This window comes from Hyperoodon ampullatus (genome assembly GCF_949752795.1).
Source record: "Hyperoodon ampullatus genome assembly, chromosome: X".
NCBI classification, from domain to species: Eukaryota; Metazoa; Chordata; class Mammalia; order Artiodactyla; family Ziphiidae; genus Hyperoodon; species Hyperoodon ampullatus.
Window position 1 is genome coordinate 130,837,708 of NC_136913.1, and position 72,089 is coordinate 130,909,796.

Genomic DNA, 72,089 nt, shown 5'->3' on the forward strand with positions numbered 1-72,089 from the left:
AGTTGTTCAATGTTATCCCCAATTCTCAGTATCATTGTCTTCACTACTTATTGCCTGAAATTTTGCTCCTACTTTGCATCCTACCTTTTCTCTTATTTTCATCTCTTTCCCCACATATCCATATTTCATATTATTGCCAAATTAAACTTCCTAAAAACCAACTCTGAACATGTCAAATTCCTGTGAAGAAACTTTTGTGGACTCTACTGCAAACAAAATAAGCATGGCATTCAAGACCGACACAAAAGGCTCCACTAGCTCTATATACCTAGTAATACCAACCTATTTGGTGCTCTTCTAATAAGCTCTGGCATTTTTCTGCTCTCTGTGTCATCTTTATCATTGAAGTCTTACCCTTTCTGACAGTCATTTGTTCATTCATGCGTTCATTCAGTCAGTCAGTTAATAAACATTTCCTTTAACTGAGCACTTACTATGTGCCAGGCACCATTCTAAATGCTGGAAGTGTAGCAATAAACAGAACAGCCAAGACAGCTCTCTTCTTGATCCTCTCTTGGCTTCCCCTACCCCAAACCCTCAAAGCTAAGAAGCAGCTCCCAAGATTCATTCCAGGAAGCTTCCAGAGCCTGGAGCCTAATGTTTTCCAGTCTCCAACCAGTCCTTAGCCCCCATCATCCATCAGTATTTCTCCTTCAATCAAGACTTATGATGTGGGCATCCAAAGGATCTAGAGGAGAGATGGACTCCAGAAGAGCTGGAAGGGGAGAACTGTGCTCTTTGCTGCCTTTCTTGCCAAGGTTGGCCTTCGCTGGCTAATGTATAGTCAGGCTTTCTCTTTGGGCCATCCCTAGGTGCTCTGGGTCCTTCCTCTAGCCATCCTGCTCTGTGCGTCCTTGATAGCCATCAGGCATACCTAAAGGAGGCTATGACGAGGGAGCAGAACAAGAGCCATGTATTCCACATGTCATGGCTGGATCCTGGGCTCAGTGGAGCTGTGGGAGTGGAGAGGGGGATTGGGGCTCTAACTAGAGAGCCTCCAGCCTGAGCTGGGTCTGAACTGAGAGAAGAAGGCAGATTGAGGCTTCTCATTGCTGTGTCTTCTTTCAGATGTTTCTTTGCACCCCCATGAGAAGGGAACTGCTGCCTCTAACTTCCTGGTTTGGGGTAAGGAATGAAAGAAAATCTGGAATGTAGGCCTTGTAAAGAGGTTGCCATCTTTCACCCTATTCTTTCCCTACTCTATGTCCTGGGTCATATACAGCAAGAGTAATGATCTGTGGTAACTGTATTTCTTTGAAACTCTTTTTTTCCTGACTCTTTAGCTCTAGAGACTGCATTACAAGTCTCCTCACAGCTACACTAATACTAACAGCTTTGTCTTTCAGTGAGGCTGGACTTTGGGACTCCTCAGTGTGTGGCTAAGGAAAGTCAGTGACATTGATGCTACTTTGTGCATTATTAGGTGTGCTTTAAACCACAGAGGAACTGGCCTGCTGAGGCTTGAAACTGAACAGGTCTCCTTAATATCAATCTCCATCATGTTTCCCAACTACTCAGACGTCCAAGAGTTGTGTGCATATTAAATTCAAATTTGTTTCTTGCTCTCTCAAGACTCACTGATAAACTCAAAGATTCATTTTGAGGCGGTCTCTTGCCAAGCCACAGCTAGATGACAAATCTCTGGGCAGCCTTTACAGCAATCTACTTGACTCACATATAATTTGAGGTATTAAATAAAAAGGTTTTACTCTTATTTAGCTCTGTCTTGTGAGAAATAAATTGTCTAAAATCTAGAAAAATATTGCGTTATTTTCCCCAAGGCATCATTAGGACCACACTAGTTCATTTCTTCACTCAACCAATAAATAGGTATTAAAAGAGCACCTACTATGTATGTAGCCTTAATCTTGCAACAAGGACAGAAAGAATAAGACATTATCTCTGACCTCAAAGTCGCTAAAAGTCTAGTGGCAAAAAGTTTCTTGGCTAGCAGAGTAATGGCCACAGTTCAGTTGGATAAGTGCCATAATAGTGCAAAGTGAGCACACAGGAGTATAAGGAAAACTAAGTTTTGAATCGTGAAAAGTTTCTTAGAGAGAGAAGTGATGAAGGGAAGAGGGATCTCCAAGCAGAGGGAATAGAGCATTCAAAGAAAGTCACAGAGGTGTGAAAGCATATTATGCATTTGGGGCACTTCTAATGTTTCAGTGTGACTGCAGCAAAGGATTTGATGAGATAGAATGGTGGGAGACAAGGGTAAAGAGGCAGGAAGGGGCCTTGCATACCAGAGTCAGTAGTTTGGACTTATCCTTAAGACTACAGTAAGCCATCAAAAGGCTTTAATTAGGGAAGTGATTTGTGTTGTGGAAGTACCACTCTGGAAGCAATGTGGAGAAAGGATAAAAGAGGGGCAATAATGCAATACAGATATAGCAAAATCTGTGTAAGGAATGCTGAAGGTAGTAGTAGAAGGCACACTGAGAAGTACATAGAATTTAAAATCAACAACTGATTGCATATAGGCCATGAATGGATGTGGGGATGCAGGAGATGTTGCTAATATACGGGGATAAGTGGTGGTGGATGTATTTACAACTTAGTAAGTCTTCACATAAACAGGAAAAGAAAGTAGAGAGGAGAATTTCACCAAAGCAAATCAATGAGATGAGAGAAAAGGAGAGAACAGATGGTCAGCAAGTAGAGATCAAGGGGCAAAGCTCTCAATAAGGTCAAAGATCAAAGGTGTAGAGGAAGTAGAAGAATGAGAGAGCTAGGAGAATAGCTAGGAGGCTGTAAATAAGTTCGTTTGTATTATTTCCTATATTCCACATATAAGTGATATACAGTATTTGTCTTTGTTGTTTCACTCCTTTGAAATTTGTTGAGACTTGCTTACTGGACATACTATGGCCAATTTTTGTAAATTCTACACATGTGCTGGGAAAAACTGTACTTTCAAGTTGCTTGGTAGAAAATAGGCATAGATGAAGATGTAGATGTAATTATAGCTATAGGTATAAATATAGAAATAGATATTTAGATATAGGTGCATACAGATATATGACTCCATTAGGTCAAGTTTGTTAAATTGACTTTTTTCAAATATGTAGAGATTTTTCTAGTTAGTGCTTGTTACTGATTTCTAGCTTAATTCTACTGTGGTCAGGGAACATGCTCTGTCTGAATTCACTTAGTATGACATTCTCTAGGTCCATCCATGTTGCTGCAAATGGCATTATTTTGTTCTTTTTTATGGTTGAGTAATATTCCATTGTATATATGAACCACATCTTCTTTATCCATTCCTATGTTGATGGACATTTAGGTTGCTTCCATGTCTTGGCTATTGTAAGTAGTGCTGTTATGAACATTGGGGTGCATGTATCTTTTCAAATTATGGTCTTCTCTGGATATATGCCCAGGAGTGGGATTGCTGGGTCATGTGGTAGTTCTATTTTTAGTTTTTTAAGGAACCTTCATACTGTTCTCCATAGTGGCTGCACCAATTTACATTCCCAGCAACAGTGTAGGAGGGCTCCCTTTGTAGCAGCATGGATGGACCTAGAGATTGTCATATTGAGTGAAGTAAGACAGATACAGAAAGATAAACATCATATGGTATCACTTATATGTAGAATCTAAAATATGACACATGAACTTATTTACAAAACAGAAATAGAGTCATAGATGTAGAAAACTATTTTATGGTTACCAGGGGGAAGGGGGGAGGGATAAATTGGGAGATTGGGATTGACATATACACACTACTATATATGAAAGAGATAACTAAAAAGAGCCTACTGTATAACACAGGGAACTCTACTCAATACTCTGTAATGACCTATGTGGGAAAAGAATCTTAAAAAGAGTGGATATATGTATATGTATAACTGATTCACTTTGCTGTACAGTAGAAACTAACACAACATTGTAAAACAACTGTACTCCAAAAAAAATTTTTTAAGAATGTAAGAACAGTCCATAAAAAAGAAAAACAATCATAGCTGGATATTTTAACCTTCAACTCTTAGAAACTGAAAGTTTAAACAAACAAAAATAAGCAGCAATATCAAAGACATAGTAATAAATTTGTGCCAATAGACAATAGAAAACTCTACACCCAACACAAAGAGAATACAAATTCTTTGGAAGCACATTACGCCTTTATAGAAATAAAATATTAATTAGGAAAAAGGAAGCCTCAATAAACTCCAAAGGATTAATTTGATAAAAACTAGGCTCTCTGATCATAATGCTTCTGCAGAAGTTAATAATAACACAAAGATATCATTAAAAATCCAAAATGTTGGGACTTCCCTGGTGGTGCAGTGGTTAAGAATCTGCCTGCCAATGCAGGGGACACGGGTTCGAGCCCTGGTCTGGGAAGATCTCACATGCCGTGGAGCAACTAAGCCCGTGCGCCAAAACTACTGAGGCTGCATGCCACAGCTACTGAAGCCCGCACGCCTAGAGCCTGTGCTCCGCAACAAGAGAAGCCACCGCAGTGAGAAGCCCATGCACCACAATGAAGAGTAGCCCCTGCTCGCAGCAACTAGAGAAAGCTTGTGCACAGCAACGAAGACCCAACACAGCCCACAAATTAAATAAATAAATAAATAAATTTTATTTTTTAAAAAAATGCAAAATGGAAAAATAGTATATGACTAACCCTTAGATTGAAGGAAATTAATAATTACTTAGAAATGAATAAAAAACACTCTATGTTAATATCCCATAAAGTTTTAAACATGCTTACCCTGAGACCCAGCAATACTACTGCTAGGAAAATCCCATTAACCTAGAGAATTTCATATGCACATGCCCTGGGGGGCACAGCTCAGAAGGTCCAAAGTGGCAGTGCTCTTAACAGTCCCAAAGTGAACACAACCCAAATACCAAAACAACTTGAATGAGTATACAAATGGAATATCATACAGAAAACTCAGCCACATACAACGAACTAGATGAATCTTATGAACATAATATTGAGTCAAAGAAGCCATACACACAATATATACTGTATGAGGCTGTTTCTATAAAGTTAAAAGCAGGCATGTGTAAATAGGTGATACAAGTAATACACAATAACCAGGGGGCTGGTGTTGGGAAAGAACATGAGGGGATTCTTGGGGGCTGGTCATGTTCTCTTTGACTTAGGTAGTGCTTACATGAATACCCACCTTATAATTATTTCTTGAACGAGATAATTACATTTTATGTACTTTTCTGAAGGTATGTTATACTTCACAAAAATTGCTTTAGTATTGTGCAGTACTATGATACTCTCACAGTTGAATCCCTTTATTGGCCTGAGGTTGGGGACTAACATGTTCCTTCATGCATTAGAGCAGATTCTGTGTGAGTATGTGTGTTTTGGTAGAGATGGAAATATTGGAATTGGGTATAGTATGTGACATACCATTTTTAAATTTTTCTGATGAGAAAATGGTCTAAGAGGATTCCCATGGTTTGTGATTGACCCTATCCTTTAAAGAACCATGGTAGGCAGCTCTACATTCATTCATGATGGAAGACACATTCCAGAAGTTTTCATTTGACAAATTAGCTATGGTCAATATCACTGGCTCTCAATACTTAGTGCACACACAAATTCTTTTATGTGAAGATATCGTTAAATTGCAGAATCTTGGAATCCATTCCTAGTAAAGGATGGGGCAGTTAGAGGAAATCTTCATTTCAAACAAATACTCCTGAAGATTCTAATGTAGGTGATCCAGGGACATGGGAAATCAACATTGCAGAATCTGATATTTCCTTCAGAAGCTCTCTTAACATGTTTACATTTAATGGAACACAAGAAGTGTCACTTTGACTTCATTTTCAAAGCTGACTCCTGAGTAGCATCTACAGCTTCACGGAAAAGCTTTCATAGACCTAATAACTTGTGGAATAACGTTATGCACTTGAATATGTGCACAACCTGTTCTAAAAGCCTTTTCTCCCACTTTAGTAGTGTTGATGTTAGGAAGCATAGCCTTGGTCACTGTTCATCCATAAGGCATCTTGGCCCTTCCTGCTCCATCTCAACTCAATAGGCTCCACAGGAGAGAAACGAATCTAGAGGAACCAATTCACTGTAATGGGCAATGTTCCCATAAACAACATCAGGAACATGAGAGCTGTCAGAAGCACTGCAGGGGGTTTCTGTCATCATTTTATGTAAATTCATGCCACCCAAATAAATGCTATATTCATCTCTGGTTTCTATCCTGTGTAAATTCAGAGGATTAAATGAATGCAATATGCTCACATCCTGAAGAGCAAACTAGAGAAAGGCTCAATTCATAAAAACCCCGTAATCCCCAAGAACAAACCAAAGGCTTAAGATAGTCAAGCTCAGAAACTAAGAAATGAATCAAATAAATACATTAAGCAAACTTTCCCTTGGGTTTGTCATTTCTAAAAGAGAGAAAAGGGTGCCACGGGCTCAAATGTGTCTCCTTATTGATTAATTAAGAACACTTAGGCAACTTTCAGTGGAATCTATCATTTGTAGCCTGAATGCCTTTTTTTTCACTCAGACTTCCACATTGTCAATTAGTACCTAAAACAACTTATGTAATTTGTGTTTTTAGGATGTCAGGCGTTAAATTATTTTTCAGTACAACCCACGCAAATCCTGATTGGGCTTATTTGTTTATTTGTTAAACGAGGTAGGGATTCAGGGGAGAAATCATGGTGGACAAAAAGGGTTTGGTTTTAAAATTAAAAGAGTTATAGAGAGAATACAGCTAATAATGAGAGAAGTGAAGCTTACAGACTTTTAAGGGGAATAATCACACACAGAGCTCTAATAAAAGGCTCTATGTGATCAGGGCACAAAGTCAGAGCCCTCACAGGTGGCTTTGTGGGGAAAGGTATATGGCCTTGGGTTTAAAAGGTAAGTTGGATTTAGGCAGATGAAGGTGGCAAACTGAATATCCACCAAGAGGGTGTTAGTTGCTCAGGGAAAGGCCAGTAGCCCCTTTGGACAGGACCTGGGCATGCATGACAGGAAGGAGGGAGAGGAGAGAGCTAGAAGGGTCGGTTGGAATCAGATAGTAAATGGTTTGAATACAGAATGGATTAAAGAGGGAGCAAACACTAGAGGGGAAAACCAATTAGAAGACTATTGCAAGAGTCCAAGTCAGGCAAGAAGGCAGGAACTAGAGGTGGGAGCCATGGTGTGAGGAGGACAGTGTGGGGAAAAGCATCATGGAAATAGTCTTGAAGGTCAAATTGGAAAAGATATGGTGATCCACACAGAAAAGCCACGATAACCTATAAACACTCTTTCTCCCTGTACCAACTCCTGAAATCTTCTCCCCAATGGGAGTCAATTATGATAAAACTGCAAAGGAGTAAATGAGAGATCAGTATGGAAAGCCCCAGTTGACTGAGTCAAGGAATAAATGAACATGCAGTCGCTTCAGGGGCTTATTTGATTATTGGAAAGAAATGTAGTGCTGAGGCAAGATGCCAGGTGTGCAGCAGCAGGCATCACAGCTGGCAATGTACTCTCAAATCTGACAGTACCAGTTCCCCCCTGAACACTGCTGCACACACACACAAGTCTTTGGATGGCATGTATTCACATGCTTAGGACAATTGCTCTAAAAAGACCGTATCTGGACATAAGCACTCTATATTAGCAGAGTGGTCTCAGTACATACCTTTGTGTCTCCATTTCTATTTTGGGGGATTTTTAGAATTATAAAACTCAAAAATGGAAAAGACCTCAATTTTTTCAGCTGGTCCAACCATTAGTATTCTCTCCATAATATTTTCAAGAAGCAGTCATGTAGTCTGTCCTTGAACATCTCCAGTGATAGGGAGCTCATCCCATCTTTTGATTGCCCTGAATAGTGTGTCTCTTTTATCCACTCTTCTGTAACAATTACTGTGTCAATAATTACCCTAGGTGCTTTACCATCTTGATCTCACTTAATCCCCACTTAATCCTCAAATTTTATAGATAAAAAACCTGAGGATCAGATAGTGTGACTTGTCCAAAGTCATACATATGGTGAGTGGCAGAACTGGGATTCAAGCCCCTAAATCTGTCTGACTCTGATGCTCCCTCCATTAGAGCTAAGTCTAAGCCAAAATCTGTCTGCCTCTAAATCCCACCCACTGACAGAATTATAGCATCCCTTCTTGGAAAGAGGATGCCCTCTTTGAGGTACAGTTAGAGAAACAAAACTTCTAGGTCCCTTTCATCAAAATGAAAGCCAAACAATGGGGATATATGTACATGTATAGCTGATTCACTTTGTTATAAAGCAGAAACTAATACACCATTGTAAAACAATTATACTCCAATAAAGATGTTTAAAAAAAGGAAAAAAAAAAAAAGGAAAGTCAAAGAAGGCCACAGAGCAAAGCCTCTTCCTCAACATGTGGTACTTAGGCTTCTTCTCTCTCAGGTATCATCTTTGAGCATTCTAACCAATAAATATGATAGCCACTTCCAAGTTCTCATCCTGCATGAGCTCCGACTTTGGAGAAATTTTCTCCTCTGTTTATTTCTGGGATGCTTCTTTCAACAGACATCTCTTGAGTTCTCACTATAAAGGAGACTCTAGACTGAGTTCTAGGCAGCCATGTGATGAATCAGAAACAGTACCGAGACTACAGGAGCTCCCAGTCCATCATGGAAGAGAGATGAGAGGCAATGATGACAATATAGGAGGGAAATGCTGTTCTAGAGGACTGTTGAAGTCACCCTTGGAGCATGAAGGAAAGAGTCACTATCTCTGCCTGGCCAGTTGGAAAACGCTTCATAACAGCTGGGCTTAGTCTTGAAAGATGAGTAAGAATGCATTGGGCAGAGAGGGGGGATATTATATATTTAAATTCCTACTCAACATCATTACTTAGGCACCTAATAGTCAAAGCAAACTTCTAATGTTCAAAACCAAATCCTTGGCTTCCCACATACCTTAACTTCTTCCCAGAGTCTTACATAGCTCTATAAATGGTAAGCCCATTATCCCAACTGGTCAGGCTCAAACTCTTGGAGTCTTTTTTGACACTCTCTTTCTTTCATATCCAGTTAGTCAGTGAATCCTTTTTTTCTTTATTTTTTTATTTTTTTTATTGGAGCTCCATTTTTGTTCTGTTTTTTTTTCCTGCTTTATAACAAATTTAATCAGTTATACATATACATATGTTCCCATATCCCCTCCCTTTTGCGTCTCCCTCCCACCCTCCCTTCAGTGAATCCTTTTGATTCTACCTTGAAAAGATATCCAGAATCTGACCACTTCTCACCACTTCCACTGCTACTACCCTGGTCTGCGCCCATCATCTGCCACCTGCGTTATTGCAGTAGCTTCAAAACTGGCCTCCCTGCTTCTGCCCTTGTCCCCCACAGCCTATTCCCCACAGAGTGGTTGGAGGGATCCCTCTAAAACATTAGTATGATCATGTCACTTTTATGTCCAAAATCTACCATTGGCTTTCTAGCTCACTCCATGTAAAAGTCAAATTTCTTACAAGGGTTTACAAGGCCCTACATGATCTTGCCTCCCTGTTTCCATTTGGACCTCATCTCCTATTCCTGTACCCCTCACTCATTCTCTTCCAGGCTCATTGGCCTCCTTGCTGCCCTTTGAATACACAAAGCATACTTCTACCTTCATGCCTTTCCATTTGCCATCCTCTCTCCTGGGATCCTCTTTCCCCAGATGTCTGCATGGCTTGCATTCTCTCCTCTTTCCAGTCTTTTTTGTTCACATGCTACCTTATTTAAAATAACATCCTCGTCCTTCAACCACCACCATCCCACTCACCAAGGGTTCTCTCCCCCTCCTAGAATGTAATTTCCATGGTGGCAGGGATTTTTGACAGGTTTTTGTTTTTCCTACTATTATGTCCCAGTTCCCAGAAAAGTACTTGGCACATAATAGGTACTCAATAAATAGCTGATGAATGAATGAATGAACATGGGAGTGGAGAGATAGAAGGACATGGAATAGATGACTTCTAGGTCACAATCAGGTAACAACTGAATATTAATTCACAGGGATTGAGAATACCCCAAAATGACCATATTTGCTGGGAATTAGGATAATCTTGGAACACTTTGGATTCAAGCTACCTATAAAACATGCAGAGAGAATTGTCCATGGGCCTTTATAATAATAGTACAGGCACTGGGAGGAGTGTGGGGAAAAGAGTATATTCATCAGGATAGGATAGGCTTTGCTGAAATAATAAACGTCTCCAAATTTCAGCAGCTTAGCATAACAAAACTTTATTTCCAGCTCACACAAGATCAGGTGCAAGTTACCAGCACTCTCTTCCACCTGAGGACTCAGGGTCTAGGTTCCCTCCATCTTCGATGTCACCATTTCAACATCTGGCTTTCAGCATCACCAGGGCAAAGGAAGAGAGAGCTTATGGATTATACACTGGCTCTTAAATGCCTCATCTGGGAAATGGTATGTGCCACTAAAGTTTGCATTTCATTGTCTAGAACTAGTCACGCAGCCCCAGCTAACTGAAAGGGGGCTGGGGAGTGTGGGCAGCACTGGAAATACTTGATGAGCACTACAGACTGCCGAGAGATCATGGAGAAAGGGGCTGTTTTGAGAAATGTGTGCTCTGGGAGTCATATTTAAGAAAGGAGCCCTTTTTACCAAGAGCACCTCATATAGCCACACAACTCCAGGAGCTTCCTATTTACCATTTGTACAGGATCCCCACTTCTCACCCCCTGGGAACAAGAGCAAAGATGCCCAAGGCCAGACATCAGCAGCCCTGCTGAGGTACAGGGTAGCTAGTGGCAGCTAGGACCCCAGCATAGAAGTAGAGGTTCATCCATTTGTGCACTAAAACCTCCTCTCTCAGAAGGACCTTTGCTCCCTGTGCTTTATCACCCCTCTGTTTCGCAGAGCTGAAGGGTTTTTTTTTTTGGTAAATGTCAGCCTGGCTTCCCTGGATTCGGGGAAACAATTAGATAAATATAGTCAGTCCACAATTAGACCAAGAGAACTGAGGACCCCTGGTGGGCTACTAGTGGTAAAGACCTCAGTCTTTTGAGAAGGAGATTTTGAGAAACCTGATGGGGCTGAGGGATTAAGTGAGGTGAAGTCCCAGAGTTAGGAAGTTGGGATGGACAGGGATTCCCCTCTGACTATATTGTTCCATGAGCAAGTAGGCATTATTATCACCCCATATTTCAGATGAGAGAACTAAGTTTCAGAGGCAATGACACATGCCTAGGTAGCTGGTGACAGCATTCCCATCTAAATCTTCAGATTTGTAGTCAAATCCTTCTTAGCACACTATGCTACAACCAGTTCCGGGGGGAAAAACCCTTAGAGTTAGTGGATCATTCTCCCTATTCCTTCTCTTCCATGCAAAGGGAGTAAAATACTGCTTGGACATGCTATATATCAAAAGTCAAGTTTCTGCAGACTTTGGGGAGAAAGCTGTGACCTACGCAAATTGTGAATTCCCAGCAAAAGTGAAGAGAAGCGCTGCAAACTCAGAATCAAAATTCTAGCAACTTCTCTCTTAATATTTGATCAGAATTGGTGTTGACATATTGCATGCCACAAGTGAATGTTGGTTTATGTCTTCACTGTTGGACAACTTTCTGATTGGCTTGGGGTGAGCCAATAGAGAAAGCTTTCTTGCTCTCACAAAATTTTCTCTTGGAGAAATGGTTTTCTAGGGAGGAAGGTCAAGAGGGTATATAAGAATGTTAGTCTGTCCCTCAAATAGAAGAAATACATTAAGGAGTTTATGCAAAAACACTTGAAATTCCTCTTAGAAGACATTATAGACAGATGTTTTCAGCTTAGGTTGTTGTCAGGGAATTTCAGAGGTGCAGGAGACCATAGAAACTCTGATGCTCCTATTTGGCCATCCCTGACAGGCTTTATATGAACAGCTCTAGTAACAAGTCATGACTTCACTGTCTCAAAATACAGTCTATTGCATTTTTAGCTCTGTTTGTTCCAAATATAAACCCCTACAGAAATTCAACTGCAGTCCAGCCTTATGCAGACCAGTGAGTGAGTGCACATGGTCAAGCCTGAGGAATGTAATAAGACACCCTGGGAAGCACAGAATTATTTATTTTATATACTTTTCCTTAGAAACAGAGTGAAAGTTTGGGGGAGGGTAAGCAAAAGGAAGCCTTTCTACAAAGATTCACTTTTATTCTGCTTACTCTTAGAAAGCCTTATATAAGCACATTTCTCCAGCCTTAGAAATCAGCTGCAACCAGCATTTCAGACCCATGGAGAATGCTTGCCTCTTTCATGGCCCATGAGACAAGAAATACATACTTATAGGAAGATGGCCTTTCAAACATGACAACTGTGAAGCTCCTACATGTCAGGTTGCTCTAAATAATCCAATTTTTAACAAGTATGTTTTGTTAATTGGGAATAAAATGGATAACATTTTTATTAAATTGCTTTTCATGGAAAATTTTAGTAAAATGCATTTTGCAAGCCAGAGTCTAACGCCCATCCTCTTGTTTCAATCTCTCTTACTTGTGCCCTTGATTAGGACCTCATCTTTAACTTGAACCATTAGCATAGTTTACTTTGTCTCTGATTTTATGCACTTTCACTATGATGTCTATAGGAGTAGAATTATTTTTATTTATTCTATGTAGGATTCACCAGGCTTCTTAAAACTGTGGATTCAAATTTTCAGCCATCTTCTTCCCCATTTCTCTCTCCTCTCTTTCTGGGACATCAAGTAAATGTATGTTAGATCGTCTCACTCTATTCCTTATGTCTCTTATCTGCCTTTTTCTTTTTTCCACATAATTTGTTCCTCTAGGCAGAATTGTGGACAGTCTCTTGTGACCTATCTTCCAATTCAATAACTCTCTTTTCAGTTGTATTTTGCCTTCTGTTAAACCCATTCATCCATTAAATTCTCAGTTTTCATTATTATATTTTTTAGCTCTAGTTCTATTTGATCCTTTTTCAAATTGTCCATATGACATTTTCTGTTACCTGAAAATATTTTCAAGCTTATCTTTTATTTTTTGAAATATGATAAATTAGTTATTATAGTCTATGTCTCATAATTCTGATGTAAGAAATGTCTGTGAATTTGTTTTTGCCATCTATTCTTTTCTGCTGGCTGTAACTCACATTACATATTTCTCTTTGTATGCCTAGTTTCTTCTATGTGCTGACATATTATTGAAAAATTATTTGTAAGAATGATTTCAGGCCTAGGATGACAGTACCTGCCTATAGAAAGTATTTTCATTTGCTTCTGACAAATGACTGGGGAAACTACCTGTCCAACACTACTTTAATCCAAATTCAAGGCTTCAGATTCTTGGGACCATCAAGGTGATGGGTATCTAGACTACAAGTCCATGCAAAGGCTGGTTGCTACTGGTTCACCATTATCCTGAAAGGGTAGCTACTCAGTCTCAATTTAAAGTGACAGGAAGTCTTATCAAATTTCCCACTTGTTTGGGCCTTGGACTTCAACTTTTGTCCCCTTTTCTCAAGAGGGCACCACAACCAGAGCTCAGTTTCACAACTCTCTTATGATTCATCAAATGCCTTCAGGGCAAAATGACTTCTAGTGCCAGACTTCCCTCTCTGGGTTCTTTTCTTCTTCTAGATTTTAACCTCACTATTTTGGGGTGGTTTTTTTCAGTTTTTTCGAGATATTATTGACATATGTAAGTTTAAGGCATACAACATGAGGATTTGACACATGTTTATATTGTGAAATGATTACCACAATGAAGTTAGTTAACGTCTCCAGCCCCCTCACAAAATTACTTTTTTTTGGGGGGGGAGGGTGGTAACTTTCAAGATCTACTCTCCAAGTTTGTAATACATTATAATTAATTATAGTCACTATGCTGTACATTAGATCCCCATAACTTATTCATTTTATAGCTGGAAGTTTGTACCTTTTAACCAATATCTCCCTATTTCTCCCCACCCTCAGCCTATGGCAACCACCATTCTACTCTGTTTGAGTTTGGGTTTTTTAGAGTCCACATATAAGTGAGAACATACAATATTTCTCTTTCTCTGTCTGACTTATTTCACTTAAGGTAATACCCTCAAGCTCCATCCATTTCATCGCAAATGACAGGATTGCCTTCATTTTTATGGTTGAATAATATTCCATTATGCATATGTACCACATCTTCTTCATCCATCCATCAGTGAACACTTAGGCTGTTTCCATATCTTGGCTATTGTGAACAATGCTTCAATGAACGTTGAAGTACAGATATCTCTTTAAGATCCTGATTTAATTTCCTTCATATATATACCCAGAGTGAGATTGCTGGATCATATTGTAGTTCTGTTTTCAATTTTTTGAGGAACCTCCATGCTATTTTCCATAGTGGCTGCACCAATGTACACTCCCACCAACAGTGGAGAAGGATTCCCTTTTCTCCACATCCTCGTCTACACTTGTTGCCTCTTGTCTTTTTGAAGATGGCCATTCTAACAGGTGTGAGGTGATATTTCACTGTGGTTTTGATTTGCATTTTGATGATGATTAGTGATGTTGAGCATCTTTTCATGTGCCTGTTGGCCATTTGTATGTCTTCTTTGGGAAAATATTCAGTTCCTCTACACATTTTTGGTCAGAATGTTTGTTTATTTGCTATTGAATTATATGAGTTCCTTATATATTTTGGATATTAACCCCTTATCAGATGTGTGGTTTGAAATTTTTTCTCCCATTCCATAGGCTTTCTTTGGATTTTGTTGGATGTTTATTTTGCTATGCAGAAGCTTTTTAGTTTGATATAGTCCCACTTGTTGATTTTTGCCTGTGTTGCTTATAATTTTGATGTCATATCAAAAAAACAGTTGCCAAGACCAATGTCAAAGAGCTTTTCCCCTACGTTTCCTTCTAGTAGTTTTACAGTTTAAGGTCTTACATTTAAGCCTTTAATCCATTTCAGGTTAATTTTTGTGAGTAGAATAAGATGGGGTCTGATTTAATTTTTCTGCATGTGGTTAATCCAATTTTTCCAACACCAATTATTGAAGAGACTCTTATTTCCGCATTGAGTCTTTTTGGCTCCTTTGTCAAATATTAGTTGACCATATAGGCATGGGCTTTCTTCTGGGATCTCAATTCTATTCCATTGTTCTATGTGTCTATTTTTATGCCAGTACCATGCTGTACTGATTACTATAGCTTTGCAATAAAGTTTAAAATCAGGAATTGTGATGTCTCCAGCTTTGTTCTTCTTTCTTGGTATTACTTTAGCTCTTCAGGGTATTTTATCATTCTGTATGAATCTTAGGATTCTTTTTTTGTATTTCTGTGAAAAATGCCATTGGAAGTTTGATAGGGATTTCATTGAATCTATAGATTAGACTCATTATTTTCAGCTTTTTAAGAAGCAGAAGTAAACAATACTCTCCTAACTACTGTCATCGTCCTCAGTTTCTCTTCCTTTCAGTTTCTCCTTCACAAAGTAACCAGGTATTCTTCCAAGGCACCATTCTGATTGAGTCATTCCCTTGCACAATCCTTTCAAAAGCATACAGTTGACTCCAAAATAAAAATCAAATTCCTTTGTTTGGACAATTAAGTCCAAAACTCTCTTGCTTCATTTATTTATTGTGCACTGAGTGTGGGTGCTCACTAGGCCAGGTTCTGCCTAATCTCTTGCCTCTTACCTCTCTTACCTCTTGTCTTACTGCAAACATAACCTACACTCCTGCCAAACTGGAACATTCACTGCCGTGTGGCAGACCTGGATCCAGAACACAGATGGGCTAACTTCCAGGTCAGTGCTCTTTCTCCTATATCATGGTCCCATAGGTGTAAGCCCATTCAATCTGGAGATTTATTGATATTCTAATAAATTAACTAGACAAAAGCTCAACAAGTATTGATGCAAATTATAGTGATATTTTTGTATTTCTTGTTGTTTTGTGGGCTATTTGTCTTGTGGGTTAGAAATTTCAACAAAGCATTACCTCTAGGGAGAGCAGAAGTGGGGGAGGACCCTCTGGGGTGTAAGGCCTGGAAGTGAATTCTTCATTATCAACTTTTTGGCAATCTTCGTAGTCACAAGGGCACCTAGGAATAAAACTTCAAGCTTCAGGCTTGTTTTCCCCTAACAAATAAAGGACCAATTGCCTATGGAATTTGATTCCAGGATACTGGGAGCATCCTCATCTAAATAAATTTACTCCCATCTGCTGGCGGTTGCCTGAATTTCCAGTGGACACTGAATCACACTAAAACAAAACAAAACAAAAAACATAATGTTCTGGAAGTAGTCAAACCTGGAAATAGGATTCTAGTTTGGGCCTCTACTGTTATGTGACCTCAGGCCAATCCCTTTTCTTTCTCTGGGCCTCAGTTTCTCCATATTACAATCCAGATGGTTGGACAAAATGATCCAGAAGAGCCATTCCCACTTTTATCAAGCAAGGATTGTCTCTACAAAGATGCCTGGATGACCAGAGACAATGGGGGCAGAATTAGTAGCAGTAGGGATGAGTTTTATTGATCCATTCCTGTATGTAATAGTCAGTGACATGCAGGTTCCACCATCTTCTTTTATTTCTACACTCATGTGAGAAGGAGACCATTTGCTGCAATAGTGGGGCAAAGGGAAAGGAAGGTGCAAGGGTGTTCTGCTCATTAAAAAAGGCAGGGAACTATGAGACACATTTTTTTAAAGTTTGGTTCTAAGATGGTTAAGAAAGTGGGGATAAAGAGTTAAACACTTAAGTGTGGGAAACACTCAACCAACCAGGTAACTGGAGGTTTTCTGAGCACAAGTAGTCCCAACTCACTTCACCAAATACTGAGAGAAAGGAGAAGAGGGCTATATCTCTGTGTGAATGTTTTAGCTAACCAAGAATGAACCTAAAATTCATTTTCATTGGAACCCTTCTCAGTGGCATGCCTTAGGAAGCTCAGCATTGGTGAACGTGACTGAGATCTATTTATTGATTGCCCATCTGGCCCATGTGCTCTGAAGGACGTCTTTCTCAACTTCATTTGTCAAGGATCTGAGAAGGGAAGGACAGAGGGGATTGGGTGGAGGAATTTCCCTATCCTCTGAGATCCTTTTGTTTCATAAGAGAGTGTTTGAGGTTCATGGTGTCAGCCCTGGCTATGGGACAGTCACACCTCAGCGTGATCCCAGTTGGTGAACCCTTCCAGTTCCCTGAGCTTTGTCCTGGGGACCCAAATGTGTCCAGCTCTATCAGAATGTAGATTCAGCCAGGGTAGTCTAATTACCTCACTCCCTCACCACAAAAAAACTCCTGGGCACACGGTCTTCCAAAAGAAACGCACATTTTGCATTTTTGCAGAGAGAAAGAGCAGGACCCACCGGGTGCCCTAGGTGCGGATGCATGCCCAGCCCCCCTGCAACCGATTCCCCTCCCCCTCCCCCGGGCCGGCCCCGCCCCTGTCTGTGTCTGTTGCTAGCAGGGGGACAACTGCAGAGGCCTGAAGGGGCGGGGAGCGGGCGGTGCGCTGGCTGCGGGCGGAGGCAAGAGCGCGCGCCTTTTTGTGCGGCTCCTGGCACCTGCCGGATTGGTTCTGCCAGTGCTACCGTCGGAGTGGGCGGAGCCAGCCGGGCGCCAGGCTGGGTGCCCAGTCGCAGCCTGGAGCGGCCACAGACGGAGCGCACCTCGCACCTGCCGGGCGCGTCCTGAGGGCGCTGCGTCGGGCAGAGGTACTGGAGGACTGCTCCCCCTGGGTTCTGGGCTCCGGTCCGAACCCCGCGCTCCCTGCTCCCCATACCCTCGCTACTGTCTCCTTAGAGGCGACTCCTAGCGACCCCCCAGCTCCCTCTCTCCCCGCACTGCCCACACCCCGTCCCTTCCCCGGCGGCTGACGGCAGTCTCTCGCGCCCTCCGACCCCCGGAGTGCCGTAGCCATGGGCATCCGTGGAATGTTGCGAGCCGCTGTGCTTCTGCTGCTCATCAGAACCTGGCTCGCGGAGGGCAACGACCTCAATCCCACCCCGAAGTTCCACTTCGAGCTCTCCTCCAACGTACCCGATGTCGTCCTGGACCTCTTCAGCTGGTAAGCGGGAGCCGCCAGGCTGGACATGGTGGTGACAGGAGAGTATGGGCAGCCTCGAACCTCTTGGACGGAGCGGGCTGGGGAAGACATGGACCCGGGCTCGCCGAGTCCTGGTGTGCGGGCCCTGCCTACAGGTCCCTGGAGGTTGGTGGGATGGGAGTGGGGGCCGCGGGGGGCGCTGTGTTTCAGCCCACCTGTTACTGAGGCGCCTGACCTGACAGCCCCGCGTGTGCCCAAACTGCAGCCCCGGGGGGTGGGGGGAAAGATGCTCTCACCCCAAGGTCTGCCATCCATCCCCGGGGACCAAGGCCCCTAGTAGCTTTTCCCAGTCACGTCCTTTGGCACCTGTAGGATTGGGGGATGGGGGTACAGGGTGATGAGAAATTCACAAAACATAGACAGTAGAGACACCTGTTTGAGTCCGGATTTTTTTTTCTATTCCAAGAGGTGCGTGCGTGTGTTCCTGAATGTGTGTGTTGAGCAGTGAGGGACATTTTCCTATGCTGCAGATAGAAATTATTGACTCAACCTCATTGTAGCCCAGACAGTGCGATCGGCGGCTGTATAGCATATAACCTTGTGGCCTGAGATGGGTGCATTTTTGTACTTGCTTCCTGTGAAAACATTTGAAGATTAGCTGTTTGATTTCAGGTTTGTTTGGGTCTGCAAATAACTGAAGAGCTGTTAAACAGTCAGCCTTTACATGTAGATCACATGGAAATGTGTATTTGTGGTGGCCACAGATCCTGAGCACTGGCATGTGGATAATGTGTGTGTGGTCCTAAACAGGCACAAATGCGTTGCTTTAATTCAGGAATCATTCATGTGCACACTTTGAAATTTTGTCATTAAAGATGATGAGATTTTTTTTAAAGATGATTGAGAATAATTTTTTAAATGGCAAACCAGAAATGAACATGTATTAGGAAAAGGGGGCATAGTTGGGCAGGGTTCCAGCAGACAGCTCTGCAATGTCCTCAACCCAACATACCAAACTGCACTAGTGAACACACACACACGCGCGCACACACACACACACACGCACACACACACGAGAGATTTGCAGAGGCTGACATTCCATAGTCAATGAATCAAAGATCCTAAGTCATAGTGATGCCCAGGGCCTATTCTCATTCACAAGCCCCTTTTGGGGAAAAGAGCCCCCCATGAAGGACTAGGTGAGTTGGGAGGACACATCAGAGACTTCTGGAAAGGCCAGCTCTCTGCAGGGTTGCGCTGGGTCCATTTACATGTGCTCACCCAAGACATGTCTAGGCTGGAAGCACATGCTTAGCCAAAGAGATGCCTGCTCCAAGAATACATGTGTTTTTGAGGACAGCCCTGAACCCCAAGACTCAAAAATGGTGATTGATGAGGGTCATAAAACTCTGCTACATGAGCAAGACTGTCTCTCTGTGTCATATGTAATATGCCAACTCTTAGAAACAGAGGTGTACAAAAACAAGATTCACATAGACGTGACAACAAAATGCTGGCCTTAGCCTAGGTAGGGGAAACGTGACTGAGCTAGAGAACATAGACGGTGAAAGATGACCTAGGCTGCTGGAAAGAGGACTCCCACCAACCTGGAAAGCTGCATCCAGGCTGATGGTAAAGTGGGGCTCCTTAGGAGGTTGAAGTAATACATTTATGTGAGGGCTCACACCTGCCCACACCCTCTTCTCTCCACTTCCCCTACAGTTTCCCCCCATCCCCCCAATTCTGCCTGGTAACAAGAATCCAGTCTTTAGGCCCCACCCTTTGGATAAAAGCTGGGGAGGAGGAGGGGGAAAGAGGAGTCTGCGTTGCTGCTGTGCTTCTGGCTGACTCACTGCAGGGATGGAGGGGAGCAGGGAGAGACGTGTACATGTATGACTGTATATGTCCGCATGTGTGCAGGAGGGAAGGCCCTGGCAAGTTGATGCCTGGGGTGCTCTTTGTTTTCTGAGAAGCAGTGTGGCATTCACTGATGGCCAATATTTACCAATGACTTCTCTGTTTCAGCAAAAATTGTGCACATGAAGCTATGGTTCACAAGATTTTGGACAGGGCGCTGTCGAAATATGATGTCCGTCTGAGGCCCAATTTTGGAGGTAAGACACGTCCAGATACTAGAGCTGAGACACAACAAGCCAGCCCCACCCATTGAGCTGACCAGGAGCAGTCCTCTAGACCGGACACTTGTGCCTCTCCAAACCCCACCTTCCCGACCCTGAAGAGACCTGTAGCGGAGCACTCCCAGGCCCCCAACACCCAGGCCGTCCACTCTGCCCCTGGAATTTCTCCCACTTCTCTGCCTTCTAATGCAAGAGGCCTCTGCCCCCTCCCCACTCCTTTACAGTGGTACGGAGCCTGAAGCACACTCCCTGGGGTGGCTGGAGAAGCACTAATCACACCAGGTGTGCTTCTCATGCTAGAGTTTTCTGCTCCATCTATGGGGAGGACACATGTTCCACTTGTGAACACATTCTTTGCACACTGGGCACTTACCCCATTCAGCTGGCTTAAAACTAAGGGCACGGACTTCTCTGCCTAGTTTACTTCACCCACCTGGGTCCCAGGCACTTCTGCTTCTGCTCCCCCTCCCCAAGCCTTCAGCTCCTACCAAGTTCAGTTTATTCAACACACTGCAGTCAGCGTGATGTTTATTAACCCCACCTAATCACCTCAGGAACTTTTGATGGCTTTATTTAACTGCAAAATAAAATCTAAACTCCTTAGCCTAGCACTCAGATCTTAAGCACAAATATGAGAAATGACAAGGAAACTGAAATACAAACCTCCAGGGAGCCAATACATCAATTTCTCCTATTTCTGCCTAGCCTCACCTCCCCCGACCCCTAGATTTGGAAAGGGTGACTGGCTTCCATCACACAGCTTTAAAGTAACAGGCAACCTTCCCTGACCCCACAGAACAGGAATAGCATTCTCTGGCTGAGGGGACACCCAAGAAACCCAGACCAAGGACAGACAAGAGGAAGGGTGCATTAAATAGACGTTAGTCACATTTTGGCTCAAAGGAAACAGAGAAAGAGCTAAAAAAGTAGGGCGGCTAAGTCAGAGAAAGCGCTCTCCTTCCTGCAGGTGGTAGAACTAGACACCCAATCTAAAGGGTTAATGAATGCTAATATTCACATTTGTACCTATGAATAGAGGTCTTCTGAATACACAAAGCCTCCACCCTAAAGGGCACACAGCTGTTAGCACTTGCCTTTGTGCTAGACCAGTGGGGGCTCTGTGATTTGCCTAGGGAGCCCCCTTGTAAACCAAGTTGATCACCCTATGCCCTAAGGTTTGGAGGCGGGACATTTGACTGGTATCCCATTGGCTGCTTTGCTTCCTCCAAGTGTGAGCACAGAAGGCCGTGCTGTCCCTGGATCCAAGGTGAGTGCGCACTGGGGACTGGGAGGCTGGAGTGGAGAGGGCAGAAGGTAAGTTCTTTCATTATAGAAATTCAGGTGTTAGGGCACAGTGAGCACTCCATTGCATGACACTGGTTTTAGACCAGTTGCACAAAGCAACAGTGGGTGTCAAGGGTGTAGCTGTTACATTTTCTCCATTCATTGTTTTCCTGTTTCTCAGCAAAGGCTCACCAACAGCCATTCAAGTACATCAAGCACATTCTCCCAGCTGCTTCAGGTTGCCATCTCTGCAGGCATCTGGGGCTATGGGGAGAACAGGGGCAAGGACCACCCTCTGGGGATTGTCAGGTGTGGCTGGCCCATGGTATCTCCAAGGCACCTCACCGCCATTTTTTGAGCTAACTTGGATTTGTTTACACATGATGCCTAACCTCCTGGGTTACCTAAGCTTTATGGGCATGCAGACCTGGGGAGTATGGGAATAGCTGGGTCCCCAGTTTGGCCAAACAGTAGATGAAGGTGGGAGAGCAAGGACAATGCAGGACCTTCTAGCATTTAGACAGAAGGAGGAACTACAGGCTCTAAGTCTGGGGCTGTTTTATTGGGTTGGGGGAGGCAGTCAATTGGAGAGCTGGGCCAGGGGGTTTAGAGTTGGGGTACCCCATGGCTCCCACTAGACACAGAGTCAAATTTCCCTCTGTGTCTGAAGTTAAGTAGAGTTTCAGAGCTTAACACGCAGGCACACACGCCCCCCACATGCAGAGACATGACCTAATTGTGGTTAGGTTCAAATGGGAGACACAACTTCCTTAAGAAGAGGAGGATGAAGAGGAGGAGGAGGGACCAGGGAAAGCTAACAAAGATGCTTCTTTCTGAGCAAGAGAAGTGGGACTCCATAGTGCTGCAAAAGGCAATTCCCTAAGGACTTTGCTTAGCCCATCACCTGGTATGACATAGGTGTGGAGTGAAGGAATAAATGGGACTTCTTCATCACTCCTTCATTTACCTCCTCTTCCTCTGGTACTCTGATGGATGCGAGGGAGGAAGTAGAGTTAGGTAGCAAAGTTTCCAAGAGGGAGGGAAGTGATTACCCCCTCCCACTTTTTCTGCCTTCCTGAGTCCATCAGGAAGGACAGTGATGGGATATGGGACAGAGGCCATCACCCCAGAGATAGCATTTAGATACCTTACTTGGAAGCATCTTGTTCCCCTCTGTTATCCTTGTAAGGATGTGGGATATCTTAGCTAAGCTCTTGTTCTGCCCACTACTAGCACATAAGGTATTCCCTCCTAATTTAGGTGGATAAATTAGAAAAAGGTCCCAGGTCCCCTTCCTCCAGGCCACAATCCTGGGCCAAGGCTCATGCCTTGGTGAGGGGAACGTGGACTGCACTTCAGTTCCCACTTGCCTCTTCAACTGGGAGTCTTTGGACAAAGCTGAGCCCTGGCACTTTAGGGTTCGGGTCCCCAGGATTCTGCTGTAAGTGATTGGATTGCCTGAGTGACACAGAATGGCATAGGATTATAAGTTTGACACTAGAGTGAGGTAGTTGAGAGGATGACTGCCTGGCCCTTCTGGGGCTTGTTGCCTGCGGAACACAGCCTCCTTCCTCATCTAAATGCATGTGGGGAGCCTGAAAGGCTGTAATTAAAAAAACTGCCTTTCTAGAAACCCCTGTCACTACATAGTGATCATTCACAATAGCTGTGAATGCTATGCCTTCACACAGAGGCCCATTTACTTCTCAGCTGCCATTCATACGTGGATTCCCAATAGCACTTTGCAGCTCAGCTTCTAGGCAGCCAGCCTGCAGTGAAGCCAGCAGGCTGAATTGGAAGCGTCACACGTGTTTCCATAACAGCAATGTGATGTAATACACATAGAATAATGGCTTAGCTGTGAGGCCCGGTGAAGAGTTTTGAGTCAATGAGGAAACAATTAAAATGTATTTTTCCACAGTACTTTATAGTTTAGTACATATTTTCACATCCATTATCACATTTGAATGGGCAGCACTAACACCTAGTCCTGAAAAAGAAAGCCAGGAGGCAGCAACAGACACACACACACACACATGCACGCATGCACATGTACACGCACAAATTCAATCACAGTTACATATTAACACACACAAACACCCTCGCCCATGTACTCACTCACATGAACACACAAATTCACTCACACACATATACACCCTCACATACACTAACACACATGCTCACACATTTGCATACACACATGAACATGTTCATACATTCATTCTCACACAAACATGCTCACATACACAAACACACTCACGAATTCATTCAAACACACCCACATACATCCACATGCTCATGCTCATGCATTCACTTATACTTGCACACAAACATCCTCACATATACAAACACAAATTCACTCACACACATAGACACACACACTCACACATGCTTTGTCATTCACACACATGAACATACCCACATGTTCACTCACACATGCACACACATACAAACATGTCTACATATTTACCAACTCAGAAACACACGCACCTGAACATGCTCACACATTCACTCATACCTGTATAGTGACATGCTAACACATATGGATATGCTCATGGGTCCACTTGCACATCAGCATGGTCACACACTCACACACAAACACACTCACACATTCAGCCACACTCACATGGACAAGTTCACAGATTTTCTCAAGCACATAAACATGCTTACATACACCCACACTTACACACTCACAGTTATAAGTGTGATGGGTGTGAGTGTAATCATTTATCACACTTGCATGTGAACAAGGTCACACACACAAATACATTCACATATTCACACAATGAACTTGCTCACTCACACATACATACACCCATAAGTTCACTTACATTCCCAAACACAACTTTACACACACAAACATAATCATGCACTCACTCCCACATGGACATGCTCACAAATACACTAACAAGTGAACAGGCTCACGCAAATAACCTACATATTCACTCCCACACAATACACTCAAATACACACACATGCTGACACATTCATTCACCCAGAAATGTGCTTACACATTCACTTATACAGAAGCATGCTCACATACATGAAAACACTCACAAATTCACTCACACACATACAAACAAGGTCACAAACATGCCCATGTTCACACATTCCCTTGCACATTAACAAGCTCACATACACTCACACAGTCACACATTCTCTCATACATGATCACACAAACACATTAACTCATAATTCACTCCCACACAACACACTCAAGCATACAAACATGCTCATGCCTTCTCTCACACACAGACATGCTCACATACACTCATGTGCACACTGACACATTGACCTGCACATGGATACACGCACAAGTTTACTCAGGTATGTGAACATGCTCACATACACTCATGCACACAGCTCACGCATTCATTCACACAAAAACACACATCAACTCACACATGGACACATTCACATGAACTCACACAAATATGCTCATGCCCACCACAAATCTTGTTTTGGGACTCATTGCTCTTAAGTTTTTTATCAAGAAAACATTTAGAAAAAGAGTGCTTCATTCCCTTATTTTTTTCTTCATTTTGGCCTGACCCTTTCTTTTCAGCATATTGTGAGCCAGGCCGTACTCTAAGTGCTTGGCTTGCATTAACGATGAGATAAGTGCTATCATTATCCCCATTTTACTCATGAGGAAACTAAGCTCAGAGAGGTAAGGTAGCTTATTCCAGGTCACATAGCTAGTAAGTGCCAAAATGGGGTTCAAACTTCAGGCAGTCTGGCTCCTGAGTCCATGTTTTACCCTTTTTCCTACCCTGCATGTAATAGTGTCTTCCTGTATTGTAGGTGCCCCTGTGCCAGTGGGAGTATCTATCTATGTCTCCAGTATTGAACAGATCTCAGAAATGACTATGGTAAGTGTGTCAGCTCCAGCCATGAGACAAGGAGCAGTGTCATAAGCCTGTTGTTCTGACCTGCAGCAGAGGCCACATGGAGGAACACAGTAGGTTTTGGAAACTACAGCCACCTGAAATTAAAAATAAATAAATCCAGATGTATTACAGACATAAAAGTGAAAGGCTTATGATGTTTTTAAAATATAATATAGGATATTCTTTTAGTGTCTTTGAGATAGGTAAGGACTTTTTTAAAAAGACACAGAAAACACAAACTATAAAAATAAATACTGGTAACTAAACTATATTAATATTCTCTTTAGCCAAAACTTCTGGCATGCAAATAACTTCTGGCATGCAAAATGAGTATGACAAGTTTGAAAAGATAGTTCAGATTGGACTAAAATATTTGCAACACAAAGGACTGGTATTGAAAATACACATAATTCCTGTGAATTAATAAGAATATTTTTATTTTTTAGCATCTTTATTGGAGTATAATTGCTTTACAATGGTGTGCCAGTTTCTGCTTTATAACAAAGTGAATCAGTTATAATTATACATATGTCCCCATATCTCTTCCCTCTTGCGTCTCCCTCCCTCCCACCCGCCGTATCCCACCCCTCTAGGTGGTCACAAAGCACCGAGCTGATCTCTCTGTGCTATGCGGCTGCTTCCCACTAGCTATCTACCTTACGTTTGGTAGTGTATATATGTCCATGCCACTCTCTCACTTTGTCCCAGCTTACCCTTCCCCCTCCCCGTGTCCTCAAGTCCATTCTCTAGTAGGTCTGTGTCTTTATTCCCGTCTTACCCCTAGGTTCTTCATGACCTTTATTTTTTTCAAACATCTTTATTGGAGTATAATTGCTTTACAATGCTGTGTTAGTTTCTGCTTTACAACAAAGTGAATCAGCTATACATATACATATATCCCCATATCCCCTCCCTCTTGCATGTCCCTTCCACCTCCCTATCCCACCCCTCTAGGTGGTCACAAAGCACCGAGCTGATCTCCCTGTGCTATGCGGCTGCTTCCCACTAGCTATATGTTTTACGTTTGGTAGTGTGTATATGTCCATGCCACTCTGTCACTTCGTCCCAGCTTATCCTTCCCCCTCCCCATATCCTCAAGTCCATTCTCTACATCTGCGTCTTCACTCTTGAGAAGAATATTTTTAAAGCAATAGAAAAATGATCAGAAAATTTGAACAAGAACTTCACTTTTGTGAAGAAAACCAAGTAGCAGATAAACTTATGAAAAGATGCCTGACTTTATTATTAATCAGTGAAATGCAAAATGAGACCACAGTGAGAACCCATTACATACCCACCAGACGAGCAAAAAGTCAAAAGTCAGACAATACCAATGTTGGCAAGGCAGGAGCATTGGGAACTCTTATCTGCACTTTATAGGGGTATAAACTGGAATTTTTGCTTTATAGTTTTTATTTCATTGCGATTTTGATATGTATGGTGTCATCACATAATAATACACATAGTATATTCATATAAGGGAATAGTATCCAGCAATGCAAGTGAACAAATTTTAATTACACACATCGACCTGAGCAAACACACAAACATAATGTTGAGTGAAAGAAGCAACTTATGAATACATAGAGTGTGATTCCATTCAGAAAAAAATTTAAATAAGTCCAACTAAGCAATATGTTTCTTAGAAATACATAGACAATAAAACTTAGGAAAACATAGAGGAAAAAATAGGAAAAGCAAGGGATTATTATCATTAAAATCTAAGATAATGGTTACTGCTGGGAGGTGTGGGAAATATGCTCTGCAAGAGACACGTTGAAGATTGATAGTTATTGGGAATGTTCTGTTTCTGAACCTGAATTTTAATTATATGGGGCTCGTTTTATTATTTGTAACATTGAACACTCTCACATATGTTTCGTTACACATCTATATTTAGGATGTATTTCATGCACCTGCATACACAAAAACACTGAGGGCAGAAGGCTGGGCAACCTCGCTTACAACTAGGATTTACCTTTCTTTCCTCAGGACTACACTATTACAATGTTTTTTCATCAGACCTGGAAAGATCCACGTTTAGCATACTATGAGACCAATCTGAACCTGACCCTGGACTATCAGATGCTTGAGAAGTTGTGGGTCCCTGACTGCTACTTTCTAAATAGCAAGGATGCTTTTGTGCATGATGTGACTGTAGAAAATCGCGTGTTTCATCTTCAGCCAGATGGAACGGTGCGGTATGGCATCCGGTGAGTTCCCCCAGGGACCTGGGGATCACCGAGACAGCCTACCTTCTTCCCACTAATTATCCCATGAACACACTCCAAGGGACACACAGAGGAACCCACTGCTTTCCAAATCTCTCTTTCACTGCCCCCCTCACTCAGTAGTCAAAGTGGAACCTTCAGAGTTTCCCACAGCCATCCTTGGCTGTTCTGTCCCCACACCTTGGCTTATGCTGTTGTTTCTGTCTGGAATGACCCGTTCCTCTTTCCATGAGTCTGAAGCTTTCCTACCCTTCAGTCCCTAATTCAAATGCCCCCTTTGTCAAGAAATCATCTTTGATACTCTCAAGTGGAAGAGCTCTCCCTTTGCCTTAGCATTGAATGTATATTCTGTTATTTATTTGTGTCTTTTCTCTCCCATGCAGTGAAGGAGGGGGACTGGTCTCTGCCATTGATCATATATGCAACATGCAGGGGACCCAAGGGTGTGCAGTGTGCGTCTATTGCCTATGGCTTTGTACAAACAGAATGTGTGCACACTGGAGCTCCTCACTGGCCTATGTAGAGCATAGCAGACAGTCACCAAAGCCCTCTGCACAGCCTCATCTCTTACAAACTGTCTCTTAAGACAAGCATGAGACATAAATTTAGCTCAGAAAATTTCTCCAAGAGGTAGCTACTAGGGTACAGATCTTTCTCTGGATCTCTTTCTCTGGGGTTCTCTTTCTGTATCCCTTTGTTTCCCTCTTCTTTCTCCACTTTCCCATGGACCAAGTCAGAGACTGGAGTCAGAGAACAACAAAGCTTACAGGGAACAGGTCACTGGTCACAAAGGGGGCCTCAGCTGATTAATGTTCATGTAGAATTCACAGAAGGGAGAGAAATACACACACACACACACACACACACACACACACACACACACACACTACCCACTGTACAAAATGGAAATCACTTCAAGAGTTGAAAGGGACAAGGGTGGTATCAGCAACTGGGAAAGGCAGGACAAGGAAGGGGCCAGAGCTTCCCAGCTGGGGCTGCAAAGAACTTTTCTAATTATCCTCTTCCCCACTGTTCACTTCTCCCACTTCCCCAGGTCTTCCAAGATCCCTCCTCAGCTTCCTCTCTTGGACCTACCACATGACAACTTGAAGCCCCATTCCATAGCTCACCTCAGATATATTAATCCCTCCTATCCATTTACACTCACTGGCATTTTGCTAAGCCCCAGTACCCTCATAAGCAGATGCACAGAGATGGGATTGCTGCCAGAGCAGCTCCCATGGCCAAAGGTAGGCCAGGGCCACTGCCCACATCAGTACCCGCACACCACACACAGGCACTCCACATCAGATCTGGTGTTTCAGCTGCTTCAGTGTAGCGTTCGGTTTCCTCCTGACAGCTTTGCTGCTCCTTCAGCAAGAAAGTCCTCTTTCTGTCTCTGCATTCAGTTTCCTCAAGGACCCTTCCCATTCTGACACCCTGAGGTTTCCTGACATGCCATACATCTGTTGTCTTCTGTGTAAGTCCTACCAGACTTTTGGGTGTCTTTGTCACATACAAATTCCCTCTCCTCCTTACGCAACTGCAACTCATCTTTCCTCTAGGAGGGAAGGAAGCGTGTGGGGCAGGGGCAGGGTGAGGGAGGAGAAAGAAGGAAAGAAGAAAGGGAGGGAAGGAGAACCCGGCTTGAATGTGGGCAGTGTGGGAAGGTGTTAGGTGGGTCAGTCCTTGGGGTGCCTCTCCCCACCCCACCCCTTCAGTTTTCTCAGGAACAGTTACTTGCCTGGGCTTGACTCACTTTTCTCTTCCTTTTGCTTTTCCTTTGCAGGCTCACCACCACAGCAGCTTGTTCCATGAATCTGCAAAAATTCCCTCTGGACAAGCAGACTTGCAAGCTGGAGGTGGAGAGCTGTACGTATGTCTCCCAAGGCCCCTTTTTTCCCTACCTGGGGTTGGGGCCGTGAGGAAGCCAAAGGCAAACTTGACAGTGAGAGGGCCTGCATATCTCCCCTACTCCCTCCCTCCCCCATTTCTCTCTCTCCCAGATAGATAGATGATAGATAGATAGATAGAGACAGAGAGACACAGAGACAGAGAGAGAGGGGTATATATACAGATGGTATCAGGGAGAAGGTGGCCTTTAGGCTATAAAGAGTCCCACAGGGAAACGTGCCTAGCTATGGAAAAATTGTGCACAAGCTAATGGGTAGGAGCCCATCTCTTTGCTGTGCTTTCCTTCCTGGATAAGAAACTTCCAACTGAGAGTTCTCTTTCCACATGCCCCCCTTCCCTATGCTCAGACCCACAAAACACAAAGGTACCCCAATATTGCAGGTTCCAACTACCCTTTGGTTTTCACAAGCTCCTCTGGTGTGAAATCTGCCTATGCCTGCTTTCTGAGATTAACTCTGCTTCCTTCCCCCTCCTAGATGGCTACACAGTTGAAGACATCCTATTATACTGGGAAGGCAATGGGAATGCCATCCAGGGTACTGAGAAGCTGCACATCCCTCAGTTCAGTTTCCTGGAAAAGACGATGACTAGCAAAGAGGTGTTTTTCTACACAGGTGGGTCTGACCCCCTCCTTCTCTCCTATCTGCTGTCTCTTTTGTATGCTAGGAAACTCTGGTGACCTCTGCCTTTGACCTCTAGACTCTCTTCTTCCTTCTTTCCTATTCCCTTCTTGTTCTGGACACCTTCCAAAGCCCCCTTCATAAAGTCCCAATGGCTTACCCTCTGCCAATGAGGAAATGTGTGTGGAAGCAGTTGGCCAGGTTTGACACTCCACAGGCCTCCTTCCAGGGCCAGCCTCTCCCCTTCCATCTGTTGTAGCTTTGAAATATCTCATGTCTTTCCCATTTCAACTTCAGTTGACATGGAGAAAGTGAGGAAGGAAGGAAGAGATAGCAGTCTTGCTATGCCATATGGGCCTACTGACACATGCCATTTTCACTGGCCTTAAGGCAGCAAATGGGGTGAGGTCTGCATACTGCCCAGACTGGAATATTAGAGGCTGAACTGGCCATTGGTTTCCCCTCCACCATCGTGCACTTTACTCTGAAAATCCCCTCAGCCCTACCACCATAATACCAGTATGTCTCCCTGCCAGGTTCCTATGTGCGCCTGATAGTGAGGTTCCTGGTCAAGAGGGAAGTCACCAGCTACCTTGTGCAGATCTATTGGCCTACTGTCCTCACCACTGTTGTTTCCTGGATATCATTTTGGATGAACTATGAATCCTCTGCAGCCAGGGTGACAGTAGGTAGGTCCTGTTCCCATCCCAGGAAGGAACTTGGGTTGTCTTGCTCAGAAAAAAGTTGAGAGTAAGGAACAGTGTGTGACTGCACAGGCAAGGAAACAAGATGGGACCTAACAGGCACGCTACAGGTGCCCAGCCAATCCACAGCAGAGAGACCAACATTGGGGACAGATGTGAAAAAAACATCAGGGTTGGGATCTTGGTATGTTGGGTCCAAAGTACCAGAATTCATTATTTGCTGGATACATAAATGAATGGACAAGTCACAAATTTAGATCAGAAATGCAACACAATAAACATTGATTAAGCAACATATCAAAATGCCCAATCAGGCAGCAGAGGGCTTCTAGATGAGCTGCTCCTGGCAAGTGTCTAATGGAATGCTGAGACAAATGCTATCAGAGTCCAGAGGAGGAAATGACCCAGGTAATGACCCAGGTCTTATTGGCTAAAACTGCACCAAGAAAGTATTCCTCAAACTGGGTTTTGAGGACTTCCAGGAGGGTGCCTGGAGCACAAGCTGGGGAAGTGGGGAGAGTAGCAGAAAGACAGCTTGGGCTGACTTGGGAAGAACTTGAAATTCCATTTTAAGCAGTTGGAACTTCATGTATAAGCAGCGGGGAGCATCAAAGGCTTTTGAGCAGTACTAAGGAGGGGCCTAAATAGATCAGCTCCCAAATTTATTTGGTCCCACTCTGCAGAATGCCTGTGTATCCCAGACCCTGGTCTGCTTTCTCCTTCACCATCTTTGGGGCAGACTTTTCAGCCTCCTTCTTTAGAAGCACACGCTAGGCTAAACCTTTATATTTATGTAATATTTTAGGGGTCACAAAACCTTCTGAGGGATGGACTACAGGAAGGCTTACATACTAGCAGGCAAAGGGGGAAAGGACCATCATAGGGCAAAACAGGGCTGGACGTGTAAATCACTATGAAACCATGGCTGGAGATTTTTGACTTGATCCTAAGAGCAATGGGAAATCACTAAACTATTGAAGTACAGGGTGGTTGTAAAGATGGGGGAGGAGAAGCAAAGACAGCAATTGAGCCAGGGCCCTAAGCCTGGTAAGCTGAAGGTCTTTTGCTTAGGGCCCTCCCAATCTCAGAGATGGCCTTTGCTCCCTTCCAGTGGGATGTGGGCCTGACAGTTTGCCAAGAACGTCAGCCATCTGAGGGGACTAACCCTGTGCTATGTTGTTTATAGGTTTGACTTCAGTGCTCATCCTGAATGCCATCAACTCACATCTGCAGAATAAATTCCCCCAATTTTCCTGTCTCAAGGCCATTGACATCTATATGGTCGTATGCTTCTTCTTCGTGTTCCTGTCCTTGCTAGAATATGTCTACATCAACTATGTTTTCTACAGCCGAAGAGGACCTCAGTGCTCTCAGAGGCAACTCAGAAGAGCCCAAAGAGTCATGGCCCGCTACCGCTACCAAGAGGCGATGCAGGTTTGGCTTTTTGACTGACAATCTGCTTTCCTTGAGCACATCTTAAACCTAAGATTAGCACTTGACCCTTTCAAATTTCTTAGCTCCTTTAATCCTCATACAACATACACACACTCTCTCTCTCTCTCTCTCTCTCCAGATAAGAAAGAAGTAGAACAATTTATCATCACTCCTTTATAGGTTGAGTCATTGTCCAAGGTCATAAGTGGCAGAGCTAGATTTCCCAAGACCTTTGGGCTTCAAATCCGGTCTACTTAGCATACCTCCAATGGCAGGCAATGGAGCCAGAGGGAAAGGGAACACAGGGAAGCTGAAAGGAAGAGACACCAGAGAGGCTGACCTAACCCTCCTTCCTTTGCTCTTTTGACTCCAAAAGCCATGCTGAGTCTTTTGCTGCTGGCAGTACGTTAATGTCCCTCCTTTACAGGGAACTTGCCCCCACCTGCCTGAGGAGGTCTTGCCTCTGTCCACTACACAGCACTCCAGAGGGAGCAGCTGCCCCAGGGGGGCAGCAAGAGCCATGAACTTCCCTTGCATGCTAACAGCCTCTCGGTCCTGTTCCTCAGCACCTTGCGCACAAGAGACCCCAGGAGGAAGAGGTGGCTTTCCCAGTGGAACAGCCCATCAGTCATGTTACAAGTGCTCATGAGGAAAGTCCCCCCCCACACTCCCTGAAAGTGATTGTTCGTGCAGCATTCGACCTCATGAGTCTATCCACTGTCTCCTTAAAGGATGACCAGTTGCACATAGAAGATGGAAATGGTTCTCCTACCTCCAGACGGGTGTGGGCTGGCCTAGCAAGCTCAGAAAGCCTCGGCTCTTTAGCCTCCATCTCAGAGCAGGCACCTCTGGCCTCCTCAGAAAGCCTCAGCTCACTGTCTTCTCTCTCGGACCAGTCCTGGCTGGCCACTGCAGAAAGCCTGAGTGACCTCCCGTCCACCTCAGAGCAGGCCGTGCCCAGCTATGGCATTTGCGTTAATGATATTGATATTGATGACAGTGTTATTCCTACTGAAATCCGCAACTGTGCAGAGGCCCATGGCTGTGCTGAGACCTGTGACCCAGAAGATCCTGAAGAGAGCTCCAACTCCGATGAGAGCCAAGACCACGGCCCCAGTAGGAAGCATCTGCTTGTCCACGGCCAGAGGTGTGTGCAAGAAGCAAACTACGACCTTGAGGAGATCCATAACACCCTTTATGAGATCCATAGCACCCTTCATGACATTCATAGCTTGCCTGATGACATCAGAGTTGAGAGTGGCTACCTTGACCTTGAGAAGCAACTCAAGTGTAAAGTTGACAGTACCTGGAGCCTTTATGGTAATGTCATGGGCTTTGATCCAGACAAGAACAGTAACTCAGAGTCTGATGACAGTTCCCCCCCAAGCCCTGGGTGCTCCTTCAGTAAAGCATTCTCTTCCAAGCTCTTTCACCCTGACTATGTCCCTAAGGTCGACCGGTGCTCCCGGCTCCTCTTCCCTCTTGCCTTTGTAGTGTTCAACACTGTTTACTGGGTGTACCATATCTATTAGTTCCATAGTGTCCCAGAGTGACACTATGCTCCTTTCATAGTTCCTTTTGGTTCCGTTTCTCCTTCCCTTCTTTTTTCGTTTTACTTTGTGGTTATTTGGGCAGTTGAATCAGTTCCACCTTTCTCTTTACAAACATGAGGTGGGGAGTAGTTGGAAAGGTTGTGTTCTGGCTGGAAGAAAAGGGATTGAGGAGGAGTTGGAGGTAAATAGCACATTGATTTCCCTTTTCTTCAAATGCTATCATGTTTTCAAAGCCTTCTAACATCTAATAAGCACAGAAAAGCCCCCTGGAAATGGAAATGTTTAGAAGACAGAGAAGAGCCAGACCGGGGGACAGAAAGGATCCAAGCCCTGTTCACAAAAACATTTCTGGGGGCTTTTCTGTCCCACTGAAGTGTTGAGTTTTCTTTTTCATTACTTTTTTCTTCTTCTTCTTTTTTTCCTCCTAGGGATTATGGTCCTTGCTCACCCTCTGCTTAGGGTTTTACAGGAGAAAGCCAGACTGGGTTGGGGAAGGGCTAGCCATCTCCTACAAATGCAGGCGACTGACTTTGGGGAACTTGGGGGATTTTGAAAGTGCCTTTCCCCCACTATTTTTCCTGTTGTATGTTGAGTGTGGTGTTGTGGTACGGGGTTGGGAATGGAATGTGGGTGGGTGGGTAGGGGTGCTGAGTGAAATGTCAGGGTAAGTGAGAGAGCATGTTCCCAGCAGGAGCTCGCAGAGGGTGAATGATGTTGGGTTGGAGATTACTCAGATTGAGGCAGCATCTTTGGAGGGATTGGAACTTCTCTTGCATATATTTCTGCTTCAGAACGCTTGACAATGGGGACTCAATACATCTGTCTAGGTCACATGCTGAGTTGAGCACTAGACACAGTGCAAGCACTTGGTGAATGAAGACTAGGGTTTGGAAAGTTCACCATCTGATCTAGAACAGCAGATGGACAACTGTTGTGAATCTGTATACTGATTCTTTCTGTTTGTCTAGTGCATAGTAAGTGTCAACGAGCTTACCCACACATCACACTGTTGAACCCTCGCAGGAGTCCTGTGAGCCAGGGAAGGCAAAGTACATTGTCCCCAGTGTTCTGAGGGGGAGAAAATGGAATTTATGTACCATGCTTGAGGACATGCATTCAGTGAGTGGTGGAGCCACCCCACCTGCTCTTCCTTCTTCTTGTCCTCATAACTCTGTCAGCTGAGGTGCTCCCCTGTCTCTCCTCCCCTTTACAAAAGGGGGTGCTCCATCAGGTTCTGCTTATGCACCAGGCATCAGACCTCATCCTACAGCACCTGGAGCATCTCTGCAGAAAGAGACCAGTGACCAGCCAATGAGTGTGAACCGAGCACACTGAACATAGGCACTGCCCACCCGATGGGGCTCCTAAGGGAAGTGGGCAGTAGCCTGCATGCCAATTTGCCAAGCAGCTCCATTTCACTGACAGAGGAGGTGGGGGAGCAAGATTCGCCAAGCACTCAGCTTATGTTCCTCCTTCCTCCATAGGCAGCCTCTACTGCAGCCCCTCAGCCACCTACGCCTCTAACCGTGTTTCTGTATTTGTGTTTCTGTGTATACCTGGGTGTGTGTCTGCATCAAGGTAGCTCTGCGTGCACATACAACCACTTGAGAAGCTGTATAGTTCTATGTACATCAGTGTAAATCTATATTGGTGTGTATAAGATTGTATATATAAAAACATGTAGATGCATATGTGTGTGCATGTGTGCACCCCTATGAAAGAGTGTGTAAGCTTATGACTTATGTGTGTGCTTGTGTGTACACACTGGGTGTATTCTGCATGCGTGTGTATAAGTGCATGTGTGCATACCTATGTTTATTTGTCTGATTTGAATACGTGTGAAAGGAAATATGTGTGAAAGCATATGCATTCCCTTTTGGTGGCTCTTCTAGAACCACCAGAATTCCCTTGGCCTGTTCCCACATAAGGGGGGCCGTATTTGGCCGGGCTGTTTAACTGACCGTTTCTTTCCAATTCCCTTGTTCCAGGGAGCGGTGTCTCCCGGTCCCCATCCACTCTTCTCCTCCTCCCTCCACCCATCTGTGCTGTCTCCTGGATGGAAGATGCAGAAGAAGTGAATGTAGTCCCAGGAAGTGATAATTTAGTGCCTTGAGGTAGGAAATGCTCGATCATGGGCTAGGATGGGAGTTCAGAGATTTTGCTTTGTCCTGGAAGGACGTGTTTGGGAGTAACAAAGGTAGGGGTTGGGGTGGGGAAGCCTTGAAGATGCAGTAAGAACAAAAATATGATGTACACAATGGGATGGGAGAGCTAAAGAGCTGGAGAGGAGGTTGTATATAGCCTTTATAATTCATCCTTTTATTATAGTCACCTTGTAAGTCTGAAACATGTCAGGGCGGAGCCAGCTGCAAGCAGGTGGGTGATATGAGGAAACGGCTCAGGGGATTGGCTGCTAGCAGTTGGAGGCAAAGAACCAAAGGGCACTTTGGTAGCCCATCCTGGGATGGTTGTTAGTTGCACTTCAGCCTTGGATTGGGATTTGTAGTCCAGAGCTCCCTCCTTCCACCCCCTCCAGGGAAAGAATAGTCAGAGGGGTGAGAGGGCTGACCAAGGAGAGAAGTGCAAAGGAGCCCTCAGGGACTGACTACCTCGATCAGCCCAGCTTGTCTCTTCTTTTCTATACACACAGCATACAGATGTAGCATCCTAACACACCCACAGAGACCTACACAGTAACACATACATGTACACACACATGGGCACTCACCTTCAGCAGCATATACATATATACACACAGATATGCACAAACACATACAGCCACACACACATGTTCACACGCAAAATCACACGTTTACCCCCATATCCGCACACAAACCACACATACACACACACAAATCTTATGAGACAGCTAAAAACAAGAAAATTGCTGCTGGAATATCAAAGACAGCCTCTTTCTTTTTGGACACCCCTCACAGAGAAATCAGGTTTGCGGGGAGAGCAATGACCTCACATCTGAGGCTCCCATCATGGCTATTGAAAACCTTGCTTCCTGGGGCCTAAACATTGGTTGATTGATTTGGATTTGGGTTTCCAGGCCCCAGGAGTGCCTTTGAGCCCTGCAGGAGGCAAGCAGTTCATTTGGGAGGAGATCATGCAGATAGATTGGAGGAGTGGGGACAAAAAAAGAAGGTTTTAAGATGTATCTGGCAGAAATGCTCAGGAAGTCTTCGGAGTGCAGAGGAAGGGCAGAGAGACCAGTTGTAAATATCTCTACAGATCCATGTAGCTAGATATAATATTATACTTTTAAAAAAGAATACCCTGCCCTAGTGTGCTGCAATGCTGTGTGAGAGTGAGTGTCAAGGTGAGGCGGAGGTTTGGCAGTGACACCTTATCAGAAACTTGAACCTTTGAGTTTGCCATAGAATTGGTCATTTTAGCCTGAAAATTGCCAGATCTCCCGTCTCATTCTCTGTGTGTTCTGTCGTCAGTGTCGTGGTTGAGCCCCACTCTTAGCTGCCCCCAGCTGTACAAGCACGTCGTCCTCCAGCTGGCTGCCTACATCCCCTTCCACTCCTCATCTCACACCAACTGACTCAGTCAGAGAGTGTTTGTGGTGACAGAGAATTTGGAGCTTGGGCAGAGGGAAGGGTCTTGCTTAGTCTGGGATGGAGCAGCCCGGACTTTATTCGTCTACCCACCTTCTCTTTCTTTTCCCCCTAAAATTGCTCCTCTACCACTACCACGGGAAGGAGACCTCTGTGTCTTTAATGTGTCAGTTTGTTGTGGGGATGTGTGACACGATTCCTATGAAGTTCTTGCATGTGCCACTGTGGGACACCTTTGCAGAGATAACAGACGATCTCTTGGGTCTTACTGGAGCTTGTCAAATGTATTCTTACGATCCATGTCATCTTGTTAATAGCAGCTGCAAAGTGTTTGCACATTTAGAGCTGAGTTTTGCTGAGACTGTGGCCATTCCTAATGAAGTTTCCTTATTCTGTACATAAAAGAGCTAACCCTTTGAGCTATTAACTAATGAATGCATTCACTAAGCTATCCACCTGCATGGTACTCTGCTGTGGTGATGACCACCAAAGGAAATCGTGACTTGTCCTACTGAAAGTGCAGTGTGTTTGTGTAGGTTGTATCGTGTCCTGTGATCAATATGAAATCTTTATTATCAGTGTTAGGTTTTCAGGGTAGGGAGGGGGGAGGGCGTTACAGTGTCTCCCTGATATACTTCAATTATGAAATACCCCCAGTTGGTCAGGGTCACCTCTATTGACTCAACATATGTAAGACTTTGTACCCACCATCTTGCCGGACTGCATCTCTGGGGTCAATAGTCATCAGCGGAAGTGAATTCTTCAGAGGGCAGCCAAGGCAGTGCCATTCTGGAAGCAGATGAAATACAGTAAAACCACACACGTGCAGGTCTTCAGGAGTGGTGCTGGGCCCAGGCAGTGAAAATCAAGAAAGAAGACCAAGACCCATGTGTCCTGGATGGTCTGTCTGGCAAAAGGGCCCAGAGCAGCAGAGAGCCCCCACGATGACCCAATTCCCTCTTTGTCCCCTTTAAATGCACATTTTTGCATGAAAAAGACCTCGACCAATCCTGACTTTTAAAAAGGAAAACATGAAGAAACATAAAATTATGCTTCTGAAAATGTGCTGAAATAAAGGTTTGTAAATAGCCAAAAGGGCAAAATAAATGTATATAATTGCAAATACACATACATATGAGTCATTGCGTTTCCTCTCTATTATGTTGGAAGGGACATTCATCTGGGTCCAGGAAGCCTCTGTCTTCCATTCATCACCTTTGCCTCCCCACAGCTTTGCACACCCACCTCCCCATACCCTGTGGTATCTGAATCCATAGTTTTCAAGAGGAGGGGAAATAATGATGTCACAGTTGAAATTAGTTTATGCTCTTGCAAAAATCATTCTAATTATTTAAGACAAAAATTTAAAAACACGGCAAGTCATTGTGGTGTCAAATACAATGTGCACACTTATTTCCATTCGGGGGGGGGCTGGAGGAGAAAGGTCTTCATAAAGAAAATTTTTTAAAATCTCCATTACCCATGTGGATGTGCAGAATAAAAAGCAAGAAGGCCCTGTAGAGGTGGGAAGAATGGTGTGCTCAGGTTTTAAAAAATTTGCAGAGTCACATTAAAACATCCTACTCATGCTGCAGAAGGTCATTGCTGTGGCCCACATTTGTCAGTGTGCCCGCCTCCAAGCACCTTTTGTTGAAAACCTTGGAGTTGCAGCAGGAACCCAGACCTAATGTCTCCTCCTCTGTGGTCCCTTTTGTACCCAAAGCAGGACAGGAGAGCTGTGCATTCACACCCAACAGGTCTGATCTGCACAAGGGTCTGGGGGCTGGTGTTGTCACAGGGACATACAGAAAGAGAAAATGCAGTTGGGGGTAAAAGGGTAGTTTTCACAGTATGTGTGGAGTAAGCCCTTAGCTACTGAGTTCTTTTCTGCTGGCTAATTTCTTGCCAATAACTCAGGTTCTGAAACTGGCCTGCAACCCCAGGTGGAGTTGTGACCCTTGAATGGTCCTACTGTAACTTGCTACCCAACAACTATACAACCACCTTAATGGACATGGGGTAAGAGAAGGGGGATGTGGTCTCCCTCCCCATTTACAGCTTCCCTAACTCTCAGGGTGAAAGAACCCTTGCTACAACTTCTCCAGGCTTTCAGCAAGGTCTCTTCCCAGCCTCCCATGTTGGCTCAGCTGCCTCTGAGCCCTGGCAGGGCCTCCAGGGACCCCTTAGTACTGCCATGGTGCCACTTTCTCCAACCAGGTCTCTCCCAAGCTGCCTTCCTGATAAGACTCTCAAGGGAATTAGCAAGGTATACAGGACTGAGGAAGGATTATTTTACTTAATAACCTTAAGCACATTTTTTATACTGATATGTTTAATAGCAATAGGGGAAAATGGGGAAAAAAGAAACTGAAGATCAAAAACAAAAGTAATGGGGGGACTTCCCTGGTGGAGCAGTGGTTAAGAATCCGCCTGCAGGGGACACAGATTCGAGCCCTGGTCCAGGAAGATCCCACATGCTGCGGAGCAACTAAGTCTGTGTGCCACAACTACTGAGCCTGTGCTCTAGAGCCCACAAGCCACAACTACTGAAGCCCACGTGCCACAACTACTGAAGCCTGCACCTAAAGCCCCTGCTCCGCGACAAGAGAACCCACTACAATGAGAAGCCCGCATGCCACAACGAAGAGTAGCCCCCTGCACACTACAACTAGAGAAAGCCCATGCACAGCAATGAAGACCCAATGCAGCCAAAAAAATAAATAAAATTTGTTTTAAAAAAGTAATGGGTGATGAGGACCTATTCCTCATGGGACTCAAACAAGTTTCTCTCCAATGGTCTAGAAGCAACTCAGGGACTGTACAGTGAGCAAGGGCCATAATTTGAACATAAACTCTGCCAATGGCCAGGCTAAGACTTGCTACAGTAGAATGCAGTTCTTCATCCTTGACTGTAAATCTCTCAATTTCAATTACAAATCATCTTAGAGAGTCTCCCTTTAATATCACATGAGGAACGGAGGTTAAAAATTTATTGGAAATAGTGGACCCCAGCCCTCCCTTCTGTCTGGAATTCTCTGTGTGCCTTTAGGCAACACCCTGTTCACTATGGGGCCTCTTTGAATCCTCTCCTTTCCCAGCCCCAACCAAGGAGCCAGCCCATTTTCACCCCAGGCCAGGTGCACTGCTTACATCTCTGCCTATTAGGAAGATTTTCCGTCCCAGCTCTCTTTCAATACCACTATCCATTTTCAACTTGTACCCACATACTGCACCAGCCCATGCTTAAACCAGCCAGGGCCTAAAGAAACTCTATATGGTCATAGGTGCAAGCTGGGGAAGGGGTGCTGGTGCAACTGTAGTGGGTGATATGGGGATCTGAGCTATCTGCTCATATAATTATTTGAACCCTCTGGTCCTGCTCAGGCTGGAACAAGCCAACACTACTATCCCTGCCATGCTGAATCATGGGATGAGAGCAGCCCAAGGGGGGAGTGTGACCTCATTGCAAACTCAACTGGGGCTGGCAAGCAACTCAACTGGGGCTGGCCCAACGCACACACCCTAGCCATCGTCCCCCCCCGCAGAGCCCTGAGGTGCGCCACGTGCCAGCCAAGGTTCTGGTCTCTGTGGGCTGGTGTCGTGAGCTCAACGTGTGCTTTCTGGGCATAGATTCAGGCCCAGCGCTGCTTCTTGTTTTGGAAATGTGCGTGTGTTCTCCTCTGAACAGTTCGCCCCACCCCGGCCCCGGCGCAGAGACCCTGAGCCCAGTCTCAGGAGCCGGCGGGGAGGATGGCATGGACGCGGTCACAGCCAGCGCCCACCCCAGGACCTGGGAGCCCACCTGGGACCTTGGGAAGGAAGACCTGGACCGCGGCTGCAGGAGGTCTGCGGGAGGCCCCCCAGGGCTTGTGTTCTGCTGGGCCACCCCGTTGTTCCTCGGGACTCCACGTCCTCGGCTCGGTGGCACGCGCCCTGCTGTGGGACTGTCCTGTGCCCACCATAGGGCAGGGCCAGGCCCCGGGCATGTGGGCCAGAAATGGAGGGTCTTCCCTGGGGGAAGCGGGCATTGCTGGCGCCCATCTTCCTGGCGAGAGGCCACCCGCGGGGCCCTCAGGAAGGGAGACTGTGGGGGGATTGAGGGCCACCAGGTGGGGTGTAGCGGAGGCACCTTGTTGGGGACCCTGGGGGGGGGGACCCGTGGGGTCCGGTGGCCGTTAGAAGTTCCTCTCTGTGTTATCATGCCCTCCGTTCAATGGTTTCAGTCAATGCTTCTCTTTAATAAATTTCTCGGAACGTTTCAGCTGAGTGTGGCCTCCGCAGTGGGCAACGGAGGGAAAGGATTGCTGCGGGTGAGGGTGGGGGTCCAGAGTCGGATTCCTGATCAGCACCTGTGGGACACCTCTCCAGTGAGAGGGTAGGGTAGGCACTTTGCAGACCCAGACATGGTGAGGGTTCTTCTTCCATTTCATAGGTGAATTGTAAAGTTTTAGTGCCCTTGACCGTGGGCCCCGTCCCAGACGTTGCTCATGCTTGAAAGCATGGGTGCTGTGCAAGGCCCTGAAGGCCAGTGGACAGAGAGGAGGATCTCTGATCTCGTGGGTCACACGTGGGTCCGTTCACGTCTGCCTGGCCTGGGGGCTCCGGGATCAGAAGGCTGTGCCCGGTTTGCACGAGTGCTCGGCCCGGGGCTCTGCACCCGTGCATGAGTGTCATCGTGCCCCCTGCAATGACGGGCGTGAAGCAGGAGGCTGACACGCTGACGGGCCTGCCCTTTATGATGTCACTTCCTGGCTGGGCTGTGATGTCACCCCCGAGCAACCGGAGCACTTCTGTGAGGGGCTGAGCGGGAGTGTGAACCCAGGGTGCTGCCGGCCGCGCTGCACTGTCCCGTTCACGTGACAGAGGCACGCGCCGCCCTCCGCATGGCTGCGGACGAGAAGGGCCCCGCCGCGGGCAGGGCACCCGGCTTCGGCGAGGCGCCTCTTCCTCCCGACGCAGCGGCTCCAGCCCTCGGCTCAGGGAGCTGCACCCCGCAGTCCCTCGCCCTGGCCCAGCCCGTGCCCGTGGGGCACCCCGACCTCAGGCTGCTGCCTGGAGAAGCCGCTTTCCAGGATTTGACCGAAGAGCCTGTGTTGGAAAGGCCTTGCTCCACCTGCGAGGCCATGTGGGAAGGCAGCCTCCTGTCCCTCCCCTTTCCCAGGAAGCTGTGGATACTTGTCAATAGCAGTCGCTTTACATCTGTTTGGTGGAATGAAGACGGGACTTGCATAGGCTTCAACACGCAGCTGTTTCAAAAGGAGGTTTTGGACAGGGACGGCCTGGACAAGGTGTTCAAGAGAGAGTGTATGGAGAGCTTCGTCCACCAGCTCAGTGTCTGTGGATTTAGGAAAGTGCGCCAGGACAAGCACATGTCCCTCTGCCTGAACAACTTCTCCACGAATGAGTGGCCTGCCCATGTCCTGAGCAAGGTAACGAGGGCGGGGGATGGCGGGGAAGGAGCCCTCTACACGGGCTGAGCTGCTGGGCCCGGGGGTGGGGGTGGGGTGGGGGGCGGGTGCCAACCCCGGGGCCGCCTGGGACGGCGGCAGGCGTGTCGGGAGAGCTTCCTTTAAAGGTGGTACTTGGGGACCGGCGTGATGGCCGGAGCTGGCAGCGCCGTGCGCTGTGTTGGGACGTTGTTACGGGGGGACCCGAAGCATCTCAGCACAAGGACGTCACTTCTCTTCCTCCTCTTTTTCCCTTTGGTGTGTCTGTCTGAGATGATGCGTGTGAACTGACCCCCCTGTGGTGATCATTTCACAGTACACAGGGGCAAGGCATCATCCTGTCCTCCTGACACGTGGGCAGTGCTGCTCGTCCCTGAAGTCGCAGTCACACCGGGGGACAGGAGGACACTGCTGAAACGCTGGCCCTTCCCGTCCTCCTGCTCAGGGACAAGTGGCCCGGCGGGGGGAGGGGGGAGGTTTCTGTGCCCCCTTGACTCCCATAGCTCCAGAGCATCACTTAAGTGGGGGCGCAGGTCCTTTCCTGGGAAGAAGTCAGTGTCCCCGGTCTCGCCCCAGGCGATGCTGGCCAGGGGGCGATTCTGACACTTCCTTAGAAAGCTACCGAACCTTCTTGCAGTCTCGTATCTGCAAACGCCAAGTCCCCTTTCATGGGCCTTGTACTCATACTAAGGGGCCATTTTCAGTCATTTTCCAAGGGCGAAAGGGGATGGTGAGTGAGCGAGTCTCGGGGATGTAAAAACTGGGGCACAGCGTCCTGCTGGGACCGGGTCCCCATTCTCCAAAGAGGCCTTGGGTCGGCTGGGGGAGGGCGGCCAGGGGCCCAGCCAGGCGGCTGCTGCTTGCGAGCAACTCTTTTGTGACTCGGGGTTTCCTTTTCTCTCTCAACTGCGACCTCAGTTACACTTCTACCGCAGTCCCCTGTTTAAGAGAGACTGCCCGCACCTCCTCGTGAGGATGAAGAGGAGGGAGCACACTAAACCAGCATCCGGGCAGGTGGACGGCAAGCCGGCAGCCCTGGGGTACCTCCCGCCGCCCAGTGCCTCGGAGCCGCAGGACGGCCTCCCACCCTATGCTGAGGACATCCAGGGGACCCCGAGCGACCCGGAACTCGACCACGCCTCCGCCCTGGCCAGGACTGACTCTGTCCCTCCGGCCCCTCCTCGGACAGGAGCTGAGCCCCCTGCGCCGGATCACAACGCGCCGGCTCTGGTCCCTCTAGTCCTTCTAGTCCCTGTCCTGGCAGAGGTGGCCCAGCCCGCCGAGGTCCCCAGGCTCTGCTGTGCCTGGCCTCCCGCCCACATGAGTCCTCCCTGGCCCGTGCTGGGCCTGGCCGCCGCGCCCCCCCAGCTCCTCAGCCTGCCCCCCCGCGTGGCTCCCGGTGGCCGCGCCGCTGCCTCTCGCACATGCTTGATGACCGTGGTGGCCGCCAGGCCTGCCGCCTCCCCTGACCTTGATCCCTCGGCCCCTGAGCCCCTTCTCCTGCTACTACGTGGGCTCCCGCTGTTTCCTGGAATACCGGCCCCTCCGGGCGGCCCACAGAAGACCCTGACCAGGCAGACCCTGCAGACACGTGGAGGTGGTAACGCGGCCAGAACCTTGCAGGGCAATAAAGAGCGTGGGGACATGAGAGCGATGTTCCGCCCAACACGTGTTTTGCGCCTCCGTCCTGGGCCTGGCTGAGCAGTTGAGTCCCCTCAGCAGGAAACGATGACAGGTGACAGCCCACCCCCAGCACAGTGCGGGCACCTAGCAGACACCCGGTGAAGCCCCTCAGACGCCCTGGTCAGAGGCCTGAAAAGAGCCCTTACTGTCCTGAGACACACAGGTGTGGAGGGGACGGTCCCTGCCAGGAGCCTGCGGGTGTTCAGTTTGGGGGTGCTCTCTGGTGTCTGGACAGCAGGATTGACATTTGCTTTTCTCTGCGGGTCCGGCATCTGGTGGCATTTTCCTGGTTCTCTTCTCCGTGGCCTCCCCAGACCCATCAGGTCACCATCTCTCGTGAAATGGACACGAGGGCCAGGGAAGAGGGTGAGGGTCTAGGACTGAGGGCGTGAGGATGGAGAAGGGTCCTGGACGTGGGGGTCTGAGGCAAGGCCCTCTGAAGGCGACTCTTATGCTCAGGCTTGGGCCCTGCTCTCTCCTTCCACTGCCCACTCTGCTTCCTTCTCTCCCAGCGGCGTGGTGGCCCCATGTTCTCCTGCAGGCTCACTTCCCCGGGCACACTGGCTGTCAGGCAGGTGGCAAGCCTGCATTCAAAGCACGGGGACGGCCGGGCTGGAGGACTCTCAGCATCCCCATGGGGCGTGAGTGTCTGTGCCCTTCAGGGCCCTGTGGATAACCTCAGTGTGGGTACTGGAACATACATGACGCGTTCCCTATACATACATGTGGTGTGTCGATGCATGTGTATATAAACACATATATTCTACACACACGTTATAGATATATAGATATATAGATAGGACACAGACTACACTACACAGACATGTAAAATGTATTACTCACTATGAATCACGATGAAAAAGTGACAATCACGTAACTCCAACAGGTAATATGATCTAATCATCAAACCAAGCGTTCCCCTAAATCACCTGCCACTGCTCAGGCTTCTTCAGCTAAAACTAAACCTTTCTTAAAACAGGTTTCCAAAGTCTGGTGGCTGGTGAGGAGCCCCGAGGGGAAGGTGTGCGGTTCTCTGTGCTCCCCCCACGGTCATGGGCACGGCAGCCCCCCATCCAGCATCTGTGCTGGGACTGCAGCCTTTCTCTGAGGGGTTGAGGAGGACCCTCCTGAGTGAGGATGGAGGGGTCCAGCAGGCCCGGAACAGAGGGTCCCCCAGCATGCAACTCCACCCGTACTGGGACTCCTGGGGCACCCCGGGCCGGGCTGTGAGGCTGCCCATCCCCGCCCGCCGCCCCCAACTCCTCAGGGATCTCGGGGGGTCAGAGGCTCCGTCTGAGGGGCACAGTCTCAGGTGGGCAGAGGAGGGGCCCAGGAGCTGCCTGGAGCCGAGGTGAGGACCAGAGGACGACTGCGGGCCCCCAGGGGGCGCATCTGCGGCCCTCCCGACAGCCCTGGGAGCCCCCCGGCATGCTGTGCAGATGGGACGCGCACTGATCCCCCTGGGAGGGGGAGGCGAGGGCCTGGGTCAGGGAGGCCGGGGCCAGGTCGGCAGAGGGAAGGAGCCCAGCCCCACCAGGAGTCAAGGTACAACCATGAGGGGGACTTGGAGGCCACAAGGCATCCAGGTCGGCCCTGCCGTCAGCCCCGAGAGACCCCCGGCAGGGCTGTGGGTATAAGTGCCACCCGTGACCCCCACGTCCCTCCCAGGGGTCCTGGCAGGGGAGGGCCTGGGTCTCAGGGGACCAAAGGCAGTTGGGCAGAGGGAGGCGCCCAGACCAGCTGGGAGGGAAAGTGAGGACCGAGGGAGCGCTGAGGGACCCCCACGGGACCATCTCAGCCCTGGGAAGCCCTGGGCTTGGGGGCCTGATGTGTTGTCCATAGATTCCCCCTGTCCCCCAAGTTCAGGGTCCGTAGTTCCACACCTGGGCTGTCCAGCCATTAGGCACATCTAGCTATTGACATTTAACTTTAAAGTGTTTTAAGGTAGAAGTCCAGGCCCTGGGACACACTAATCACATGTCAGTACTCAATAGCAGCCTCATGCGGCTACTGGTGCCCTATTGACAGGGCTGGCAGGACCTATGGTTCCCAAAGCGAGAATGCTTCCCCCAGGGGACACGATAAGGGTCCTACTGACCTATAAGCCACAGTTCCCACCTGGGCACTGTGGGCTCCTCTCCCTAGAGGCTCAGGTGCCAGTTCCCCATCCCCGAGTCTGCTCTCCACCCGGCCAGGCCCTACCACGTGGGCAAGAAGGCTTGTCCCCGGAATGAGGCTAGTGGTGAGAGGACTGCAGGGTCCTCACGGGGTTCTTGCTTGCAGCTCAGCTCCAGGCTCCTAGGCTGCATCCCTGCCCCCTGCTCCCGGGGATCTCGGCCCCTCCTGGGTCCCTCTGGATGTACCACCCCTAGGACACCTTCTGCACTGCCCAGAATCCACAGTGTTTCCGCACCAATGTATTATTTTTGCTTAAGTGGAAAGTTTCTTCTGTCTTTGTATTTAAAACAGAGATTTAAACACCATCTTATTTTTAAATATTTGTGGGTTTACATAAAGGATCCCAGATTCCCTGCAGGCAGCTGCCAGGAAGCAGAGGAAGACAACATATGGGCCAGGACTTGGAGTGAGTCTCTCCCCTGCAATGCTGTGTACTAGGTGTTCAACAAAAAGCAGCTGCTATAACTTTGCGTTGAAAAAAATTCCGTTCATTAGGTGGAGGAGCTTCCGACAAAGCCAAATGGGCCTTGACTCTGCAACTACTTCTAGTCACTTCTCTGTGACGGGTACTTTCTAATACAAGATCCCATTGACTTTCCAAGGCTCTTGTGAATGTCAACAGGGAGGGTTCCCCCTATTCCCTCCAGAGCACCTCGTGCCCTTCCCTCTGCAATCAAGCCCGTAGTTGCAGCAGGCTGAGGATGTGCCCCTTCCTCCTCACGCAAGGACGCACCTCAGCCTGGGAGTCTCAGCTGCCGCCACACGATGGAACGTGCCTGAGCACCTGCACAGGTGCCCTTGGGCACCCTGACAGCCACGACCTTCCTGTGGGGCAAGGACCAGACACCAGACTGTGGGAGGAGGGCTAGTGAGTTTTCTTGGTAACATTCCGCTAGGATACGCACAAGGACCCGTCCTTCACCTCCAAGGAGGCTCCTGAGATGCGTGGAATTCAGCTTCACTCGGTGTTTTTGCCACCATGGTTTCTATGACCATTCCTCACCTAAGGCTTTGGGGTCTGACCACCTAGGAAAGCTGATCCATCAGTTTAAGTGTCCAGCAGCCACTTTCAAAGAAGTTGCCCCATTAAAATCCTGCCAACAGTCTGGGGGTGGTTACCAAAGCTGCTTCAACCGTATGCCTCAGGGCTGAGTAAATTGTGAGGGAAACCAAAGTCCACTCACCCCTCCCCATTTGGAAGATGTTGAGTGTATTTAGGCGCAGGCAGAATAACCAGGACTCTGAGGGTCTCTGCCCAAAGTGCACCTTCTCTTCCTGCCCCAGAAGATCTATCCACGACAGAAGAGAAACCTCTAATTTGCACGTCCCATTTCAGATTTGCTTCTCACCCCTAAGACTCCGTCCACACGCCTGCTGCCGCCACCACCCAGCCTCATCACCCTCACTTCCCAAAGGCCTAAACTGCCCTGGCTCGGGGCACTTACCCTCCAGGGCCCGCTCCTGGAGCCCCACTGCCTCGTCCCGTGTTGACTTGTTCTGTGGAAGTTAGGGGACTTCTCACCACGTTCCTCATGTGACTGCGGCTCCTAGACCATCACTCTAGGTGCGGCTGTGTGCTGCTTTTCCTAGTGACCCCACTACTAACACAGGCCCTTCCAGAGAGCAGAGGCTCCGTGGAGGTCGGCGGAATAAACAAGCCAGTGAGCAGGCAGCTTATTGACTCAGATTAATTTTCAGCTATTTCTTAAGTGAACGATGCTAATCTGATATTTACACATACATATATGTATGAATATTAGTTTTGGAAAATGACAGATGAGAAGGCACAAGAAGTAAGAATTAACTAACTTGTACTTTTATTTCTCTTTTTCTTGACCTCATCAATTGCATTCTAAAGTTCTTTCTTATTTCCAAGAGATTCATATTCAAATGCCATGATATCTTGCTCAGGTTCACAAAATAACATGGGAATCTTACAGTTTCCTTTACACAATAGCAAAACTCTTGTCGTTGAACTGAATTAGTGCAAATACATGTGTGAACAATGTCATTCACAAACTTAGATACCGAACGTTATTAAGCCTTCTTTTAAAAGGAACAATATTTGAAAAATACCTAAAGAAAACAAAGATGACATTCCATGTCATCAGACACAACAGGAACCCAAACATGCTGCACACCGGGTTCCCCCCTCTGGCCCGGGCCCTCACTGCTTAGAAGGCTGACCGCTCCCTCTTCAAACTTAGAGTGAAGGATCAGCCTCCCTTCCTGCCCCACGGGAGAAGCTGCTGGACGTGGGCCTGGAAGGAGCCTGGCTGCTGCTCTGGCTCAGGGTCCCTGTTCCTCGTCGCTCACACCCTCTGCAGACAGGGATGGGAAGGACCTGGGGTCCCATCCAGTGGCCCTGAGCAGATACTCCAGGACCTGACACTTGCTGGCCTCCGCGTGTGCCCGGGGACCCCAGAGGAACTCGTAGCGGGCGGGGTCGCTGTGGGGCACCTGCCGGTACTCCACGTAGCCCTCCTGCACCCACACATTGGTGAGCAGCTCCCTGACCTCACCATGGATACAGTGCCTCCTGCCAGCACACAGACCCTTGTTGTTAAGCAATCCCCAGACCTCCTCCGCAGGGGCGTGGTCACCGTATAGGGTGATGAGGCCCAGGAGCAGCACCAGGAAGCTGGCCTTGGGCATGCTCGACCCATCGCTCAGCACTGCATCACTGGTGAGGCCCAGGATGGGGACCAGGACGTAGGTGCACTCGTGGAGGTGCACCACCTCCTTCACGCCCACACCAAACACCAGCTGCACGCACTCGCAAGCTTTGCGGAAGACCATGGGGAAGTGGTCCTGATGGTCACGGAGGACCACGTTCAGTATCTCCGCCTTGGAGGTCAGTTGCTGGGTGCGACACTTGAGGAGCAGGAACGCCACCAGGTCAACCATCAGCACACGAAGTGCCTCCTGGGGCAACAACTCGACACAGGCGTCACCAGAGGAGGAGGACAAGGAGGATGTGGCCTCCTCCCCCTCAGCCCCCACCAGCTGCACCTCCACTGGGGCCTGAAGGTCTGCCTCAGGCTGGGAGAGCTCATTCATCTCGCCCAGGGGCATGATGACTGGGGTCGGGCCGCCGACTGGAGTGTGGGCAGGGGTGACAGGTAGGGACCACGGACCTGGGGGAGAGAGGGCGTGTGAGCGGCCTCGGAGGAGAAAGGCACCCTGGGCAGCTCTGACAAAAGTCACTTACAGGTCTCGTCTTCAGGGGTGCCCTTGGGCCTCACAGGGGCGCTCCTCCTGGGCGGCCTGTCCCCTGACAACCTGAAGTAGGAAGTGAGGGGGCTCCTCAGGGTGCAGCCAGCATGGCCCCAGGTTCTGGGGCTGAACAGGATGGTGGGGTGACTCGGGTGTTGTGGGGTCCCCTCTGTTCTGGGAGGGGGAGCCCCTGGGTACACACTCAGGGCACGCACCTCCCTTTGACTCCTGGCACTGCCTGGCCTCCTCTGCTCTGTGGCCTGAGGACACGGTCCTCAGACTTGGGCCTTCGCCTCCCGGTTCCTGGAGCCCCTGTAAGAGGAATGGAGGAGGCACCTCTTGTGTAGATTGTGGCACAGTCCTGGGCCCCTCGGTGCTGACAGGAGGCCTGGGCTGTACTCTGTGAGGTTCCCACTGTCCTGGCGTGGGTGGCCCCCTCTGTGCTCACTCAGGGAAGGGCCTCCCCTTCCCCCTGGCAGGGCCTGGGCCCTGCTGTCTGCTGTCTTGAGGCAAAATTCTCAAGACAAATTCCCTGCACTGAAAAGAAGTGTGGGGCCCCGAATACTGGCCACACCTGCGCAGAGGCTAACAGTGGTCACAGGGGACAATCAAACTCCGTGGGGTCCATCTGTGCTGGGACGATGGCGGTCGGCTCAGTCTGCACCTTGACACCCTGCAGGGCCTGGGACAGCCCCCTCTGCTGTGACCAATCTCCTTCAGCCAAGGCCTCACCTCCAGAAGACACCAGGAGAGGACGTGAGGGCCGTCAATGCTCCCACCTATTCTGGGACACCCACGGGTGACAAGAGAGGCAGGGCCGGCTGGACTCCAAGTCCTCTGTGTGAGGAGGGGTCTCCCCAGTGCTCACCGCGCCCTCTGCCGGAGCCTGAGGCCAGACCCACGGAGCAAGGCCCCCTGGCCGAGACCAGCCGTCTGGATGAGGAGGCTGGCGTACGGGCCCTGCGGGGGTTTCCAGGGCTGGCTGGAGGGATTCCTGTGGGCTCCCTCTTTGTGGTGAGGGTGGGGTCCCCTCACCCCTCCCTCAGGGTCTTCACCTTGACTCCTGGCGGCTCTGGGGCTCCTCCCGCTGCTGAGCAGATGTGCTCCCTAGATGCCCCGACGCCATCCTCCCACGCCGGGTCCCCCCTCCCCAGCAGGCTGCCCTGACCCCACGCAGGGTGCCCTCTGTTCTGGAAGGCTGCGTCCTCAGTCCGGCCCCAGGACCCTCGCCCCTATTCCCGTGGAGCCTGACCTGACCCCTGCTGACCGATTCCCCCTGAAGCCTGAGCCGCTCAGCACCCCCAAGCACGGCGCAGCAGGAAGGCGCGTCATCCCAGCCTCCCTCCCCTGGCTCCCGTGGGGGACAGGGGACAGCCGGGCCCCTGGGGTCACTGCTCTCAGGGAGCTGGGGACCTACAGCTCTCCACGAGGGTGGATCGGGCCTTTCCCGCCCTGGCTCATCCTGGGGCACCTCACACACAGGCCCTCTCCACCCCCCCGGGCCTGAGCCTCCTGACTCCTCAACCCAGACCCTCACTGGGTCCAACCTGCGAGGCTGCCCTTTGGGGTGGCACCAGGAGCCAAAAGCCCAGGCCCCAGGGGCACAGCAGGGGTGGAGAGACGCCCCGGGGTTCTGGAGTCCAAGTGCCGACCCTCCCTCAGGGTCTCCAACTAACATCCCTGCAGGTCCAGGACTGGACTGTCTTCATCCAGACGCTGCTGCTCACACCAGCTCCCCATTCTCTCTAGGTCCCGGATGCAGAAGTTGGGACACACCTTGTGTGCTCATGTCACCCAGGGCCTCCCTGGCCTGGCAGCAGGGGCGGGTTTCAGTGGGGTCCCCTAAGTGCTCCCTCAGGGTGCTCACTCTCATTGTGGGCTCACGTGACTCTCCCCCCTCCCCCCCTGAGACCCCGCCCCTCATACCAGGTGCCCAGTCTCTGTGGGACCCGGATGACGAAGTCAGGACAGGCTGCCACCTGTTCATCACGCCATGTGGCTTCCACAGCTGAGGCCAGGGACGGATTTCTCCAGGACACACCACATTCCACCCACGTTCTCGGGTCCAGGATCCCCTCAGTCCTCCCTCAGGGTCCTCACCTTGACTCATGGTAGGACCCGGGATTCTCCACTCTCCCCAGTGGAGGCCCCGCCTCTGATCCCAGGACCACAGGCTCTCTGAGACCCGGATGTCAGGAAGTGCTGCATGTGCTCATCCCACCCTATGGCGTCCCATGGCCAACTCTGTTCTGGGGTCCAGACTCCCCTCAGTCCTCCCTCAGGGCCCTCAACTTGACTCCACGCAGGACCTGGGATTCTCTCCTGTGCCTGCTTGAGACCCCGCCCCTTATACCCCCTCCCCAGCCTCTCTGAGACCCCGCCCCTTTTAACCCCTCCCCAGCCTCTCTGAGACCCCGCCCCTTATACCCCCTCCCCAGCCTCTCTGATACCCCGCCCTGTACTCCCCCTCCCCAGCGTATCTGAAAACCTGAGACCCCGATTTCAGGAAGTGCTGCATGTGCTCATCCCGCCGTATGGCTTCCAAGGGCCAACTCTGTTCTGAGGTCCAGGTTCCCCGCAGTCCTCCCTCAGTTCTCTCACCTTGACTCCACGCAGGACCTGGGATTCTCTCCTGTGCCTACTTGAGACCCCGCCCCTTATAACCCCTCCCCCGCCTCTCTGAGACCCCGCACCTTATACCCCCTCCCCAGCCTCTCTGAGACCCCGCCCCTTTTAACCCCTCACCAGGGTCTCTGAGACCCGGATGTCAGGAAGTGCTGCATGGGGTCATCCCACCCTATCGCCTCCCCAGGGCCCCCTCTCTTCTGGGGTCCAGGGTCCGCTCATTCCTCCCTCAGGTTCCTCACCTCGACGCCCGGCAGGTCCTGGGATTCTTCCCTCCGCCCTCTTTAGGCCCCGCCCCTTACACCAGGTCCCCAGTGTCTCTGAGACCTGGAGGCGGAAGTCAAAACTCCTTGCCAAGTGCTCATTCCGTCCCGGGACTGCCCAGGGCTGATGGCAGGGGCAGGGATCAGTGGGGTCCCCTCTGTCCTCCTTCAGAGTCCTCAGCTTGAGCCCTGGCAGGTCCGGGGACACCCCCTGTGTTCACCGGAGGCCGGACCCTCACACCAAGGCTTTCACTGTCCCGAGACCCCCAGGGGGAATCTATGCACAACACATCAGGCCACCAAGCCCAGGGCTTCTCAGGGCTGAGATGATCCCGAGGGAGTCCCTCAGCACTCCCTCGGCTCCTCACCTTGACTCTCCGCTGGCGCCCCCTCAAGCACAGACATCTGAGTGCCTCTCTCACCTCCCCACACGGGGGAGTCCTCCCCCGAGCACCCTCAGTGCCAGGGGCTCTCGGCTCTCACACCCCAGACGCAGAGCCCACCCCTCGTGCCCCCGCCCACCCAGGAGCCCGAACCCCCTTCCTGCCACGAGCGTCCTCTCCCCCACGCCCCGCCCCGGCGGGAGCGCCCCTAACAACTACCGCACCCGCACCCGGGAGTCCTCCCCATCAACCGCCGCCTCAGCCAGGAGTGCCTCCCCCTTCCTCCCGCCACACGCAGCAGCCGTTAGCCCTCCCCTCCAGTCTCGGCCCGTGGGGCGGGGGCCCGCCCATCCAATCCTCCCCACCCCCACAGCCAGTCGTCCTCTCCTCTGGCCCCCAAAGCCGGCCCCACCCGCCCAGCAGGAAGCCCTCCGTTCCGGCCCCCACCACGCTTAGCCATTAGCCCCACCCTCTGTACCCCAACTCCAGAACGCCCCCCACCAGCCACCCCAGCAACCAGCGGTCCTCCCCTCAGACCCGAACACAGGGGGACTCTTCCCTCAGCCCCCCTTCAGCCCGCTGCCCTCCGCCGCCGCTCCCCCACTCCCAACCGAGCAGCCCGTAGCCCTCCCCCCAACTCCACTCTTTCCCAGGGCCCCCGGTACCTGTGGAGTCCAGCCCCCGGCAAAGCCCCCGCCTGTCTCCTGACTTGCTCTGACTCTGTGGATGACTCCGGAGTCCCGCTCAGAAGGGGCTGAAGAGCTCGTCTCAGCAGTGCAGCCAGGAACTCTGCAGCCAACGGTCCCAGGCACTCTGTGCGAACGCCACGTGGGTTTCCGGGTGCTCCCGGAAGCTCCAGGAAGATGAGGGAGAAAGTTCTAGACGTCTCTTTACAGAGAAAGTGGTTGGATGACAAGAGCACGTGAGGAGGCGCTTTGCTACGGAAGCAGCAGTAGCCATGCGCACTGAGGGCCTGAGGTCCCAAGGTTTGGCGCCTCAGGAAGCAAAAGACACGCCCATTGGCCTTCCACCAATAGGAAGGCCTCCCTGCAAGGCTGTGGAGTTGGGGGAGCAAACTTGGCGATGCAGAGCCCATTGTGGCAAATAACTCAATTTGTCTTTACAGGTGGTTTTCTACTGTGATTGATAATGTCATAAACCTATTCTGATTTCTTTTGTTTTTTCTAATTTTTGAATTTTATTTTATGTAATTTTTTATACAGCAGGTTCTTATTAGTTACCCATTTTGTACATATAATTGTACATTTGTGAATCCCAATCTCCCAACTTATCACACCACCCCCCCACACGCCCCCAACATTTTCCCACCTTGGTGTCCATATGTCTGTGCTCTACATCTGTGTCTCTGTTTCTGCCCTGCAAACCGGTTCTTCTGTACCATTTTTCTAGGTTCCACACATATGCATTAATATACGATATTTGTTTTTCTCTCTCTGACTTCCTTCACTCTGTATGACAGTCTCTAGATCCATCCACGTCTCTACAAACGACCCATTTCGTTCCTTTGTACAGCTGAGTAATAAAGCAAGAGTAATAAAGCTCTTCTTTATATGGACTGATTTCTTGTCTAGTTGTATCAACTAGCCATCTTCTCACATGGCACAAGAGGATGAGGCAGCTGTCTGGGGTCTCTTTTATAAGGGAGCTAATCTCATCCATGAGGGCTCCCCCATCATGGGCTAATCACTTCCCAGCGCCCCACCTCCAAATCCCATCCCTTTGGGGGTTAGAATTTCACAGGCGAATGAGGGGGAGAGGATTACAAATATTCAGTCCGTAGCCCTGTCTGTCCAACTATTTTTGCTCCGATGTTCCCTTTTTCCTGGTGAGATAATCAAGTTTTTCATTTACATTTTCACTTCTCTACTGCCTTTTCAGGCAATTATCAGTTTTCGCTAAAACTGTACAATTGACCTATGAAATGGAAGAAAAACCCTCACCGTGTCTGGGTCTGCAAAGTGCCTACCCTACCCTCTCACTGGAGAGGTGTCCCATGGGTGCTGAGCAGGAAAACTACTCTGGACCCCAGCCCTACACCCCGCCCCACAGCCCTTTCCCTCCATTGCCCACAGCAGAGGCCACACTCAGCTGAAACTTTCAGGGAAATTTATTAAGAGGAACCATTGAACAGAGGGCATGATAACACAGAGAGGAACTTCTAACGGCCACCAGAGCCCACGGGTCCCAGCCCCCCACCCCAGGGCCCCCAACAAGGTGCCTCCGCTACATCCCACACGGCTGCCCTCCATCCCCCCACAGTCTCCCTTCCTGAGGGCCCCGCGGGTGGCCTCTCACCAGGAAGATGGGCGCCGGCAATGCCCACCCCACCCAGGGCCACTGCTCACCCTCTGGCCCACATGCCCGGGGCCTGACCCTGCCCTATGGTGGACACAGACAACCCTACCTCAGGGCACACACCACTGAGCCGACGACGGTGTGTCCCGAGGAACAACGGGGTGGCCTTCAGTTGTACTGCTAATTACTTTCACATTTCCAAGTAAATTCCTGTTCCAATGCCACATTATCTTGTTCACGATCACAATATAATATGGGAATCTTACAATTTGTTTTGCACAATTGCAAAACTCTTGTCGTTGAACCGAATTAGAGCACATACATGTGTGATTAATGTCATTCACAAACTTAGATACTGAAGCTTATTAAGCCTTCTTTTAAGTGGAACAATATTTGACAAATTCCTAAAGAAAACAAAGATGACATTCCATGTCATCAGACACAACAGGAACCCAAACATGCTGCACACCGGGTTCCCCCCTCTGGCCCGGGCCCTCACTGCTTAGAAGGCTGACCGCTCCCTCTTCAAACTCAGAGTGAAGGATCAGCCTCCCTTCCTGCCCCACAGGAGAAGCTGCTGGACGTGGGCCTGGAAGGAGCCTGGCTGCTGCTCTGGCTCAGGGTCCCTGTTCCTCGTCGCTCACACCCTCTGCAGACAGGGATGGGAAGGACCTGGGATCCCATGCATTGACCCCAAGCAGATACTCCAGGACCTGCCACTTGCTGGTCTCCGCGTGTGCCCGGGGAACCCAGAGGAACTCGTAGCGGGCGGGGTCGCTGTGGGGCACCTGCCGGTACTCCACGTAGCCCTCCTGCACCCACACTTTGGTGAGGAGCTCCCTGGGCTCCCCATAGATGTAGTGCTCCCTCCCAGCACACACCCCAGTCTTGCTAAGTGCTCCCCAGACCTCCTCCTCAGGGGCAACAAAGTCGTCCTCCAGGAGGATCAGGCCCAGGAGCAGCACCAGGACGCCAGTCTTGGGCATGCTTGGCCTGTCACTCAGCATCCCATTGTAGGTGAGGCCCAGGAGCTGGGATTCTAGCCATAGCACACCTGAGACCGGCCCCTTACACCTGTTCCTAAGCCTCTCTGAGACCCGGATACGTAAGTCAGCACTCGCTGCCAAGTGCTCAGCCCGCCTCAGGGCCTCCCAGGGCTGAAGGCAGGGAAGGGTATAAGGGTCAGGGTCTCACAGAGACTGCGGAGCGGGTGTAAGGGGCGGGGTCTCAAAGAGGCTAGGGAAGGGTATAAGGGGTGGGGTCCCACAGAGACTGCGGAGAGGGTGTAAGGGGCGGGGTCTCAGGCGGGCACAGGAGAGAATCCCAGGTCCTGCGTGGAGTCAAGGTGATGGCCCTGAGGGAGGACTGAGGGCAGCCTGGACCCCAGAACAGAGCTGGCCCTGGGAGCCCATAGGGTGGGATGAGCACAGCAGCACATCCTGACATCCGGGCCTCAGAGAAGCTGGGGACCTGGGATAAGGGGCAGGGTCTCATGAGGGCAGAGGGTAAAATGTCAGGTCCCTGGTGGACTAAGGTTAGAGCCCTTAGGCAGGACTGAGGGGACCCTGAGAGGGGACAAAAAGGACCCACCAGATCCCCGCCCTGGCAGGTGGCCGTGGGACGCCCCGGGGCGGGATGAGCACAGTAGGCCTGTCCTGACGTCCTGACGTCCGGGTCTCTGAGAGACTGGCGCCCTGGTAGAAGGAGCAGGGACTCACGCTGGCAGACGGGACAATCCCAGGTCCTGCCCAGAGTCCAGCCTGCACGCGAGGAAGCAAGGATTGAGGACGTTAGACCCCAACACAGGGAGGGATCCTTTGCCCTTCCACGGGGGCCTTGGAGGCGCCAGAGCACGGTCAGCAGATGAGATGTTTCCTGACTTCTGGCTCAGGGTCCTCGGGAGGTCAGGTGTTTGGTGTGAGGCGTGAGGCTTCAGGTCCGCAGAGGGTGGACTCCCAGGACCCCGAGGGCGGACTGAGCAGACCCCCAGCCCTGGTACAGGGGCCTCCACAGAAACCTGCCCCTGTGGTCAGTGCTGGGAGCCTAGACAGGACGTTACGAGAGGGTGAGGACCCAGGATGTCCCCATCCTAGGACCCTCGGGAGGCCCTGGACAGGTGCGGCCACACGTGGGGCCCCCTCACTGCTTTCTGTTCAGACTCGGGGTCTTGTTCTGAGTTTCCCCTCAGGCCCGCAAAGGGGAGAGTCCAGGCCCTTAAGGGGAACGGTGAGCACTACGAGCCAGCCCCAAGGAGACCACCCACCCCAGAACTCAGAACTGGGGGGATCTCACAGAGTCCGGCCCATCCCTCCTACCAGCACCGGGGGGCCCAGGTCTGTGCCACAATCTACACAAGAGGTGCCTCCTCCATTCCTCTTACAGGGGCTCCAGGAACCGGGAGGCGAAGGCCCAAGTCTGAGGACCGTGTCCTCAGGCCACAGAGCAGAGGAGGCCCAGGCAGTGCCAGGAGTCAAGGGGAGGTGCGTGCCCTGAGTGTGTACCCAGGGGCTCCCCCTCCCAGAACAGAGGGGACCCCACAACACCCGAGTCACCCCACCATCCTGTTCAGCCCCAGAACCTGGGGCCGTGCTGGCTGCACCCTGAGGAGCCCCCTCACTTCCTTCTTCAGGTTGGCAGGGGACAGGCCGCCCAGGAGGAGCGCCCCTGTGAGGCCTGAGGGCACCCCTGAAGACGAGACCTGTAAGTGACTTTTGTCAGAGCTGCCCAGGGTGCCTTTCTCCGCCGAGGCCGCTCACACGCCCTCTCTCCCCAAGGTCCGTGGTCCCTACCTGTCACCCCTGCCCACACTCCCGTCGGCGGCCCGACCCCAGTCATCATGCCCCTGGTCGAGATGAGTGAGCTCCGCCAGCCGGAGGCAGACCTTCAGGCCCCAGTCCCGGCCCAGGGTCCGGTGGAGGCGCAGCTGTTGGGGGCTGAGGGGGAGGAGGCCGTATCCCCCTCGTCCTCCTCTTCTTACTCTTTCCTGTTCCTGGGCACCCTGGAGGAGGTGGCTGATGCTGGAGAACCCAGTCCCCCCCAGAGCCCCTCCCCCACTGCCATGGCCGCCCCTCCCCCACTGCCATGGCCACCCCTCCTTGGAGCCAGTCTGAAGACGACAGCCTCAGCCCCCAAGATGAGGAAGGGCCGAGCACCTGGCATGACCAGGAAGATGCTAATCCCTTGCACCTAGACCCACTACCACTGAAGGTGGCTGACCTGGTGGCATTCCTGCTCCTCAAGTATCGCACCAGGGAGCCAACCTCCAAGGCGGAGATGCTTGATATCGTCCTCCGTGACCATCGGGACCACTTCCCTGTGGCCTTCAGAGAAGCTTGCGAGTGCATGCAGGTGGTGTTTGGCGTGGACGTGAAGAGGGTGGACCCCAGCGAGCGCACGTACGAACTGGTCCTCACCCTGGGCCTCACCTGTGATGCAGTGCTGGGCGATGGGCCGAGCATGCCCAAGGCCGGCCTCCTGGTGCTGATCCAGGGCCTGATCCTCCTAGAGGACAACCGCGCTCCTGAGGAGAAGGTCTGGGAAGTGCTGAGAATCATGGGGGTGTATGCAGGGAAGCAGCACTGCATCTATGGGGACCCCAGGGAGCTCCTCACCAAAGTGTGGGTGCAGGAGGGCTACGTGGAGCACCGGCAGGTGCCCCACAGCGACCCCGCCCGCTACGAGTTCCTCTGGGGTCCCCAGGCACACGCGGAGACCAGCAAGTGTCCGGTCCTGGGGCATCTGCTCTGGGTCAATGGATGGGACCCCAGGTCCTTCCCATCCCTGTCTGCAGAGGGTGTGAGCGACGAGGAACAGGGACCCTGAGCCAGAGCAGCAGCCAGGCTCCTTCCAGGCCCACGTCCAGCAGCTTCTCCTGTGGGGCAGGAAGTGAGGCTGATCCTTCACTCTGAGTTTGAAGAGGGAGCGGTCAGCCTTCTAAGCAGTGAGGGCCCGGGGCCAGAGGGGGAACCCGGTGTGCAGCATGTTTGGGTTCCTGTTGTGTCTGATGACATGGAATGTCATCTTTGTTTTCTTTAGGAATTTGTCAAATATTGTTCCTTTTAAAAGAAGGCTTAATGAGCTTCAGTATCTAAGTTTGTGAATGACATTGTTCACACATGTATTTGCACTAATTCAGTTCAACGACAAGAGTTTTGCTATTGTGTAAAGGAAACTGTAAGATTCCCATGTTATTTTGTGACCCTGAACAAGTTAACATGGCATTTGAATATGAATCTCTTGGAAATAAGAAAGAACTTTAGAATGCAATTGATGAGGTCAAGAAAAAGAGGAATAAAAGTACAAGTTAGTTAATTCTTACTTCTTGTGCCTTCTCATCTGTCATTTTCCAAAACTAATATGCATACATATGTGTATGTGTAAATATCAGATTAGCATCGTTCACTTAAGAAATAGCTGAAAATTAATCTGAGTCAATAAGCCCCCTGCTCACTGGCTTGTTTATTCCGCCGACCTCCACGGAGCCTCTGTTCTCTGGAAGGGCCTGTGTTAGTAGTGGGGCCACTAGGAAAAGCAGCACACAGCCGCACCTAGAGTGATGGTCTAGGAGCCGCAGTCACATGAGGAATGTGGTGAGAAGTCCCCTAACTTCCACAGAACAAGTCAACACGGGACGAGGCGGTGGGGCTCCAGGAGCGGGCCCTGGAGGGTAAGTGCCCCGAGCCAGGGCAGTTTAGGCCTTTGGGAAGTGGGGCTTCCTTCTGTGGGAAGTGAGGGTGATGAGGCTGGGTGGTGGCGGCAGCAGGCGTGTAGACGGAGTCTTAGGGGTGAGAAGCAAATCTGAAATGGGACGTGCAAATTAGAGGTTTCTCTTCTGTCGTGGATAGATCTTCTGGGGCAGGAAGAGAAGGTGCACTTTGGGCAGAGACCCTCAGAGTCCTGGTTATTCTGCCTGCGCCTAAATACACTCAACATCTTCCAAATGGGGAGGGGTGAGTGGACTTTGGTTTCCCTCACAATTTACTCAGCCCTGAGGCATACGGTTGAAGCAGCTTTGGTAACCACCCCCAGACTGTTGGCAGGATTTTAATGGGGCAACTTCTTTGAAAGTGGCTGCTGGACACTTAAACTGATGGATCAGCTTTCCTAGGTGGTCAGACCCCAAAGCCTTAGGTGAGGAATGGTCATAGAAACCATGGTGGCAAAAACACCGAGTGAAGCTGAATTCCACGCATCTCAGGAGCCTCCTTGGAGGTGAAGGACGGGTCCTTGTGCGTATCCTAGCGGAATGTTACCAAGAAAACTCACTAGCCCTCCTCCCACAGTCTGGTGTCTGGTCCTTGCCCCACAGGAAGGTCGTGGCTGTCAGGGTGCCCAAGGGCACCTGTGCAGGTGCTCAGGCACGTTCCATCGTGTGGCGGCAGCTGAGACTCCCAGGCTGAGGTGCGTCCTTGCGTGAGGAGGAAGGGGCACATCCTCAGCCTGCTGCAACTACGGGCTTGATTGCAGAGGGAAGGGCACGAGGTGCTCTGGAGGGAATAGGGGGAACCCTCCCTGTTGACATTCACAAGAGCCTTGGAAAGTCAATGGGATCTTGTATTAGAAAGTACCCGTCACAGAGAAGTGACTAGAAGTAGTTGCAGAGTCAAGGCCCATTTGGCTTTGTCGGAAGCTCCTCCACCTAATGAACGGAATTTTTTTCAACGCAAAGTTATAGCAGCTGCTTTTTGTTGAACACCTAGTACACAGCATTGCAGGGGAGAGACTCACTCCAAGTCCTGGCCCATATGTTGTCTTCCTCTGCTTCCTGGCAGCTGCCTGCAGGGAATCTGGGATCCTTTATGTAAACCCACAAATATTTAAAAATAAGATGGTGTTTAAATCTCTGTTTTAAATACAAAGACAGAAGAAACTTTCCACTTAAGCAAAAATAATACATTGGTGCGGAAACACTGTGGATTCTGGGCAGTGCAGAAGGTGTCCTAGGGGTGGTACATCCAGAGGGACCCAGGAGGGGCCGAGATCCCCGGGAGCAGGGGGCAGGGATGCAGCCTAGGAGCCTGGAGCTGAGCTGCAAGCAAGAACCCCGTGAGGACCCTGCAGTCCTCTCACCACTAGCCTCATTCCGGGGACAAGCCTTCTTGCCCACGTGGTAGGGCCTGGCCGGGTGGAGAGCAGACTCGGGGATGGGGAACTGGCACCTGAGCCTCTAGGGAGAGGAGCCCACAGTGCCCAGGTGGGAACTGTGGCTTATAGGTCAGTAGGACCCTTATCGTGTCCCCTGGGGGAAGCATTCTCGCTTTGGGAACCATAGGTCCTGCCAGCCCTGTCAATAGGGCACCAGTAGCCGCATGAGGCTGCTATTGAGTACTGACATGTGATTAGTGTGTCCCAGGGCCTGGACTTCTACCTTAAAACACTTTAAAGTTAAATGTCAATAGCTAGATGTGCCTAATGGCTGGACAGCCCAGGTGTGGAACTACGGACCCTAAACTTGGGGGACAGGAAGCACAACTTCCCGTGTGGGCCAGCGGGAGTGATGGCAAGTGGGGTCACTCTACCCTCTGGTTCAAGGACCATGTTTCCCATCTAGTGGTAGAATAATGATGACGGATGTCGACTGTGTCTGAGAACCTGGAGGATGACACCCCACCACCATGGGCTCTCATCTCCAAACGTACACCTCATGTGTGCTTTGTCGAGGCCATTCCACTGCTCCAGAAGACCCGCAGCTTCTGGAAGGTGTGGGCTGACATTGTGGCTTTGTGTCTCATGGCCACCTGCCGTCTGATCCCCTCGCTTGCTGTACAAGTCCCGGGTAGTCCTGTGAAATATCCTGTGTCAGTCCGTCCTGCCTTCTCTAAGGCCTCAGTTAGTGGCACCAGGCGAGGCGCTGAGAGAAGGAAAGTCAAACCCACATCTAGAATGTGTGATACACTTTGCAGTCAAGATGACCCTCTCCCCCTCCAGGATGGAAGTGAGATGTTGTAATCAACTAACCATAAGTGGTCCATTGATTTCCTTCAGGAATGGTACAACATTGAGGATTCTGCATTAGTCTCTGTGATAAACATAACATAGCACTCGTCTATCTATCTATCTACATATATACCTAACTACCATATAGAGACAAAACCACAACAAAATGGGTAGGACGATCAGACTCATGGTATAGTCAAGACCCATATCTTTGGGTGGGCAACACACAAACGGTAGGATAGTTACAATTGCAGATATTCTCCCCCAGAAGCAAGGGGTCTGAGCCCCACACTGGGCACCTTAGCCTGGAGTTCATGCACCGGGACCGCGTGCTCAGAGAACATTTGGCTTTTAAGATGAGCGGGTCTTACTTTCACCAGAGCCAGACAGCTGTAGGAACTGGAGACTCCCCACTTAAAGTACGCACACCAAATCTCACCTGCTCCAAGACCCTGTGCAGCAGCAGTCATTTGAAAGAGTCTCCGTCAGACGCACCTGCTCATCACAGATAGCCTCCTGCAGAGGAAGTTAGTGGCTGGAGCTGACCCTGGGGCATGGATACTGGTAGCAGCCATGTGGAGGCGCTCGTTGTAGCACAAGGACGCTCCTGCTGGCAAGTGCCATTTCGGAGGCCTCCCTCCAGCTTATTGGCAAGGGGACTCAGCCATGCCCACCAGCCTGTTGGCATCAGGACTGGGAAGCCTCAGGCCAAGCCGCTAGGTGAGCATGGAAACAGCTCTACCACCAGCAGGCCAGTTGCTTTAGGACCCTCTGAGTCCCAGTCTACCAGGACCTGGCCTGCCACCAGAGCGCCCAGGAGGTTGCTCCAGCCACCTGTGTGGGCGAACAAGCCCCGGGACCCTCCGCCCTGCAGCCAGCTGTCCAGACCCTGCCCCATCCAGCAGCAGGCCGACACCAACTTCAGCAACCCCAGGGCTCGGCAGCCAGAGACCCTGGGCCCAGATCTGCCTACCAGCCAGCTGGCACCTCTTCCAGCAGGCCAGGCTCTGTAACCAGAGACCCCAGGAAACAGCTCCATCCACCAGTGGTCTGACACTAGCCCCAGGATCAGGCTGTACGCACCAGGGAGCAGGAACCAGCCCCTGGACCACTGTAGCCCTGAAGCCTGCTATGTCAGATCCAAGCCCACCCCTCAGCAGGCCAGCAGAAGAACTGGGACCCCCTAGGCCCTGGATTTCCAGACCAGCAGGCCAACACCCGCTTCAGGGCACCCTGGACCCCAACACCAGCTATGTCACGAAAGAGCCCCAGCCAACAGCAGGCTGACACTAGATCTGAGAACCCTTGGCCCTGTAACCACCCATCCCAGAACCCTGCTCCACCCACTGGTGGGCCAGCACCAGGCCTGGGACCAACCAGGTCTCTGCAGCCAGACACCTCATGCCCCAGCCCTGGCCACAAGTGATCAGCAGCCTCGGCACAAGGCAAGGCCCAAGCAGACCAGGGGCCAGCCATGCCTACCAGGCTGCCCACACCAGTCAGCCTGTCACAACAGAAGGGACCACGTGGTCCCCATAGGGGGGCAACATTAGAGCATAGAGCTCTGGTGACAAAAGGGCAGTGGACTGCTGGGATGCATAGGTCGTCTCCTTCAAGACACCACTCCTCCTAGACCAAGAAATATAACCAGCCTGCCAAGTACAGAAAAGTAAAAAAGAGCGAATTAGGGAAAATGGGGGTGGGGGGATAGAGTAATATGGTCCAAATGAAGGAATAAGATAAAACCCCAGAAGAAGGACCAAGTGAAATGGAGAAAGCAATCTACGCAATAAAGAGTTCAAGGTAATGATCATAAAGATGCTGAAAGAATTTGGGAGAAGAATGGATGAACACAGTGAGACGCTTAACAACATGTTAGAAAATATAACAAAGAACCATACAGAGCTGAAGAATACAAGAGCTGAAATGAAAAATACACTAGAAGGTACCAAGAGTATATTAGATGATGCCGAGGAACACGTCACCCAACTGGAAGGCAGAGTAGTGGAAATCGCTCAAGCTGAACAGATAAAAGAAAAAAGAATTTTTAAAAATGAAGACAGTTTAAGAGACCTCTGAGACAACATCCAACACAGCAACAGTTGCATTATAGGGGTCCCAGAAGGAGAAGAGAGAGAGAAAGGGTCAGAGAACATAATGGAACATGAAATAGCTGAAAATTTGCCTATCCTGGGAAAGGAAACAGCCATCCAGGTCCAGGAATCACCCAGAGTCCCAAACAGGATCAACCCACAGAGGACCACATCCAGACCCATTGTAATTCAAATAGCCAAAATTAAAGATACAGAGGGAATATTAAAGCATCAAGGGAAAAGCAATAAGTTACTGACAAGGGAAATTCCATTAGGCCATCAGCTGCCTTCTCAGCAGAAAAGCCGCAGGCCAAAGGGAGTGGCACCATATTTCCAAAATGCTGAAAGGAAAAAACTTACATCCAAGAATGCTCTACCCCGAAAGCCTATTGTTCACATGTGGAGTGATCAAGAGTTCTGCAGAAAAGCACAACTAAAGGAGTGCAGCACCATGAAACCAGCTTTTCAAGAAATTTCAAAGGGACTTCTCGAAGCTGTAAAGAAAAGGCCACAATTGGAAATATGAAAATTACGAGGGAAAATGTCATTGTTCAAACAAATGTACAGTAAACGTAGAGGAAGCGTGGAGGAAGGGCACATGACAGAAATAGTAAAATCATCTGTATCCCCAAAAAGTAGATGAGGGATATGCAAAGCAAAAGGATATATGATATCCAAACCGTTAAGCATGGGAGAGGAAGTACAAGGCAGTGTTGTGAAAAATGCATTTGAATTTAAGAAATCAGCAACTTAAAATAGCCATATGTACAGAAACTATATATATATATATATATATATATACACACACACACACCCCATAAGTACATACACATATATAAACATACAGCATATATATATACACTTGTGTATGTATACATACATATATCCACACATATTTAAACATCCAGCAATGTGAAATGTTAGAAGCATTCTTGTGAGGGACAAGCCCTAGAAGTATTTTATGACCTCTAATTTTTGAAGCTGCACTGAAACAGAAAGCCAGAGCTATGGATCTCAAAATAAAGAAGAAATACGTAAACTGAAAAGAACTAGTATTTCATGTTACAACATGATCATCTATCTCACAAATTCAAAGGAAGGGGCCCATGGAATAGTCAAGGGAATAAGGGACTTCAGAAAAATAGAGGATGGAAGGTCACCAGCGCCAAATCAAGAGCCTTGCCGTGCAAGAGCAATAACTATTTAGAACATGTAATAGAAAATGCTTCATTTTAAAACGGCGATAAATTTTAAAAGTTACCTGAGAAGACGCCTAACAAATATGTAGACAAGGTCTTTATGGAGACATTATACAAGTTTACTGGAAGACTCAGGTTCAAGGGTTCCTAAATAAAAAAGCAGCATAGCATATCCAATGATGGGAAACGGAATACGGCGACCATGTCAATCCTCCTTGTTTATAGATTTACAGAATTAGTGCTATAAATTTATCTGCCAAGATGACAGTCAGTTTTGAGCTTCTGTCTTCTGTTCCCATGATAAATCCTAGAAAACTATAGGAGCGAGAATGAAAGAAATAACCTATATCTATCTATATGTAGATATAAAATATATCTATATAGATATAGATATATAGATAGAATATAGATATAGATAGAAATAAAATATATCTATCACCTTGGCTCCTAAGGGGAGCCAAGGTGAGGAGCAGAGGGAGGACTGTGGGGCTCCTGGGACCCAGATCAAGGTTGGAAGGTGGGGTGTCCCTGAGAAAGCCGTCCCTGCCTTCAGCCCTGGGAGGCCCTGGGGTGGGATGAGCGCAGGTCTGGACTTCAACATCAGGATCCCACAGAGACTGGGGACTTGTGGTGAGGGGTGGCGCCTCAGGTGGGCAGATGAGAAGCCTAGGGCCTAGCAGGACAGAAACGGAGGACCCTGAGGGAAAACTGACGCGACCCTGGAACCCCGAACAAAGTCGGCCCAGGAAGGCCAAAGTGTGGGATGAGCTCTTGCAGCAATTCCTAACATCCGGGACACAGAGACGCTGGGGAGGGGGTATAAGGGGCGGGGTCTCAAGCAGGCACAGGAGAGAATCCCAGGTCCTGCGTGGAGTCAAGGTGAGGCCCCTGAGGGAGGACTGAGGAGTCGCTGGACCCCAGAACAGAGGGGAGCCCACAGATCCCCGCCCCTGCCTTCAGCCCTGGGAGGCCCCAGGGTGGGATGAGCACACGCAGCCTTTCTTTACTTCCCCATCAGGTCTGAGAGACACTGCGGACTTGGTATAAAGAATGGAGCCTCATATCGATAGAGGGGAGAGTCCAGGTGCTGCCAGAGTGACGGCGAGGCCCTTGAGGGATGACTGAGGGGAGCCCACAGAAACCCATCCGTGTTGTCAGCCCTGGGCAACACCGGGGCGGGATGACCACAGGCAGCATTTCCTGACATTCGGGTCCCAGAGGGAGTGGGGACCTGGGGTAAGCGGCAGGGCCTCAGATGGGCAAAGGGGGGGATCCCAGGTCCTGCCGGGGGTCAAGGTGAGAACCCTGAAGCAGGACTGAGAGGACCCTGGACCCCAGAACAGAGGGGACCTCAGAGGAGCTCGCCCATGCTGTCAGTCCTGGGAGGTCCCGGGCAGGGCTGATGGGACGTTGCAGGCTCTCACCTCTGCCACGTGGTTGGGGATGGAGGAGTCTAGGGATGAGAGGACCTCGGTCTGAGGGGAAATATCAGGTCAGCGGAGGGAGGAGTCCCAGCATCTGCCAGGTGTCAAGGTGTGGACCCCGAGAGAGGACTGAGGGGAGCCCAATCCCCGGAACAAAGGGGGGCCCACAGAAATCTGGCCTGACCCAACTGTCAGCCCTGGAAACCCCAGGCATTGTTATTTTCATAGGAATTGCATTCATTGCAGTTCTGTAGGTTGAAATGAGTAGTATGGTCATTTTAACAATATTGATGCTTCCATTTCAAGAATGCAATGTATCTTTCCATCTGTTTGTGTTGTCTTCAGCTTCTTTCATTACTGTCATAGTTTTCAGTGTACAGGTCTTTTGGCCCCTTAGGTAGGTTTATTCCTAGGTATTCTACACTTTTGATTCAATGGTAAATGAGATCGTTTCCTTAATTTCTCTTTCTGATACTTTGTTGTCAGTGTATACAAATGCAACAGATTTCTGTATATTAGTAATATTATTTAATAAGCTTCATTTTCTAAGATTGTGAATGGTATTGATCGCATATATTTGTACTTATCCAATTCAAGACTGAATTTTGCTATTTGTAAAACCAATTGGGAAACCTTCCGTCATAGTTTGTGATCCCAAACTAGATAACACAGCATTGGAATAGGAATTTACTTCGAAATGTGAAAGTAATTAGCAGCACAATTAATGAGGTCAAGAAATAGAGAAACAAAAGTTAATTCTTGGCTTCTTATCCCTTTTCTTCTGTCATTCTGTAAAATTAAAATACATGTGTATAACCTGAATTTGTTTGGCTTATTTAAGAAAGTTGGAGAAAATTGATCTACCTAAGACCCCTGCTCACTGGCTCATTAATTCCACAGACATTCAAGGAGCCTCTGCTCTTTGGAAGGCCCTATGTTTGTAGTGTGGACACTAGGAAAAGCAGGACACACCCACACCTAGAGTGATGGTCTAGGAGCTGCAGTCACATGAGGAAGGTGGTGAGACGTCCCCTAAGTCCCACAAAACAAGTCAACACGGGACGAGGCGGTGGGGCTCCAGGAGCGAGCCCTGGAGTGTAAGTGCCCCGAGCCAGGGCAGTTCGGGCCTTTGGGAAGCGGGGGTTCCTTCTGTGGGAGGTGATGGTGATGAAGCTGGGTGGTGGCAGCCATGAGACATGCAGACAGTGTGTCTTGGGGGTGAGAGGAAAGTGAAATGGGACATTACTGTCAGATGTCCTTTTGGATCATGGATAAACCTGAGAGAAATCTCATCTTGGGGCAGGAAGGAATGTGTCCTGGCTCTTGTCTCATTGCAGTGGACCACAATGAAGAAGTAGTTGGTTTATACCCACCATCTGCAAGGATTTCTGGAGAAGTGTGGTCACACTCCTTGGGAGTGATGCCCAGAAGGCCATGGACAGGCACTCTTTTCCCTGGTCTGTGAGAACCAGAGCCCATGGCATTAAAATGACATTCTTATTAGGTAATCTTGAGAGTATTTTGGTCAACTCTAAGCAGTGTATAGATTTTTAGTGGAGGTGAAATGAATGAAAATCATGGTTTGGATGGAAGAGGAGCTGGGAGGGAGGGAAGGAGTTGGTTCTTGACATAAATTCTAGGAGCTTTGGGCTGCATCCTGCTGGGGAAGTCTCCTCCACACCCGAATTAAATAGTAGATCCTCTAGGAAGGAGATTGTGCTGAGTTTTATTAACAAAGCAAAGTTTCCGGCTGAATTAGTACTCCCTGTCCTATTGCGTTGCATGCTGTCTGAGATATCCTAGACAACAGCAACAACAAAAATTCCCAGAGCCGAGAGTTGTGGGATCTGAGGTCCAAATACTAATACAAATAACTACTAATCATAAAGATTAGACCAGGCCTTGTGAGGTGCTTTACGTACCTCACACACATCCCTGAAACCCTACAAGACAGGGCTCATCACACCCACTTGCTTTACAGATGACAAACCTGAGGCCATGGGGCTTGAGAATCTTCCCATGGGGCTTGGGAATCTTCCCAGGATCACGTGTAGTAAGTGATGGGGTGGGGACTAGAGCCCTGGCTGATTTCCTCTCGAGCTCACACTGTTCCCACCCATCCCAGCCTGTGGTTGACCTTCTGACTGGAAATTCATTTCTCTTCTCAGTGCTAAGCAATATCTTTCAGGTGACAAAAAGTAGGCCCCAAAAAGGAAGGTGACAAGGAGAATCAAACACGACGCTAGTGCTGTTTGTGAGCTTTATTAACCTGGGGTCCTCTTGCCCGAGTCCCAGGGTCTTTGAGAGCTGAGGTGCTGGCATTTCTGTCCAGTCCCAGAAACTTCCCACGTGACAGCACCCTGTCCCTGGTCTTCCCGCATGTGCCCTCCTGTCCAAATCTGGGACCTGACCTGTTGACCAGCTCATCACTGCTACCCCTTGTGAAGGCTGCACCCTGCTCCCAGTAGAACTGCTCAGAATCACCTGCCCTCCCCTAACAGTATTCCTACTCCTTGCAGAAGTCCCCTGACTGTTCGTCCCTCACCATGGAACCCCTCTGATGGCAAAAATCCCTTCGAATTTGCACAGTGACTTTTCGATGTTTGGTCATCCTACTGGACATCTTCAATATGCTCTCAATATGTTTTCCAAATGAACTGGTGAGTAGAGTGTGATTTGGCCCATAATCTAACAGTTCTTGGGATATAACCCTGAAGCTAGAGAGAGAATTTTTGAAAATACCTGATATTTACAGTAAGATTTTAATGGCGTATTTTCTTTGAAACAGGCCACTGAACACATAAACGGATGAATCAGCTTACCTAGGTGATTAAAACCCAAAGCCTCCTGTATTAGTCTGCTCAGGCTGCCATAACAGAATACTATAGACTGTGTGTAGCTGAAGCAACAGGCATTTACTTCTCACAGTTCTGGAGCCTGGGAAGCCAGAGATCAAGATGCCAGCATGGTTGCTTCCTTGTGTGAGCTCTCTACCTGGCTTGTGGATGGCCACATTCTCACTACGTCCTCACATGGCAGGCAGATAGAAGAAACAAGGTCTGTGGTGTCACTTTGTATAGGGGCACTAATCTTATACTGAGGGTCCCACTCTCATGACCTCATCTAGACCTCATTACTTCCCAAAGGCTCCATCTCCAAATACATCACATTGGGGGTTAGGCCTCAACATATGACTCTTGGGGGACACTGTTGAGTCCATAGCATCTCCCTCATAAATGCTGGATGAGGAAAGATGAAACAAACATCTACTAAGGCTGAATTTCTAAAACTTTAGAATACTCCTAGGAGGTGAAAAATGCTTCCTCAGTGGACATGCTACCTTTGATTTTAAAAAGAGAAAGTAATTAACCATCCTCCCACTGTCTCTTGTCTGGTACAAGCAGTGTGCCTAATGGCACCTGTGCAGGAGCTCAGGCAAGTTCAGTCACGTGGAGGGTGAGCAGAGACTCAGAGGGATAGGATTGTGAGCTTGCATCAAATGGAAGAACATTCTCGGTTTAACGAAATTACAGAGGTTGTTGCGAAAAGTTCTGTAAAGGGCCATTGAGTGAATGAAGTGAATTCTCCCTGCTGAGATTTACAGAATAATTTGACAATTAGATGTGATCCTGTATTTGAAAGCATCTGTCAAGGCAAATGTGACCTCAGAAACTCCTCCAAGCAATGAAGACGCTTGTCGTCATAACAAATCAAAATAGTTGGGTTTTGTTGAGCGTCTACTTTGTAACGGTGCATGGGAGAGGCTCCAATGCACGTCCACATCTTGTCTTGCTCTCCTTCCTGCACACAGGGAACACTACGCTGCCAGTCCACTTGTAGTTAGGAAGGGTCATGTGACGACCGTTTGCCACTGAGATACTAGCAGAAGCATTGTCTGTCACATGCAGGCACTTGAGAACCAGGATCCCACTTCCCTGCCCTCTCCCTAGATTCACCAACAAACATGGTGACCCCATGTCGAGGTGCTGAAACCACAAGATGGAAGCAGCCTGGATCCCTGGGTCCCTAGAGCTGAGGGCCCCTGCCAAACCACACAAGAATTTACCTGCACAAAAACACACTGTTCTTGTGTTAGCTTTTCAAATGTCAGGGTTTGCCTCTTGCATCAGGTTGCAGTAACTTTAACGGACACAGCTACTATTTCTGTTGTTGGGTTTATATAAATATTTTAATTAGGAAGGTAGTAGTATATATGTTCCCACTGCAAAAATGTCTAAAACTACAGAAAAATCACAGTATCCCCTTTACAAAGTTTTTCCACAATTCAGCCTCCTGCTCAGAGGTCACCACAACTAACAATCTAGTGTGCATTGCTTTAAAGTGGCCTATGGGCTTTTTCATAGATATATATACTATAAAAATATATCGGTTTTATTTGACATGCATATATAATGTTGTACATATTGATCTGCCACTAGCCTTTGTCACTGAATAAAAAGGATGCGGGATCTTCCCCTGACAGCACATACAGCTCTATGTCACTTTTGAAACTACCCCCTGAAATGCTAAAGTGTGCATGTACCATAATTAAAAAATTTCTTCCTGATAGATGCGTAAGTTGTTTTCCCTTTCTTATATTATTAATAAAATGAAATCAACACCTCTGAATTCTTGGGTAAACGTGGATGTCTTCTGGTAAGGTATACATACTAACATAAAGATTGGGTTAGTGTGAAAAGGGTGTGAATAGTTTAATATTTTATAAATATTTCTGAAATTTTTTTCCAAAGGTACTCTACCAATTCACATTCTTATAAGCATCACAAATGATTAAGATTGTAAGATATCAGCAGGCATTTCCCCTTTACTTTGGGAAGGAACGATTTGGTCAGAATGACTAGGAGCCAGGGAAGGGGACCAGACAGGACACCCTCTTCCGGGGAGGGGCATTGAGAGCATCCTGGGGAAAGCAAGTGCCAGAGTCCATGAGAGACACCACGTGCAAAGCCAAGTCCAGAGAGCTCCAGGCAGGCTGACAGCCAGGGCCCTGAATCC

General features: G+C 48.9%; 1 protein-coding gene across 1 annotated transcript; it reads left to right on the plus strand.

The window, feature by feature from the left end:
- Positions 1-17,845: 17,845 nt before the first annotated feature.
- GABRQ (gamma-aminobutyric acid type A receptor subunit theta) lies at positions 17,846-33,720 on the plus strand (the record flags this gene model as incomplete). Its single annotated transcript, XM_079727874.1, has 9 exons — positions 17,846-17,994; positions 19,999-20,087; positions 25,200-25,267; positions 27,278-27,498; positions 29,306-29,388; positions 29,907-30,044; positions 30,587-30,739; positions 31,941-32,188; positions 32,755-33,720. 9 exons carry the CDS (start codon positions 17,846-17,848, stop codon positions 33,718-33,720), a joined length of 2,115 nt encoding a protein of 704 aa, XP_079584000.1.
- Between the last annotated feature and the right edge of the window lie 38,369 nt (positions 33,721-72,089).